The sequence below is a fragment of the Pogoniulus pusillus genome, chromosome 15 (genome assembly GCF_015220805.1).
Source record: "Pogoniulus pusillus isolate bPogPus1 chromosome 15, bPogPus1.pri, whole genome shotgun sequence".
Classification (NCBI taxonomy): domain Eukaryota; kingdom Metazoa; phylum Chordata; class Aves; order Piciformes; family Lybiidae; genus Pogoniulus; species Pogoniulus pusillus.
The window spans coordinates 16,570,963-16,643,051 of record NC_087278.1 but is presented as its reverse complement, the minus strand read 5'-3'; the positions used below and the strand labels follow the sequence as shown (position 1 = coordinate 16,643,051).

General features: G+C 40.0%; 1 protein-coding gene across 1 annotated transcript; it reads right to left on the bottom strand.

Moving 5' to 3' along the window:
• Positions 1 to 28,506: 28,506 nt before the first annotated feature.
• On the bottom strand, positions 28,507 to 63,814 carry PTN (pleiotrophin). The gene is given in 6 exon segments (XM_064155538.1): positions 28,507 to 29,160; positions 45,159 to 45,320; positions 46,319 to 46,492; positions 48,320 to 48,337; positions 48,340 to 48,428; positions 63,749 to 63,814. Coding segments are annotated over 6 exon segments (507 nt in total). The 5' UTR covers positions 63,760 to 63,814; the 3' UTR covers positions 28,507 to 29,107.
• Positions 63,815 to 72,089: the final 8,275 nt, after the last annotated feature.

Here is a 72,089-nt window from a genome sequence, read left to right as displayed (position 1 = left end):
TTCTCAGTCACATTTCATAACCATAAGCTATTCAATTTAACTTTGACTGCAATAGGATTCTTTTAGATTGGCTTAGTGCATCACTCAGATTCATGCTATCATTGGATTCCTGGCTGGATGGTATCTCTTGAATGCCTCAAGTCCTGCCTCCCATGAGAAGGTGGGCTTTTGCCAACATTAGATCAGCTTAGCTGCTGCTTCACCTAGTTGATCTCTAACTTCCAAGGACAGAGAGTTTCTGACCTCTCTGTGTTCCAGTTCTGTACCACTCTCCAATGAAGTTTTTAAATGTCTAACCTGAACCTCCAAAGCTGCAATATATGACTGTTGTTCCTTGTCATATCGTTTGCCAACGTTGAGAAGAGTTTCCCACAGGCATCAGTAGCCCTCAACCAAGTATCTGTATGCGACTGTTAGTCTGAACCATAGTCTGTTCATCAAGCTAGCTCCAGACCCCTGATCATCCTCCACTCGACTCTCTCTAGTCTCCTTGTCTCTTGGGCTGCAGAGTCCATGAACTTGAAACTCCTTGAAGTGCAGCTTCACTGGTGTCAAATTATTGTACTACTGACCACACTGCCCCTGACACTGACTGCTATGCAGACTGTGTTAAGTGTGTTGCTAACTCACAGACTGACACCTCCTCTCACGCTCGGGCCCTTTTCAGGAAGTCTGTTCTCAGTCTGCACTGATGCTTAGTAGTATTCCTCCCAGGTATAGAGCTTTGCAATTCCCTTCCTGCACTTCTTGAAGTTCTTGCTCACCCAATACTTAAGTTCTTTGGATTGTAACTCTGATGTTCAGCATGTTAAGCATTTCCCTAGTTTAGCATCATCTGCAAATTTGCTAAGGGTATGTTCTGTCCCCAAAGTTGAGTAATTAATGTTAATACAAGCTAGAGGAATTAGTACTGATTAGATGTTATTCTGTGGTGCTTCCAAAGCTCACTGGAGAAAAATGAAACATCCCAGTCAGGATTTCTAGTTGTCAAGAAACATCCAAGTATGGAATGCCAGAGTTCACAAAGCAGAAACATCTGCTGAGTAGTTCTTGCTTGTTGCAGCACAGTGTACTCAAGATGAGTGCAAAAATGAAGAGAAAAAGGCATGCTCAAAATGAGCAGAACAGATACATCGGCAAGTTGGACAGTATTTGCCATTTTAATTTTGTCTATATCATTTTTACTCTAGCTGAGTTCTTCACCGCGAATTTATCCTCCCCAAAGAACAATATATTTTTGAGGTACCTCAGAAGCAGAAAACAAACATTTGCAATCTATATTGGTTTAGCCATAGGCTTCTCCATATATGTAAGGAATCAGATTTTTTCTACCGAGAGACTAATTCCTTAGACGAGTGAGAGGTGATAATATGTGGGAGAAAGCATAGTTCCCTAGAACCCAGGCTCAGTCTGCACACAAAGAAAATGAAAGCAAATCAGCTCTTGTGCTGCACACTGACTAACGTTTTCTTACAACAGCTTTCCTGATTCACTATTCTGTTCTCCAGAAAAGGTATCAAGCTGGCTATTTTAACTTTGGACAAGGCATTACATCTCACCAAGTCAGAAGAGATCTCCATTTTGCTTAACCTTACCTTTTATATATCATCTTTCCTCAGAAGAAGAAAGCTTCAGTGTTCAGTATCATATCACATCTTTGTTGCAGATTGGTCCTAGTATGGGAAAACAGCTTTTGAGACTCACAAGAGGGCAGTGTCTTTTAATGAAATTCAAAACTTACATGTCTCCAAAAAAACCTCAAGCATTTTGTTCTCCTAAGAGGTAAGAAAAACTTGAAAAACAGGTCCCTCAAGTCTAAATGAGAACTAGGTTAGTGACCATATTTTTTTCAGGGAACATGTTGATCATAATTCTATTTCAGATATAGCAAGACTATTTTGTGCCCTCAGAAAATAGAACTTACACGAGTTTGCCACCAAGAGGCTCCCGTGCATCCCTTAAGACATCCCGTCATCCCTTATGACACGTTAGCCCATAGCTCTTAAGAACGATCACAGAAGGATTGTCTGTTCCTCTGCTGAACATAACAGTGCAGCCTTTCCCACTTATTACTCTTTGCATGAGGCCACTGACATCCACGCTGCATCCTTATGTGCAAAGCACACAGAGGCATAAACAGCCCTCCTTGCGTTAATAGTTAATCCACAAAAGCTGAGCAGCTACAGTCAGTTTCCTTGGGACTTTCTCTATTCAAATGACCTGAGGCATGTGGAAAACCAGTTCAGTCTTTGCTCTCAGTCAAGTAATTTTAGGCTCATACGTAGTATTGTTTTAAGTCACCTGACAATGATTTGCAGGGAAAATAACTTTTGTTCCCTTAGAACTGTTTTTGCTTGGTTACTGGAAACAAAGCTGAGACACGTTTTGTAAAGCATATCTGCTCAAACTATGCTAAAAGGCCCAGTGAGAAGCTAGAGAGACAATCAGTGATCTGAAGCTTAATGCAAACTGAGGCATGACAGTGACTTGCCTTTTATAGTAAAATTTGGCCTTCAATTAAAAGAAGTGAGTAGCCTAGAGCCTTACACATTCTCCATCATAAACAACTGCAAAAGCATTTTAGCACAATGAACAACCCCAGCAAGAATTAGCTCTCCTCAATATGATGTTTTGCTCTGAAATACTGAGTCAAGGAGAATCTGAGGAATTAAAAAGATCATGGAGCAGATCCTCCTGGAGGCACTACTGAGACAGGAGAATAGTGAAGAGGTGATTGGGTACAATCAGCATGGCTTCACCAAGGGCAAATATTGCCTGACGAACCTGGTGGCCTTCTGTGAACAGGTCACAACATTAATATATGAGGGCCAAGCAACTGATGTCATTTACCTGGACCTGAGCAAGGCCTTTGACACTGTCCTGCACCACACCCTGGTCTCCAAGCTGGTGACACATGGGTTTGATGGGTAGACCACGAGATGGATAAAGAACTGGCTTGATGGCCTCACCCAAAGAGTGGCTGTCAATGGGTCCATGTCCAAATGGAGGCCAATGACAAGCAGAGTCCCTCAGGGATCAGTCCTGGGACTGGTCTTGTTCAACATCTTTGTTGGTGACTTGGACAGAGGCATTGAGTGCATCCTCATCAAGTGTGCTGATGACACCAAGCTGTGTGCTGCAGCAGACATGCTGGAGTGAAGGGATGACATCCAGAGGAACCTGGAGAGGTGGGTGCAAAACAACCTCATGAGGTTCAACAAGACCAAGTACAGTGTTCTGCATCTGGGTTGGGGCAATCCCAAGCACAGATCCAGGCTGGGCAGTGAGTGGCTGGAGAGCAGCCCTGAGGAGAGGGACTTGGGGGTGCTGGTGAATGAGAAGCTCAACGTGAGCCAGCAGTGTGCACTTGCAGCCCGGAGGGCCAACCAGATCCTGGGATGAATCAGGAGAAGTGTGGCCAGCAGGGTGAGGGAGGTGATTCTCCCCATCTACTCCACTCTGGTGAGACCCCACGTGGAATATTGTGTCCAGTTCTGGAGCCCCCATTACAAGAAGGATGTGGATGTGCTGAAGTGTGTCCAGAGAAGGGCCACTGGGATGATCAGAGGGCTGGAGCACCTCTGCTATGAGGACAGACTGAAAGAGTTGGGGCTGTTCAGTCTAGAGAACAGGAGGCTCCCAGATGACCTTATTCTGGACTTACAGTATCTGAAAGGGGCCTACAAAAGAGCCTGGGAAGGACTTTTCAGGTTATCAGGACTAGGGAGAATGGAGCAAAGCTGGAGATGGGTAGATTCAGACTGGATGTGAGGAGGAAGTTCTTCACCATGAGAGTGGTGAGAGCCTGGAATGGGTTTCCCGGGGAAGTGATTGAGGCTCCATCCCTGGAGGTGTTTATGGCCAGGCTGGATGAGTCTGTGGCCAGCCTTATCTAGGGTAGAGTGTCCCTGCCCATGGCAGGGGATTTGGAACTAGATGATCCTTGTGGTCCCTTCCAACCCTGACTGATTCTATGATTCTATGAAACTCCTTTGACTCTAAGAATACACTGCCACTTGACTTCCACATATATAGTATCTTCCCTTATTTTCCCTCATCGCTTCTCTCAACTCGGTGCTAAACTGTTCAATCCTTTCTTGCAGTGTAAAATGTGTACTCAGATATGAATCACACACGCAGGGGAGAACTCACTACCAAAAACCACTATTGCAAAGGGCTGGATCACATTTGTTTTGGATCAAGGATGAACTCGAAGAACAGGGCACCTTGTAGGCTTTGACCAAAGTTCATGGGGAAATCACATATCACCTCTAGGCCTGTCCCTCACTAACTGCTGTCACAAAAGGCTTCTTTTTGTTTGGGTTGGCTTTTGTCATCAACTTGTACAATGATTCCTAAACTAAGTCTATACAACACATTAATTCACAGGTTCATTTCCTCACCAGCGCTGTTCAGCAGAGGTTGGTCTATAAAGCTGCCATCAGCTATTATCGAATCAGAACAGAGAAATGTGTTTTCTTTCCCCCTACTCGCTATGAATCAGTGCCTTACTGCTTGTTTATTGAGTTCCAGAAATTTGGCAAAATGATGCCATTATGCCCAAGGAACATTCTTTCAAATGTTTTATAATGACAATGCACCTACTATAATTGTGCAATTGCACTTCCTCTGAATTGAGACAATCTGCACTGTGGGATATCTCACAACTGAAAAAGTAAAAGTGATGTTAGTGTTTCAGTCAAAGACAATGGACAGGCATAAGGGAAGACAAGATGAAAACTATCTAGAGGTATTTGACCTAGTGCTCTCTTGGTGTTCCCATCTTCATGGTCTGTATGTCTGGTCCCAAATGTCTCCTCAAAGCACCAGCAGCTTTTCCTACCCCTGAAGTTGTCCCCAGCAGATTCCTTTTGGCCACTACTTCCACCAAGCCCCTTCGCTGAAAAGCAGCAGCCCTGGTCAGCCATGCTCATCACCCTCTACCCTTGCTCAGTGTTTCCACAGATAGGTACCAGTATCAGGGAGCCAATTCACTGCAGTTCAGCACGAAGCAGCACTTTTGGCTATCTTCCCTGAACACAGGTTTACATTTCTCCAGACCTATGAGGTTAACCCAGGAGGTTATGATTACAATCTTGAATAAAGATTAACCAGGACTATATGAAATGCAGGGCTAGCGCTAAAGAATATAGTATATTATTCAAACCGGTGTATAGACTAGAAGAGAGACTCACTTTCTCTACCTAACTGCAAATATCTGTAATATGGTGATGAGCTATGTACATCAGACTTGCTCTGCAGCCAATAGAATAGACACTTTCAGAGTAGCTGTCCTTTTAACCTATTGGTGACTTCTTTTGGATGAGGTAGTGTACTCAAAGCCTCCCACTGCTCTTCACAGTCTGAAAAGGGGGCCTAGAGTGATACTGCTGTAGATCACTGTATGAGAAGTTGCTCTTTCAGCTCAGAGGTGACTGTTTCAAATGGAAAGAGAGGAAAGGCTTTCTGAAGAGCCTAAAACTGACTCTTCTGGCAGATTCAGCTTACAGGATATGAATGACTGTCAGGAGAAATGTCTCTCTGGAAAGCTGATAGAAGAAGTGCTCCTTCTACTTCTACAAATCCTGCCCTGTCACTTGCAGCTTCAGAAGATCTGAGCTACTGGCACATGAAAACTAGAGCTCAGGATTTCAGGGCAAACATACTGAATGCACAAGAAATGGAATCTCATGTCCATCTGGGAACCCAAACCTGGAGGAGAATAAAGTGTTGCAAATAAAGAATAATAACAATGCCTCACATGGCTGCTCCTCCAGTGACATGCATGTGGCATGCATGTTTGTCAGAAAACTGCACAGGATCTCTGGACCAAGATGATTACTGAGTGAATTCCTACTTCCTGAAAGACAGTGAATCTGGTATAATTTAATATATAAGTTACTTCAGCTGCTTCTGCTTAACAATTAACACTTGTTGCTTGCTGAAGAGAAACTTGGGTTCTATTTGCCATCTGGAAAGGTATCAACTGAGGGAAAAAAAGACAAGGAGAGATATGTTTTTCCAGATGCAAACTCAATTACTGTTCCAGACGGTGGCAGAAGAAAGTCACAATGTAATCACAGAGTTTTTCCACCCCTGTGCATGCTGATGATTAAATGTTACTTATGGATTGCTTTTTTCTTCAAAAAACCCAAAACACATCACTATCAAAGAGGCAAATAATTTGAAACCCTTCTGTTACAAGAGCAGATTGCTTTCTTCAGATCTCTCTTATCATTTAGTCTCTGATCCCCATTCTGTTCATGTAACTCATAAAAAATCATCATTCTTCCTTAATATGTCAGCAGTTATAATTAAAAAAAACAACACCCAACAGCAAATCAGGAACATCTCTCCAAATCTCTTAAGAATTTTCTAAAGTATATGAAGGACTAAAGGAAGAGGACACTGTTCTGGTCTAGTGCTATTATCATGCAGTGAATGTCTGAATGTAGGATGACACCACTGGTGTAAAGAGGTCCAGACCTGTTACTGAACACTAACCTACAAAATTTTCCAGTTACCACAGTTTTACATATTGCATGGCAGAAAAGTGAAGCTCCTTTCCTTTCACAAATTCTGCAGTGGAAGTTTTTAGACTCAAACCAATATTTTTGGTCTTAGGAATATAGCAGCCTCTTCCACTCTCTGTTTGCCAGGCAGATCCAGGCAGACGATACAGAGGAGCAGGCCAACTGGAGCCATGGTATTAATAGCTGTGAAGAAAAGAACATTATCATGTCTGATAGAGTTTTGGACAGATGGCAAGCTTGTAGCACAGTAATCCTTCAATCCAGTTTCAGTCTGTAAAATAAATCTTCTGCCTCAAAGTAAAACATACCAAATAATGACTCTGGACCCTCTGCTTCCTCCCCAGGGGCAAGTCTCACTGTAGAAATAAGTTTCCACTTTTCCTGACTGTTCAAATCAGCAACTTTTCTTATATCAAAACAGAAGATTTATCATCATATCTTTCTGTTCTTATATCCATTGCTTTCCTGTTGAATGTGACTCACTCTGCTCCATTTTAGCTGCCTGCCCTCCTTCAATTGCAAGGTGTTTGTGTGAGCCCTTGCATAAAGCAGTAGCTTGCAGCAAAGCCCTTACGGGAACAATTCTTCTTCTCCCTCCCAACAGCATTCCCCCTGTGTCTGCAAAATCTCAGCAGTGAGGACTTGTCAGGCTGCACTAGAGCTTTGCACAGCTCAGATTGAAAGAAACCAGACAAGGTGAAAAGGAGAAGCATTTTTTCCAGCTCCTCTCCTTTTTGACAAGTTGATGGTTTTATATGGGAAAATATGAGAATATGATGATTTAAAAACAAAAAAAAATGGAAAGAATGAATGAGAGTGTGTTAGTCTTGTAGCTGAGAGTGACTCGCTGCTGACATGTGTCATGAAAGTATCTTCGGACTGTGCAATCTTACAATAAAAAGCACTGTGTGCTGCCTAAGTTGCTTGTGAAGTTCTGGTCACACTGGCCATTCTGATGCAGGGCTGAGGGCAGCTTGAATGCTTTAAGACTAGCTTTTAAATCTCATTGTCTTCCCAGCAAATGCATGCATCCACCCAAGTTTTAAATATGACCTTGGAAGGGCAGAGTAAGGCACAATATGGCAGGGTGCCCTGCCAGACTGTCACAGCTCCAAGCTCTTGCATGTACTTAAAACTGACAAGACAGATTCCAAATTCCCTGTCTTCCCTGCTCAGTCTCTATGAGGATTAATAATAGCAGAAGCTTCTGTGCTGTCTTGTCTTTTCTCACTCCTACAGCATTGTATTTAGATTGTTGCTAATAGCTGCAGCCTCACTTCCTCCAGCATCTTAGAAATCTTTGCAGTATCCAAGCTCATGTTGCCCTTCCTATTTCTCTCTCTAAACGCCTTTATTACTGCTTTAGTTGTCTGATACATCACTCATTTACCTGTTAGTGAACACTTTACACTGGTATGGACTCTTTAACATATCTTAGATGCTTCCTATACCACCTAGCCCAGGTACTGTCAGCACCTGAGCTGTTATAAACTGTGACACACAGCAAAAGAATTCATGCAGCAGTGCAGCTAAAAAACTGCATGATTCTGTGGGTAGTCCATGATTAAAACTGCCTGAGATACCCATATGATATTTGCAAAGTACAAAGTGAATATAGCCATACTTTACTGAGGAGCACCACACACATATTCACTCTTTCTTATTCACCTTACTTGGAAATAAACTGAAAATTCAGTACTATATTAGATCTGAAGGGCTAAACACATTAAATCAGAAAGAGAAGACATCACTCAGCAAGCTGTGTTCTGTTCATCTGTAAAGGAAAATATCTATTCATGTAATGAAAAATACATAGGACTAAGCTCTGTGCTGAAGTAACTTGGATTTGCCTTTTTGTACCATTTAGAATTTGTGGCTGACTTCACACTAGTGTGAGGACAGAAATTTCAATCTCTTAATTCTGTGATTTCCATTCACTTAAATTGTCATCTCTGAAGTCACAAACAACCTCAACACAAAAATGTGCTCAAGACAAAAACATGGCCCTCGCACAATGCCACTCAAAGCAGTCAAACAGCAGAATGACAGCAGCTTGAATGAAAAACAATAGCAAAACAATAAGAACCAGCCTAGCTCTGTCAAACTGCCATGCTCAGCCAGGCTGCTGTTAATAGGAGTCTGAAAGGGCGAGCTGGAGCTGTGACTAGAAGGCAGTTCTGTCTCCTGATAAAGGAAGTGGATGCGTTGCATTTCCTTGTAATCTGTGATGCTGAATTTGCTGTCTTTCTTGATTCAATCTTTTTTTTTGTTGTAGAGAATTGGGGGTGGAGAATAGGAGGGAAGAGCCTGAACAAAAAAACTCTGAATTTCATTCCTCCCTTCTTTAGACAGTCTGGTTTGGTTTATTTTATGCTTACTGCAAGGAAAGGATAAAATAGCCTGCCTTAGGATTTGTGTAAATATTATTAGCTGAAAAGGTTTTGTTTGCTCTTCCCTCATGATTGAAAGCTACAAGCTATTACCATCAGCTGTCATTTTTTTTAAGGGTATACTCTTGACTGTGCCTTTTAGATCACAGCTGTACCTGTTGGCACTGTTCAAAAAGCCAGGCACCAACATCAGCCTGGCAAAGGAAGTGTGTAATAGTAACACTAAGCAGTAAATAAAATATTGGTAACAGCACCCACACCAACCTCTTCCTTCTCCCCTCTCTCAGTCTGTGGAATTCATAGAGTTGCTGTCAAAGCACACACTCCCTAGTTTTGTTACTTTCAGTGTTTTTGAAATTCCCTTCTTAATGACATACAGCTTTACAACAGAAAAACATACAGTACTTGCTGACTCAAACATGCTCATCTCCTGCAAGCCTGCTCACTTCTCTTGACTCTCACAAAGCAAAGGCAGCATAAACCATCACAAATTTGGAACACATTGCAGCTTTCCATAGCTCTGCTATTCTTCTTGTCCTTAATATGGTTCAGTGAGTGAACTCTGCCCAAGTTGGAGATGCACGTCCTGCTTGTCCTGCACACAGAGCTCCTCTTCAAATTGAGTTTATTTACATACCTGAGGACTGTGTGGCCTTCAGAGCTCATCTGACGTGATGAAAGCCACAACCCCTTCTGCTTTGTTTATCCCAGCTGGACAGAGGCCCTTTTCTGTTCTCTCCCGGTCAGCACTGACTACCCTTTCCTCCCAAACAGATCTTCAGTTTCTTTCCCCACTGGGACTTCTGAGCTTCACTTTTAGTTGTTACTTGTATGCCCCTTCCTAGCAAGTGGAAACAAGTGTTCTTGGTTCTTTACTATGAGTATAGGAGAATACTGGAACACGTTGCCCAAGGAGGTGGTGGAATCTCCCATCCCTGGAGATATTCAAGGTCAGGCTTGACGGGGCTCTGAGCAACCTGACCTAGTTGGGGATGTCCTTGCTTAATGCAGAGGTGTTGGACAGATGACCTCTAGCAGTCCCTTATGACCCAGAGCACTCTGAGGTTCTACAATTGATTCCATGGCACTCGTGAAACTCTGGTTCTGCCCCATGTGAAAAATTTATGAACAGAGATGGAAAGAGATATGTAATGTTAGCATTATTCCAGAATAATTCCACTGATAAAGTAGTTTGGGAGCATCACTTTGATCTCAGAATATTTACTGTGTGACCAAACCAGATTTTTCTGGAGTGCGTTTTTGCAAAGGTTTGCATTTTGATTTTTTTTCAGATGTAAATCTCCCCTCTGTTCCAGAATAGTTTTTGCACAAATGCCTGCTGCTCAATAGCCATTCTTTCAATCACCCCACACTACCATGAGACAGCAGAAAGAGAAAAATATCGCAGCATGAGGAAACTGTGGTCAGACCATTCCTAAGGGAAGCTGGATTAATGATAGAACCTGCTCCAGTCTATTTTTTGCTTTGCTACTCTTCAGAGAAAACTTTTAAATGTTACAGTATTTGCTGGATGGTTTTCATTGCCTTGCTGCCAGGCTGGTAACAGATTTTACCACCTCATTAGCTAATCTACTCCTAAATTAACTATGTCCTGGATTCAATAGGCACATATACAGGAAGGGGTAAAGCAGATGATTGTAATGGAAGTGTAATTGGTTTTGATGTGATGTAATGTCAGTAAATGTTCTCCACTGATTAGCATTTCAGGGCAATCTGGTCTCTTACCTAACTGCCTATAGAGGATGTTAGCTTATGATACAGAGAAAGCTCTTTCCTTGTTTCCCCAGTATAAATGTCAGAATCAAATGACATAGAGATGGGAAAATGACATTAAATAGAGTAAAATACCCAGGATTGTAGTGTGATCTCTTTACTTAGATGATAAGGTAATTTTTTCTGTACTTACCTAAGGTTTTATAAGCATAATACAATGACTTACTATCATGTTTCTCCTCTAACACTGTCTCAATTCTCACTGGATTTTTCAGTCAAGATAGTAAAAAATAAGATTGTGCCAAAGACAAAAATGGGATGAGAGGGACCACATTACCTGATGATGAATACAACTGGGAATTCCTGGAGGTGGTCATGCAGCAAGAACTTGGCCACAAATCTTTCCAGATCAGGGAGTACTAGAATGGAGAAAAGCAAGCATGAAGGTATCGCAGCTATAGACTGCCTTGAGCAGTTGCACAGCAAAGCACTGCAACAAGTGCCAGTGCTCTTTTAGCTTACAAAGCAAAAAAAGGTCTTTTGTCTGCACAATAGGCAAAGACTATCTCTAGTCCACCTAGCATATGATAGTGCTAAGTCTGTTCCTTGTGGGGAGAAGATGGCAGTTTTGTTGGGATAGCTGGTCAGCCCTTGAGATCCCCACTGGAAGCCCCAGTAAATGGCAGCAGACTGACTTGGTGTCAGTGTGTTCGCAGGCAATCTCAAGTGGCAGAGATGACCAAATGCTGAAAATGTGTTTTCACAGCTGTGACAGTGAGAGGGGATAAATTCATGGCAGTGTGCTCTGCCCTAGAAATTACATGACAATGCAAAAACTTGGATTATTAAAAAAAAAAAACAACAAATACAAACACAAAACCAAAAACATCAACACAACAGCAATCCCACAAAACCCAGTAATATATTATTCAAGGCAGAAATAGGTGGAGATCAAATAATTTCACAAACAGCTAATGATGTGTCTTCTGATCAAATTAACTGGCATGATAGGCCAGCTATGTTTTTTTTTTCAATCATTGAAGATAAATACTCTAAGTTATTACTAGTTTCACTAAACCACCTGCATTTTTCTCCTTTCCTGGAGAGCTCAAATTCCCTTCAGCAATATATAGGCAAATAGTAAAATTTTATTGTTTGTTCAAGAGGTCACACAGTACATGCCAACCTCTGTTAGCAATGGCTGCTTTGCAGTCAGAGTATACACCACCACTTTATAAAATTAGCACAAGTTCAAAGTGTAACTACATTACAGGAAAAAGATATATAGACAAGCACACTCCCTAGGCAGAAAGAAAACCTTCTAGTTTACATTTCAGAGTAGGCAAAATAATTAACTCTACAGGGTTGTTCACCTGTTACTGAAACTTACTAGAACTCAGATAAAACATTTCATAAATGAAAATGAGGCATGGTGGTTCCAATTCTGATTGTCATGCTCCCATTTAGCTCAGTGGAAATTTAGCCAAATCCAAAAAGTCAGTGAGCCCCAGATAAAACAGAAAGCCCTCAGTAAATCAAGTGCAAAATGTCTTTCACCAGTACTAATTCAGTTTATAAATGGGTTCTCTCTGAATGCACAGATGCCTCTTTTCTGTTTGCTTTCTGGAAGGAATCCAACAGTGTGGTTTGGTGGCAAAAAATGTCAGAATAAATAACTCATTTATGTCAAATTTGAATCTGAAAATGTTATAATTCCTGCCAGTGAGGCAAGTCTTAATAGTTTAACAGGCTTGTTTAGGGACAGTGACACAGTCCATGTACTACTGCTTGTGTCCATAAAAAAAACCAAACAAACAACCAATGCAGCACAAGATTTCACATAGACAACCTCTGCAGGAATATCCTTACAATTAACTCCCAATAATGAATCCCTCCCCCAGGTAGAGGAGTATTTAGGAATTGGGCAGGAACAGCAGAGGTACAGAAGAGTGGAGAGGAAAAAAAAAAGAGTGGGGCAAATTATTTGCTTCTTTGAAAATTATTAGCAGAATGTCGGATAAATATATCAGCATACACTAAAAACAGTATCATAGAGCTGAAAAATGACACTTCAGGCTTTACCAAAGTCTGTGGAAAGCCTCTCACTTATGCCAAGAGGAAAGGAGAGCAGGTTATGTGAAAAGGTGGCAGCAGTCCTCACCTTTGTGCTCTGCAGCAGCAGCAGGATGAACTACCAGGAGCCCTAGGCATTTCTCTGGAAACTGGTGCTTCCAAGGTGTCTGCTCTCTTTGTTCTCTCTCAGCTCTGTTTCAGTGTGCTCGTCTACACCAGACTGCTGTTGCAGGGAAACAAAAAAAATCCATTCAATAAAGGTTGCAGTAAGGAACTCAATGGCTACAGTTAAACATTGGAAGCATTACAGAAAAACAGGAGGATATATGACCAAGAACTGAAATCCAGTGAGGTCTGTGTGCTGCTTCCATGTGGTCAAAATGGTTTATAGGAATTTCTTTGGTTGTTGGTGTGGTAGTTTGGGTGTTACTCTCCACCCTACACTTTGGAAATCACCCAGACTAGACTCAGACAACTCTAGAAATTTGAATGAAGCTTATATTTACAGCTAGTACAATATAAGCAGATATTTACAGTATATATATATATATACAGTATATAAATATATGCAGAAGTATACAAGGTAAAAGGTAATACAAAACCACAACAGCCCTCCCAGAAACCTGAGTCCCCAGGAGGGGCTCCCAGCCACCCTTCCACCTTCTCCCACCACTCTGCCTTACCCCAGACGTTGCCTTGTGCCCCAAGGAAGAATGGAGAGTTGGCCAGGGGGGTTAGGAAGCAGGTGGATTAATCAGAGTAGACGGAAGGTGAGGTTAGAGAGAAATGCTGCTCAAAGCCCAGGCAGTGCTCTAACTCCCTCATCTATGTTTGGATTCTTGCTTTTATACCTCTTAGCAAGCCTATGAGTAGACATTACCATTATTTCCCTTTCACAGCCTGTAATCTAGTTCTTCTCACCAAAACATTCTAGCTTGCTTCAAACTAGCACAGCTGGTTTTAGGGGTTTTTTGCTTATTGTCCCTCCACACCTCTGGTTTGTCTGATGAGTTTTTTTGTCTTTTTTTGCTTGATGTAAATCATACTATGAAGAATTTTAGAAGTCAGGCACCAGCCCAGGCCTAAGTGTCATCAATATAGACAGTGACCAGTGGCACCAGGGCAGGCAGGAAAGTCTCTCAACTCCTAGTTCGTGTCTACTGCCAACTGAATAGCTGCATCTTGGAGACTTCCTAAGTTACAGATGCTGACTGAATGGATGATTTTTCCTTTCTTTCCCCATGAACTTATATATTTGCTCTTTAATTTTTTAGGTATATTAACAGCCCACCAACAGTTACACTGCTTAAGCACTGTGAAAGTTTGGGAATTACCCACCCCCCTCCCACTCATATGAAATCACCCAGACTAGACTCAGCCAGCTGGAGGTTAAGGAATGAAGCTTTATATTTACAGCTTAGCACAATATACAAGCAGATATTTACAATACGCAGAGCTATATGCATAAATATACAAGTTAAAGGTAACAGAAACACAACACCCCTCCCAGAAATCAGTCCTCAGGAGAGGATCCCAACCACCCTTCCACACCTTTACCTTGTCCCGGAGTTTGCTTTATGTGCAAGGTGAGTTTGGAGGATCAGCAAGGGGGGGTTAGGAAGCAGAAGGATTAGTTACACAGAAGAAGCCCAGGGAGAAAGCCCAGGCTCTAACAGAGACCCACACACACTGTCTTATCTATGTTTTGTGTTCTTGTTTTATACATCTCAGCAAGCCTATGAGTGAAGTAGACATCATCATTGTTTTCTTTTCACAGACTATAATCTCATTTCTCTCATTAAATTACTCCAATTTGCCTCAAACTAGCACAAGCGGACATTAATTTTTCAAAGAACTCACAAAATATACATGAAAGCTGTGTAAAAATATTCTTAGGCATAGACCATATATCAAAATCTATATATGTATCTATCCTATATATCCATATTTATGTGTTTATACTTATATTTAAATTACCAAGTTGGTCTTAGATCATTTCATTATTTCCCACACAGTGCACCTCCTTGCATATTGACCAGACTATAGGATGGAAAACCCAGGTGTCCTGTGCCTCTCTTGCTACTCAGACATTAGCTTCTGTTCTGGGTGAACTCACTTCCTGCTATTTTCCTAGTCTTTTGTCCTCTGCTTTTACAAAAATGGAATTGACACTGATGACTCATATTTCACTCCTTCACTGTGTTTTAGGACTTCTACCCACATATATCGAACAGCTTTCCTGGCTGGAACTACTGTGATATGCTTCTAGGTGGCTGTTTGGTCTAGGTGGCAGTTGTATTTGCTGGGCATTTTTTAAGCTAATTGCAGGATCTTACATGTACATTACAGAAATCAGCATATGGCCTGCATAGGCATTACATAAAACAGTCATCTTCAGTGTCTTTTCTGCCTGTGACAGATAGCAAATTAACTCCACGGGACATCATTAACATGAATGGTTGATAAAGATGTAAAGCAGGCTGAAAACATCAGCTGTATTTTCTTCATCATGACACTTCATTTATTTACAGCTCAGCCTTGGAGAGAAATGGAGACAAAAGCTGTGTCAAATGATACTTCTAAACATGCTGCCTCTTGCAGAGGTGTCCTGCCCTTGGGATGCTGCAGTGGGGTAAAGGAATATCCAGTATTAGATCAAGCCTATGAGTTCTCCAGAGGGCCAAAAGTCATCATAAGAGAAGTTGTCCAAAGACAGGGGTTCTTTGAGACCATCTGTTTTTCAAAAGCAGCTAGTGTGAGCTCTTCATTTATGGGCTGTGTTCTCTTTCAGTTGCATGGGAAACCAACCCACCAACCAAAAAACCACCAAACCCAAACAAACAGATTTCCTTCAAACATGAAAGCAGTTAAAAATTTAAAGTCACAAAGAGAAAGCCAATGAGTAGAGAAAAGCCTTTTAGCTCCATCCCACAGCTGTTGAGTGTGTTTCATGAAGCAGTCTCTTCTGGTGAAGACTAGAAAGTAAGTAGCTTTGTAAGAGGGAAGAGTTGGCACGTGTTTTGATCAGAAGTTACAACAGGCCAATAATCACTAGGTTACTAGAGATAGGACCTGAGGCTGATAAATATGTGCATGAGCAGTAGGGAAAGATGGTATGCAAGAGATTCCAAAATAAAGGAGGAGCTCTGTTCTCCTTCCTTCAGCCTTCTGGGATGTCCTGGCCATACATCACAGAATTCTGAACCCATATATACCCAGAGGTATATAGGTAGCTGGGTGACCATGCTATGACAGCCTTCCAGGTGCATTTTCTATACTTCAGAGTGTGATGACAAAACTGTTGATATAAATCTGTGTATGTAATTTGGTTTCCACTTTCCTGCTCACATGTTCAAAAGGTAATCTCTATGCCTGCCATTCCTCCTATTGCCTTTAAGAACGCAGCATGTTGCTCTTGTTTCTCTCATCTCTTTCTCATCAATTTGAAGGCTTCAGTTACACTCACTAACTTCTTCCATCACTGATTAAACCCGACCAACTTACATATGCTGAAAATCAAGTGCTTTTCCCAAAACACATTACTGTGATGTAAGATGTATTTGCTTTATGATTTCCCATTTCCTTTTGGCTTAACCTCTCACCCACCTCACCTCTCAAGTCTTATATTTTGATAAGGCATTTACTTGCAGCATCTTCATTTCACAGTTTCTGGAGAATCTCAGAAAATCTCTCCACAGATCTATCAGAAAAGCAAAAGCTGAAATTGCAGAAGGACGTGAGAATTAGCGATGGCAGGACTAGTAACTCACACTGCAGAAGTAAAATTGTTTTACCTTAGCACATTCCAAAGTAAGCTTGCTTTAAAGACACAAAGAAAGAAAAATGAAGGCTATGCTATCAGATCTCCCAAATACACAGACTCCCCCACCTCCTCCAGTCGGTCACATTTATTGGAAATGACTGCCTGAGGTGGCCTGCTCTTGTCTCAGTCAGCCCTGATTGTTATGTAGAATATCATATCACACTACAGACCTCTACATTCATACTGTAGAGAAGATCATCTCCATTCAGCTTCTTGACCACCACATCTCAAAAGTGTCAAGCACTGTTTGCAGTTGACAATGCTCCTGGCAGACAAAAGCTCTGATTGTAGCTCAGTTCCCAGCTATGCATAAAGCAAAATGCTGGAGAAGCTTCTTTAACTTATGCAAGAGAAAGTTTTGTGTAGAATCATAGGATTGTTTTGGGTAGAAAAGACCTCAAGGATCACTGAGTCCAACCATCAACCTAACATCACCCCAGCCATTAAACCATATCTCAAGTGCCATTTCTACACGTTTTTTGAACACCGCCAAGGACAGTGACTCCACCACCTCCCATGACAACCTAATTAAAGTCTTATAATGCTTAGCAGACTTCAGGTAAAAAAACAGCCATATAATGACTACAATCCTCACATTGTCAGCACTATTAGTTAGATCTAAGAAACAATAAACCCAGAAGTTTCTCTGAGCTTCTCTCTACTCTGAAGGTACAGGTTACTCAGGGTTTTGTATTAAGTATCTAGTTCATCTATCTCATTTGAAGGCTCCAAACACTGTATTCCTGCTAGTCTGCTCTACACTAGTCTGCTCTGTATTAAGTATCTAGTTCATCTATCTCATTTGAAGGCTCCAAACACTGTATTCCTGCTAGTCTGCTCTACACCTCCGTAAGAGCCCAATCTGTAGGGAACAGTCCTAGAAGTTTCAACACACCTGAGGAATTCATACTTCTTAATTCAGCACATGCTTTAGCTCCAAAGCTCAGTCCCTGGAGGCAGCAATTGTCATTGGTAGGCCCAGTCTGTATCTGCTACAGAACATAACAGATCAGCTTTTTATTTGCCTAGATTGATATAACCATGCTAAAAACCTTCTATTTAAAAGGATGTCCAGCCTTTCTTTTCAGAGGTGACATGATCTGCCTCTGGGACAAAAAACAGTTTCTACCTGAAACACTCTGGGAAGCATGTGGCAAATTCAGTGCCCCAACCCATCAGCCCTCACTGGTGGCATAATTCTGTTTTTCTGAAGCTCCCTGACAGTGGCTGCCCCCGGATCAACAGCGTAGCCTGCCAGCCACAGCCTCAGGCCTCCTTTCTTTGATGTTCACACCTCCCACCTGGCACTGAAAGCACAGATCTAAATATGGGGTTTTGTCCTAGCAGATGCTCCTGCGTGCCAAGCATTTGGCTTAGAGGTTTTGTCATTGCAGCTGCTGATATGGATGCAGGGGTAAAGTGTTAGGCTGGCAAGAGCTTGCCTGTGCCAAAAACAGAGCAAGCAAGGAACTGGGATGTGAATAAGAGTGGCCTGTGGTTACTATGAAATTTTAGGGTTTTTTAAAGTTTATGTAGTCCTTTTCAACAGAAGAATTTGGAGTTGCTAGGGATTTTTTTTTGGGGGGGGGTTTATTGTGGTGGGGAGTTTTTTGTTTTGTTTTTTTCCACCTCAGCTTTTCACAGAGAAAAGTAGTTAAGATACCAGTTTTAGGTCTCTTAGGAGATGCTTTGAGGGATGAAGCCCTAAATCTGTCAACAGTCAATGCTAGATAAGGAGTGGTCCTGCAGAGCTATTCCCAAATCATTGCCATTCTCGCCCCATGGCCCCTTCCTGTGCTCACTCGTTTCCAGGAATTACTGGCCTGCTGTTGAGAAATGCAGCTTCACTCTGGTTCCCAGAGTGGCCATGAAAGAAATGGGGGCATGCACAACCACATGCACATTCATCTGGGGAGCAGAGCTTCCCCTCACACCTGCTGTGTGGCACAAAGGACCTGGAGCCCAGCAGGAGCACAGAGCCTCGCCTGGCCTCCCTCCCTCCCTCAGCTGAGGCAAATAAGTGAACAAAAGCCAGGATTTTCTCTCCTCTGTGCCTCAATACCAAAGTCAGGCCCAAGGAGGGAGCAGCAAGCTCTTCTCTTTCACCTCTCTCCCACTCTCTGGTTCCACTCAGGGCCATGCTGCATCCTTTCCCCCTCTCTGGCAGCAAAGATTTATGCTGGGACTTCAGATCTCATTACTTGCTGCCACAATCCATGGCCTTGGCCCACCTGCCTTTTGGTTTTTGGCTCATGTCATCAAAACTTTTAGGACCTCTTACATTTAAGATTCCTAAATATCTTTGAAGTGCTGGTCTTCAGTGTTGCAGCTTCAGTCTAATATACTTCATTCCCCTAAGCTCCCTCCACAGATAGCAAGGAAAGAGGCCCTTCTTGACATCTTTCAGATTTACTAAATCAGCCCTCTCCTCTGAATCACCTTTTGAATAGGCTTGTCATGCTCCACTGGCTACACAGGCAGCCTAAGGACAACCTCCAAGATTAACCTTCCACCTCACACACAACCATGGAGGGTACTTAGCATTGACAAACTGCAGAAATGCTTTTCAATCCAAGGTGTTAACTGAAGAGCATACAGCTACACTACAGTGCAAAGCACAGTAATAGCTGTTAAATAGTTGTTACTGCTACTCATAATGGCAAGTAAGTATATTTCCATGTTTAAGATTAGAACGGTTTTCATCTCCCTTGATGAAATCCATTTACTTCAGAGACCCACAGCATAAATGCCGTGAAGTAGGAAGGCAGCTGTTTTTTCCATTGTTTTTCCTTCCTCTAAGAGTTTGTTGTTCTGCCTTTATTGTAACACTTTACTGTGACCTTTGCGTTAAGGTTGAGGAGCACTTATTCTTTCGACTGCACACGGCACTCACTGCAAGAAAATGTACCAGTCTTACCTCCCCACGCTGGTACACCGAACAGTGCCTTATTTAGGGAGCTTTCCTGATAAGACAGCAAGTAGCAGTGATGATACACAGACCCTGTTTAACTTCATCTACTTACCAAACAGTCTTTATCAGAGGGAATGTATGTTTTGTCTTTGCAACACTCACTTGTGCAGGTGGCTTGATGGAGTCCTGTCATCAAAGGAGGATGACAGCAGAGAACGTATGTGCTTCACTCCTAGCTAATGACAAATGGAGATCTGGTCCTGCTACTCCTTGTTTCTGTACTGGAAACTGTCCTGATGAATCAGCAGGAACATCTGCAGCACAGAAAGCACAACACTCGTGCAAATTTTTACAGGATATATTATATATTTTAGGACATTTACACATGACGAGACTCAAGACATTTCTCCAGGCTGAAAACGGTCCACTTCAAGTTCAGAATATATCTAGAAACAGGTCCTGAACATAACATAACTATTTTTCAATATATCCTTTCAGAAGGCAGGAGGATGAAGGTCCAGCTTTCTTTCCAGCCAGTTCCATTATCTACACAGGTAATCCTAACTGTGCAATGGGATTCTTCAGCACCTCTACCCCCCCCAACAAATTGTGGGTTTTGTTTGTTTGGGGTTTTTTTGTTTGTTTTTGTTTGTGTTTTTTTTTTAATATTCTTTCTTATATTTTGATCTTGAGAGACTTTATCTACTAAGCAGGACAACAAGTAGTTACTGACCTTTTCAGATCCATCTTCTCATCTTTTGCTCCTGAGGTTGAAATGGAGGGAAGAATCAAATTAAAACAACTATGGCATAAGAAGAAAACAAAGACTGGATAAATACAAATTAAAAAAGAATCCTTGCCATCAGGAAAAATAGTTTCAACTGTCCTCAAGTAGCAGTGCAGCCTTCTATAACTCAGAGTACCTAGAAAGGTGAAATAGGTTGTGTGTATGTACAACAGACTTCTGTTTTACTCTAAATTTACAGAGTTTTTTTTTCTTCTATTTGGGCTTCCATATAGACAAGAAGTACAGGCTAAGTATGATAAACCAAGGGAGCATCCCTGTGTAGATTACTTCCCATATCATTGTAAAAGACAACGGACAGTTGTGGGAATGTCTCATGAGTATGAGCAGCCGACAGTGCAAAATCTCTGTTCTCACTGAAAATCTGAGAATTCTGTCACCTGTGAGGCAAGGAATGAGGCAAGTGTGCCTCTGTCTGTGTGCACGTGCAACTATTATTCATTTTAGTATTAATTACAATTCCACCACTGTGCAAGATCTGAGGAATGATGAAGTATTAACATGTTTTTTAACTCCAGATGTACAAGTACATAGATTGAGCTCTGTGTTCTTTAAGTTCTCAAAGTGGCCTTTGCACTGCTAGCCATTACTTTGCAGCCATTTCATTCCACTTGGCACTGGTGGTCCTCCTTGCATCCATAGACTCACTTAATGAAGTAGTACTCCAAGAAGTTTGGAGCACTGAGCAGTAGCAGAACTTGGACCTCTTCTGCATGAAGTGGTCTCCATTCATATACTACATAAACATTTTTAAAAAGCCACATAGAGAGAGAGGTGCATCTAAGACTCTGTTCCATGAAAGCAACCCAACAGAGAAGAGCTGATATAAAAGATTTTTGTAAGGCCTGTCTATAGCCTAGCCAGCATTTGGAGACAGAAGTGAGCAGGACAGGACCTGTGCGGTCCGCATGACAGAGTTTCGGAAAGCTAAGCATGACTTGAGACAATGCACAAGCAGCTCAGGCAAACTGGTGAAATCATATATCTCCCATGAAAGAACAAGAACTCTCTTATTGCTCAGTAACCTAAAAATGTAACTAACTGCTAAGTAGCATATTAAATAGGAAATAGGTTTGTTGGGTTTTTTTATGTAACTAAACAATAGTGAGCCTCTGGTTTCCTTTCTGAAGATAGGATTTAGGTTGCTGAGTTCATTCATGGCCTGAAGGATGCACTGATACTTTTCCAACCTTATAATACTTCACTTTCTTCCAAGTGATTTCAGCAGCCTGTATAAATCTTCTTGTCTTGTAAACATTGTGAAGCATCTCACTCTTTTGGCAGCTTTGGAATAGCTTGTATGGACTAATTAATTATTCTAACCTTTTAAATAATAATTTGACACAGAAACAAAACCAGGAGAAGTATTAGGAAAAGAAAGCACATTTAGGAAAAAGGGTAATGAAGAACAAAACCAAAATTAACATGCAATGAGCATTATCTGAATTTATTTAGTCCATTAATGCAATTTAAATTCTTTGCTCTACTCTCATCATCTTACAAACATCTCCCCAAACACACAGAGAAACACACTCTTAGAAGTTGCTGCAGAAGCAGGACAGTGATGAGAATAAGATTTTTCTACTGCTTAGCTGATAGTGTACTTTAGGTAAAAACAACAACAACAACACCACACATACACAAAAAAACAACAATGAAAAAAATCCCACCACACAAATTCCTCATCTGTAACCTATTGCTGTATCAATATTAGACAGGCAGAAATGACTGTATACTGAAAGAAGCTGCTTCATAGAACTGGCGTCAGGCATATGGGGCAGACAGATTCAGCCTGATCTAGTTGAGGATTCCCCTGCTGACTACACTGGGGGTGGACTAGATGACTTTTGAAGGTCCTTTGAGCCCCAAACCATTCTGTGATCCTATGACCTCAGTACACACGAAACAAAAAGATGTTTCCTGCTAGAGTAATTTTCTGACAGATTTCTTTCTGGAGACTAAAACTGCTTCTAAATGTACAAAGAATAGTGTTTCTGTGACAAGAAACACCTATAGCTGATGAGAAATTAGTACAATAAAGAAAAGGCACTAAGAATACTTGACATTCATTTAAGAAACTTCAGAAGTCCCCCACAGTTTCCCCAACCAAACAAGAACACCACATGTCTGTGTATTAGTTTATTTAATTCTTCATCGCCACTAAGAGCAAGTAAATTATGTTGATACAATTGGTAAACATATACATTCACTAGAGCCTCCCACAATCCCACAGAGCTAAGGGAAACATTAAGGGATGTTACAGGATTAATGCTTTCATTCTACAATAGGTATATATGGCTTTCATACAAGTTTAAAAAATTGGAAAAGGTAGCACACTGCTAGCTTACAAAATCAATATACAAACTGGAGAAAAAAGGAAAAGGAACAGGATCAAGAAAGTAACTCAGGAGATGACATCACATAACATCAGTTTAATAGATATATACAGAATTAGACATCAACTGAACACAATATTCAGGCTTTAATTTGTTACTCTTGACTTGGATTCCTTCTTTCTATTTAACACCCAAACTACAAGTATTAAAATTATTTACTCTGCTTTTTCCGTCTTTCTTTCTTCCTCCCTCCCCCCCCTGTTTTCCTCACTTTTTACCAGCAGAGAAAAGGCCTTTTTCTAACCGGGTTCCAATGTTCATATCTAACTGAAGCAGTTTATCCACTTAGAAGTTTTGAATAAAGTCCTTCCATATACTTGGTAGGACAGAAGAGAACATTACTCTGATACTAAGACCTATGGGCCATTTCACTGGCTTGTGTTTTGCCTTTTTCTTCTTGGACACTAAACTGATATAAACAGGCAAGTGGAAAGAAATCTAGTTCTTCATCCTATATACTACTTTTCCACCCTTGTGTAAATGACAACACAGGACAAAAAGCTCTTTTGCTTCTGCTTTAGTTTGAATACCTGCAGCACTAGTTGCGAGACACATTTTGAGTTGTGGATGTACTTTTCTACAGTTTTGCCTTACCATGTGTGGATATATAAAAAAATATATCTGCAGTATGTGTGCATGTGTATTAAGGAGCTGCTCTGTTTAATGCTGACATTGTCATTAGGTGATTCCTACCACGAAGCTGCAGCACTACTAGCCTGTCCCTGTTTTAGGTCCCCTCAGCAACCACAACACTCTCTGGATTATAAGTTGTTTCCTTCAGCTGTGAAAATCGAGATGAACTACACAATTATAGTATAGGAAGTGTAATGAATGACCTAATGAGAAGAGTTAAATAATGCCAGGAAGATTAGGGTGAGGGAATGCAAACTGTGTAATCGATTGAATGGAATTAGCTACAGGTAAGAGAGCCCTGCAGTGGTTATCCATTTTCCTAGCTTTACATCACAGAATTCAGAGTTAAAGCTTTTGTCCAGTCTTTAACGTCAATGACCTTCTGAAAAGGGAATATTTGCAAGCTTCTGTTTTATCTCAACAGTAAATTCATACAGTGGGCACATGCTGCCAGCTATGTTGTGAGTTTTGTCTGGTACTGTGGTTTTCTTTAAAGAAAGGAACAAGAATTATAGGTATGTTTTTTTCATAGGCAACTCATTCAAAGCTGAGCAATTTAAAGGTGAAGAGATACCTATGGATTTTTTTAAGACATCTGGGACTCCAAGACTCTCTGCATTTAAATGGCAAACTGCAGAAAGGTCACAAGGATTGCAGAGTCCCAGTAATTAGATAATGCTGAATATAGTTGAATTTCCATTTTTCTTTGAAATACCTCATTTCTGCTCAGGTCAGAGTGAAGAGGCTATAAGCAGACTGTCATTTTTTAAGAACAGCAGAAAGAGAACTCTAGGAAAATTATTAGACTTCAGCAACATTTAATTTTGGTCCAGAAGCACAGAAAGTTTTCTGCTGCTATGAACAAGGCTATCTAGACAGTCTCCAGATGCAAATGTCCATGGAGTAGAAGAGGCTCTCTTCATGCACTACTTTTCCCAGGCAAGTCTTCCACTGTTCCTGAAGCTCTATGCATCATGTCTCATTCCTTTAATTGGAAGGGAGAAAAAAATGGAAAGAGTGCATCTTCTTGCCACTGTTTATCTAGGGGTTCTTCTGTTTGAAGGCAAAGACTCTTTCGTCACTGTCTCTAATTTTCAAACAGCAGGGATGTATTTTTATCCCCTAGGGAGCCCTGCCCAGGTTAAGATATGACAGAGGTTTTACCAGCAGGCCACTCTCTCAGTGAATGAAGGGTATCTCTTTGCTCATTATTTCCTGGTTCATTGTCATCTTCTGATTAACAGCTTGCTACAGTGCCTTTTAATCATAGAAGGACACAATGAGAGACACCTGATGGCAGGAGCTTGCTGGGGCAGTTTTAAAACGGTCCAACAGGAAATGGAGAATACAACCTCAAGCATGAGTAAGAATCAACAATATCCATGGAATTCTGACTGAAAGACAGAATGCTTAGAACAGAAAATGTACAAAGAACATGAAATGACAACAGGCATAATCTGTCTCCACTGAGGAGAGAACACAAAAGTTCACAGAAGATGCTATCTTAGAGAGTTTAAAAGGAATGAATACAAGACACCTACCCCACTGACATACTACTTACCCTTCCTATAAAAATTTGGGAGATGTGAAAGATTACTGTATCATGTCAAAATGGTGCAACTCACCAACATTTTGATTCAGAAAAGTGGCAGTTTTATGTTATTCATTTTTTAGTTCTAGACCAATGGAAATTCAGATTGCCTTTATGTCCCACCCTCATTCCCCATTAGGAGACTCAGATAAGTTCATTGTACGCTATGGAATTTCATTAAATAAATGGGAACGTTACACAACATTTAACTTCAGATGGTAACTGCTAGCAGCATGGTTAGTTTCAGAGGGTTTATTGGCCTGTTTCCACAAGCAGTCTCCATAAGCATTCACTTCCCCTTAGTTCATCCTAATGCTCCATTGTTTTACTTGAATTGCCCACTGCCATATGCCAAGGTGGTAAAGGATATACACCAAAGTTAAAGAAATACATGGTATTTTCTTCTGTCAATGTGCAGTCCTAAACCAGAAAAGATACATACTATTGTCTTCATTTGACAATGTTCTTTACTTCTCTGCAACATTCTACATTTGATTAGTTTTCATTAAGGCACAAATCAAGCAAAGCATAAAACTAAATGTGCCAGCCAGTAATCCTGCTCTAGGAGCATGCCAAAGATGTTTGTATGAAATGCTCCTGACTGTATATCTACCTCTTCTAGTCAAAATCTCCAGCACTGTCTGTTGATATGCTTTATTATTCTTTCATTTATTATAATTTTTTCTCTATTAAAACCAGTACAATCCAGAATGTCATAATGGAACTAGAAGATGAAATCAACGAGTTCTAACTTAGTATGTACCTCCACGTACAAAGTTTCCCCTTCCTGGAGCCTTGCTATGTAATTTTGCTGCACTTAGTGTGTAAATGTGCCTGGCTGCCAAGCAGCGATTCTCTCAACACAGCCATGTTTTTTATGGAGACATATCGAAGTGAGGAAATGTCCAATCCTCAAATATTATTTTGAATCAAGATAAAGACAGGTCCAATTGCTTAGAAGAATAGCTCAGCCTACTTAGAGGAAGAAAGTTGTACTCAACGTCCTGTAATTTTACCCTTGCTAGAATCCAGAGTCTGGATGTAGATTCATCCTCATCAGATCATTAGAAACTGCCTCTCTTTTCTAATTGATTTTAGTGCTCAGAAAAAGGCTACCATTTGGGGGATTTCTATCATTCCCCATACCATATTATAGCTGTAGCAAATGACGATGAAAGTCACTTCTCAAGAAGGGCATTAGTGAAACAAGTTTCAGTTGGTTAAACCAGCTGAACAATACATCTACACTAAGCTCTATTTTCCATTTTAACAGGCTAGCACCAAGAGGGCAAAACATGTTTCATCTGAAGCAGCTGCCCCCACAGCACTGTCAGACAAGTTTGTCCTCCCATAGGAGGGAGAGTAGAAGATTAGAAAGGAAAATTCAGAATGACTCGAATGGAAGTTAAATGAGATGTGGCAGGAAGAAGTTTTGTTCACACTTGCCTCTTGCTTTCTTACAATGTCACTAGTGAAGCAACTGCTCCTGTTAGGTATCAAGTGCCTCCTTTCAGAGCTGACTTGACTGACCTACTTGGTTCAATCCTCTTCTGTATTCTGCCATGAATTCCTTTTATCACATCTTTCATAGACACAATTTCCACAGAATGTTTTATGCTGCTTTCTTGAAAACCTTTTAAATTGTGCATAAATGATGACAGATACCACTCCAAGTACTGAGTACCATCAAGAGCAAGATGCCAATATAGATCCAAACATATACAGCTGAGTAGTACAGAGGAAGTGTTCTATTTCATGCCCTTGCTACCAGGATTGCTGAGCTTTATTCTGGTCCAACCATGGTATTTTTTTACTTGTTTCATTGTTTTCTGTAAACTCTCTCCATGGAGGCTCTATACCACCATAAGAACTTGACTGGCCTCCTTCAAAAACTTTTAGGAATGTTCCTTTAATAAGCCAGATGGACAGTTAATCAAAAGGTGTCAGAAGAAACACAGAGGAACTTAATTCCCTCTTACAGAGGTGAAAATCAGAAGTCACATCTAAGGTTTGCTAAAGGATAGTCAAACTGTTGATCTCAGCATCATTCCCAACTCCTGCCATCTTCCTATGGAAAATGGACTAGATTAACCAGTGTAAGACAATGGTGCAACAGTGTTTGCACTCAAAGCTGAACCACTTCAAGTGAACTGATGCAGCATTTAGACAGACAAACCTTTGGTGAGTGAAAAACCTTCTTTCTCCCTTTGCTTTCAATCAGACCTACCGATTCACTACTTTAAGTCTGAAGCACAAGCTCAGGGAGACTCAATTAACTATGAACAAACCAAGTAGCACCCAGAACCATCCAAATATGAGCCTTTATGATTTTGGATTTGATCATTGCACATCCACCACAAGTTGGGGGCATTTTAACCATACCACTGGCTCACGTATGTCTACAGCATAGTCAAAGTGATGAGGACATCAAGACAAACTTCAAAATACACCCAAGGAGTCTGGGAAATAATTGTGGCTAGTCTACCTTGACCTATGTGCAGCCTTGGCTAGCTGGCTTTGAAAGGTTTGGGAAACAAACATCTACAGAAGGACTTGCCTCACAGTGAGTTCAGATCAGCCATACCCTCCATGTGACAAAAAAAAGAGGGCGAGGTCCACATTTATTGTAATTTTTTTTGCAGAGAAAAGGGGAGTGATGTTAGTCTGGGGAAAGACTCTTTGCTTGTCTACAAGTTAATGCCAAGAGAGCAAGGTCATTTACTCAGTTGAAAGCATCCTGTTGCAACTTCACTCAAGTCATGGGGTCTTGCAGCCCACCCAAATAGCAAAGCATATTTTTTGCTGCTGAATTTTAATAATTAGACTTAAAAGTAATTATTTTTAAATTAATTTTGGCCACTGAAGTACCTTAAATTTCTCTGCTGGCTGTTTAGTTTGTAAAACAACCCTTCACCTGGGGACAGATTAGACTTCAGTCAGATCTTTCAAATTTTGTGACTTTTCTCAGGACTTATTATGATGTAAAATAGGTACAGCTGAACAAACTGAAAACCAGATGGCTATCATTTTTCTCTTGCTCCTTGCAGGATCATTAAAAAAAAATTACAATTATTTTTATTTTTATCAAGATTTTCCTTTTTTTTTTTTTTACTTCTATACAAATGGAAGAAAGTAAAAGGTACTTGTTTTGTATTTCCTTTCTGCTTTACTAACAGCAACAAAAATTCATTTCATTCCTATTGGTTTCAAGTCCCAGTTTTCAAACAGCTTTCTGCTGTTACTTCCTATCAGACATATTATATTTTAACCAGCTATAATTAAATTCAGCAGGAAGATCCCCACTGATACAAAAGGCAGTTGGGCCAGGCAGAGCCACAAGAATTTCAGCTAGATTTTGTGAAAAGGATATTCTCCCTTCTGACAAGAAAAAAACAAAACCAAAACAAACACAAATAAAAAATAGGGTTTTTTCAACTTCTATATGTAAAAACACAGGACATTACATCCACCAGCACTGATATGCTTTAAAATTGAAACAGTTGTTGTTATTCCACTTGGAAAATCATGCTAGAAAAAAAGTGAAAAATTAGGACTTTTCTATTCTTCAACTATTGAAAGTTTCAGGATTTTTACTGTCAACATCTAAATATGCAAAGGATAGATGTGCCACTATTTTTTACCTGATGATGGTGGCATTTTGGATTCACCACTCATCCAAAGAAATTCTATGCATGTAAATACTTAATAACATGCCCCCATCCTTTCCTTAGACAAATTAAATTCATACAGTTATTCAGATGTAATAAGAACTTAAGAGACAAGTCTGGGTTTTTTAGATACAAGATCCCAGTCTTAAATATAATTGCATCCAGACAGACTGTATTCACACAGAGCACCACTGGCCTCAGTGGAGCGCCACAGAGATTCAGATTCTGCTTGCATGGTGTAATTATCAGATTGAGACCTATGGCAAGACTTGGGAAAAAAATACATTTGAAATGTCTATATTGTTTGATATACAATAGACATAATTTTCTAAATGAGTTTGGAGCCCTTTATTATAGGCCTCTAAAAATGGTTGTTAGGGTTATACATTAAAAATACTAAAGTAATTAAAAAAAAAAAGTCTGTGTTTGTTTCATTCTATGATACCATTAAGCTATAAATAAATTTAAGATACAATGCCTAGATATAAATGAAACTGTTAACTGGTCAGTTTGCTGATGCCTCTTTCTCATATTGCCCAAGTTGGTTCCATTAATCCAGCATTTTCTCTTGTTTCTTGCCTTCCTTTTTCTTCTTCTTGGATTCTGCCAAGACAAAAATAACCATGAAAAAATTAGCATCTAGTAGACACTGCAATACACTTCATATAATGTCCCTGAATTTTTCCTTTGGTTTGTCTATGCACATTAGAAAAAGCAAACCAAAACCAAGAAACAAAGCAAAAACCAAAACACACACACAAATAAAAGAACATGGAAAGAATGGTGCACGTGCAGTTCAGAACACTTCCTATCTGAGCAGCTGATCCTGTTTGGTATGCAAAGCATTGTCCCAGGAACTTGCTTTAAAAATAAGAAAGCAGCAACAGCAGGCAGCTCCTGGAGAAACCGGGTCATGGCTCAGTGAAAAGTTGGAAGAAAGCTTTGCACACACTACCCACACACATATCCCTCCATGGCTTCCTTTCTGTCTCATTGTAAGTCTTTGGCTTTCTCTGAATATGAAAGCAACTCCAGAATGTGGTGAGAAAGCTCTCTTGTTTCTCCAGCTTCTCCATTGCCAAACCTTCCCCACTTTGTTTGGGACAAACACCTAAAAACACACTTGAGAGGCAGATGAAGTTTGGCCTAGAGTCATTCAAGCAGGGTCTATCGAGCCTGCTGGTAGATAGGACAGGAAAGGGACTAGGAAGCATCTGCTTCTCTTATTAGTCTTTGGCAAATAAGGTAACGACATGAAGTTACAAGTGAAAGTTTGCAAGTTACATTGCCATCTGCAGTAACTTTTACTGTGCTATAGGGTGATGAGGTGTTCTGCAGTCAAGAGGCAATTCTCACAGGGCCCTAAAAAAGAGTATGAATTAAGGGGATTTCGTATCACATCACCCTGTAAAATGGGAAATAACAGCTCTTACTGGGAAAGTGAATAAATCCTCATGGACACCACCTCAAGACACAGCACAAGTGACGGAAACTGAGTTTCTCTGAAGCATCTTTCCTGAAACCGAAACTGCAAACAAGTAGAACCATGTTTGCCTAATCCCAGATCTCACTTCTCCTCTTTGAATGCTGCCTTTTTTTATTACTTCTCAAAAAATATCTCCTACGGGAAAAAAAAAAGAAAAAAAAAAACCAAAAAACCTGAAAGTCAAATAAACCAAGAAAAATGTCTTGAGGTTAAATAGTGAATATAATCAAGAATGAGAAGACAAACACTGGGTCCTTAAGGTAGTACTGTTCTTTGTGAATATGATTATTTTCTCTCTGACTACTTTGCCCAACATGAAGAGTCAAGCAACCATCATCTCTGGTACAACTAACATAATAGCATTAAAGTCAAGAAAACTACACTGTGATCTTTTAGCTATCAACAAGGACAGGGCACCTTTAACAGAAGTCACAATTAGGTTATCATATTGCTCTGATTATTGCTTTTCCTCTTTGCTTTTCAAAGCCTCATATTTCCTTCACTTTTTTTGACAAGATAAAAACATTCCAGTAGTCCTTTAATCAAAGCAAAATAAAATATCTATTTCATCTTTAGTCACATAATCTGCCATAAAATCTCATTAACTTAAAAATATTGTTTAACATTTAAAGGAATAATAATTTAAATTTGTTTGCAGTTGAAAATGTAAAAATCACACTTTATACACACCTCCCACCACCACCTGTGATTGTATCTGTGCATGTGTGTGTGTATATGCATATTTGCGGCTGGGAACCTTTCACAGAATATAGCACTATTTTACAACTCTTTCATTCCAAAATGTTTTTTTTTTTTTAATTAAGTGAATATTAAATTTTTCTCAGCTAAAGCCTTTTTGCCCTACAAATTTTCTGCCTCCCCTCTGAGCTCCTGTTACCCACATCCTCCACTTCCTCAAATTTTCCCTCTGTATATCACCAATCCTAAATTCTATACTGATTGTGCTCTCTCTCTTACTATCTGTCTTCCTCCAACACTGCTTTCACTGAAAGAAACAGTGATGTTTTATCAATCAGATCAGCACTTGAATCTGTAAAAAAAATATTTAGACACCAAACATAAGCAGAAAGAGTTATGAGAATCCAGAACAATGGCGAAGTCACCATCAGGAGAAAGCTTTGATCTAGTCATGTCATTGCATCACCCTCACTTGACTTGAGATATTAGACAAATCACTAATTTATTTGTTTGCACTTGGTCCTTTTGAGTCAGTATTTGCTCCTGTTTGTAAGAGCTCAGTTCCTTTCTGTTGTCTGTCCCATGATGATCTGGCAAACTGCCAAACTCATGTACTTACAAAAACCACTGATTCTGCTTCGTATTTCAGCATACTTGGACCCTCATGTGTGGGACATAATTCCTGCCACATTAAAGGTACTCACAGCAGCACCGCTTAATCTTTCAGATAAGTAACACATTCGCTCCATGAAATTACATGCATCTCAGGAGTTGTGACAAGAGGAAAATACAACAAAGGAAAAAAATTAATTGCTCAAATATTTCCCAGTCCTCGGGCTCTTTAAAAAACCCTACTACAGACACCAACACCCACCCCTTAAAACGTTGCCATTCACACACTGATGCATAAGTCTGTTCACAGCTAACCTCCACCTGTTTTGACTGTGGTCAGACTACAAAACACAGAATGACCATAGCTACCAAAGCATTAAGTCATTTAAAGATGTACTTTGTTCATAACTTCTTGATGCTCAGACCGACTCTTTGTATCTGTGTCATTCAGGTTTTTATTGTTCTTATCTCTGTTTACCTATTTCTGTTTTTATGACATGCTATCATGTCAACTCAAACAGCCACACTGGGGTCTATCTCATTTCTATGGGTCCATGATGACTAGTAACAAAAGTTCCAGTGAGAATTTGACCAAGTAAACAAATTAATTTCAAAGGCAAACTTTTCTCTGTGCAATTTGAACTGGCAGTGGCCTTCTTTAGTCTTCTTTATTCTGGGACTTCATTCTTACTATGCAAGCAATAAAGCAAAGTAATTATGTCAAACTGGAGCCACATATCATTTCAAGCCACTCTTAATCTATAAAGCACAATAGAGAGGTAATCACATTTTAATGGAAGCTAAGCTTTGTATACCAAGATTTGCAGGTATTTATTTTCATTTATTGAAAAGAAGTTAACAACTCACTTCACAGCACTGCAGAACTCATGTATATAAAAGTCAAGTGGTTTCCCCAAAAGCAATGTATATCATTCAGAATAGTAAAAGCTGTGCTGATTAAAGGTTGGAGTAAGCAAATTTCAACACCAGGTGTTTAGGAAGCAGTTTCCCCAGGAACTAGCATACAGTCCCAGTAAGCATAGAAGAAGGCAGGTTTTCTAAAGGACTCTCTACAATTCATGGGGACAAATTTTCCAAAGCATCTGGGTGCCATGGGGTGCAGGGAATTTCTGAATTTTGGGGGTGAAATCCCATATCATATGAAAGGGAGCAGAGCTAACTTAGATCAAGCCATGTTCCCTTGATGAAAAAGGGAAAAAAATCTACAGAGGTTCACTGATCTAGAAAAATAGAAAGTTCACTATCTTTGATTTCCATGAGTGTAGACACAAATACCTTGATTTGTGAAATATCATTTAAGCATGGTATTTCTTATGCTTTTAGAGAAATTGAACCTCTCACAGCTGTCTAATCCCTTTTCCTCCTGTTTTCCTGCACTATACACAGCATTCAGCTATTCCAGGTGGTTTAAGAAGGAAAAACTACATTACAACAGCAATTTTGTTCCAAAATTAATTTTTCTGAAAGGTCTCTCTGTACAATACAGTTCTACTGAATAGAAGGAAAAGCAAAGGTCTACTAGCTAGACACCAGTAGAAAGTTGATGTGACTGTGATGTGAATGAGCTGATGTCTCAAACACTGTGTGAGGCAGTAGCCTTCTAACTACAAGGACAAGTATGTGCTTTGTGGTTAAAACAAGAAACAAAATACACCAACTCTGCAGGGTTTAGAATGCATCAGAGGATGGACGGCCCTGCCTCCTTGCCAAATTTTCCTATGTTAAGATAAGAAAGTGTGCTGCACAGTATGCAAAGGGTAGTAAAATACAGGGTCTCCAAACTGAACTAGTGGCAAAGGTTAATGCTGCCCTTTCCCACAAGCATGTGCAAACATTGGTAGGCACCACATTCTAGATCTCCCATGCCAGTTGGGGCACAGATCATGAAGCCACGAAGCAACACCCCTTTTGGCAAAGAATAAAAACTATTTGAACCCTCTGGCAGGTGCACTCCCACCACTTTAGACTCAAGGAACAGAAAAGGAAAAATATTCCTGGAAACCTGAGAGATGATCTGGAGCTTTGCACATTTTCCTTCTCTTCATTTTCCTTTCTCTTAGGCATATCATGTGTATACACATATAATTTTAGTCAGGCATCTAACAATTAATCTCTTTTCATAAGGGGCTATGATTGTAAGTCTCCTTAATTCAAACCAATTAATTATCAAATATGACTCACTCCATTTTTTCCTCCTCCCCCTTGGCTTGAGTGGGATGTGACAAAGGCAAGTCTCCAAAAAATCAATGACTCTGATGTGACTTTTACTTAAAATATTGCCATTGATTACATCCCAACACTTCAGCTCTGTGCTGTTCAATGACTTTCGTAGTTGACTGTGTTTCTCAGTTTCTCCATTCTCCAGTCACTCCTTTCCAGCAGGTTTTCTTCTGCTTCTCACTTTTCTGAATTTCCATTTTGGATAAACCTGGATTTGTTCAAAGTTTGAACACAAGATGGTCTCAATTCAAACCTAAAGGGCGGAGTTGGATTGCATAAATCAGGAGGGTAGACTGCAATGTGCAATATTGAGAGGGTAACAGATTTCTGCCAGTAACTAATCCTAATATACCTGACAAAGAACAGGCCAAAGAGCCACACACAGGAAAAGTTTAGTCTCTTTCTTTCTACTGGAATTGCAAGAAATAAATGTAGGGGAAATGTAATGCAATTTATTCTAAAATTAAGCACACACTCTGAAACAACCTTAGACAGCTAGAAGCCGTTGCTTGAACCTGACATAGAGATGTAAGATGTTACAAACATTCCTTTAAAACCCTTACTCTTAAACTAATTGAGTATTATGGAAAGCTTTTATAAGAGGTTGTTCCGAAGGTACTCCAAATTCCTTTCTTCTCCCCCCAGTCCCACAGGTTTGAATGGGGAGAAGGTGGCACAAAAACTGCTTTCTTCCCTCTGCCCTGTAGGCTTGAAGGGGAAATAGCAAAGGTGCTTTTCTGCCCGTGTGCTGATCCATTAGAGTTGGGCTGGTGGTTGGCTGGGTTTTTGTGCCAATATAATATGGTAAACGGACATTTTGTCTAGACAAGGATAAATAGAGCAAGAGAGAAGACAAATGGTGCCTGCCTGGAAGATTTATGCCTTGAAAGAATTCCCACCTGGGACAGAGTTCTCAACAGGACAGGTTCCTGCCATGACAGAATTCCTGTTCTGGACCATCTCTGCTTTGGATGACTCCTGCCTTTCCGCACGGCTTTCAGTTTTACATCGTCCCTGCTTTGGGGCATTTCTTCTCACTTTTGAACCATTCTGAGCAAACATGCAGGCTAGGCAAGCCCTGGGGTCCTTTAAGGGAGCTGCCAGCAGCACCAGGACTGGCTACTCTTGGACCATATTAGCAGACAACTTCCTGGCTGCCTTCTGGACTGCCTTCCTAAATCTCTAAATTTGTCTATAACATCCTTTTGAAGAAATTCCTGATGGAATTAGAATCTGTAAATAAACCTAAACTAGTTTTGTATATAGTCTGGGGGCAGGGTTTCTGGAAAATAAAATAATTCTATTTTTATAATTCCTGACTCAGCCACATTAATTCCCTGCCTCCCCGACAGAGGTAATGTCTTGGAAACAAGGATTTTAATCAGAAAGGTTTAATCTTGGTGATTTTCTTAATTCAGATATTTGAGAGAAAAAGTTTCAAAATTGCCTAGGCATAAGCCCAGAAAGATCACAAAGACACTTGCTTAGTCTGTTTGGGGCTGATTTAGAATGTCTAATTGCTCAAAGACAAAGATCAGGAGAGTTTCACCTCATTTTCTTTACATCTACAACACATGAATCTAAAATTTTAAGTGCCTTAAGAGTATGTACTGAGAAGACTGCAGTGGATAAACTTTTCAAGAGAAAGATGTCTGTTTTGCAACTGGAGACTGCTGAAGGGGCCTAGCTAACCAGAAAGTGATTTCCAGAAACAAATCACTTTGCTCTTCTCTTTACTGCTTCTTCTCATCTGCCTCTGGTTCTGTGCTTAGCACAAGAGGGGACCCAGTCTCAGCCGGCTCTTCAGCCCTCTGTCTATGCTGTACACAAAGATCTCTCTTAATGCCAGCAAGACAGGTGCAGGCACAGACTGATACATTCAGTGTTTACTCTTTGCATTCACATGTCTGCAGGAGACTTGTTATGAGCAAAAAGTGTTTGTAATCTATTCTGATTAGGGCACATTGCTATACATTAAAAAAGATCACACGTGGAGGCAGCCTTATGTCACACAGATCTATATTATATAAATAAATAAATGTGTGTGTGTATATATATGTATATGTAAATAGTTATTTAGCACAAAGTGTTTGTGATATACTCTGCACAGAGACCCTATTTTATTTAGTTAAATTTTCTATAACCAACACAGAATTTCTCAGTTGTGCTTTCTGTGCATCTGCCCCAGATGGGATCTATCCTCAGGGCACAGGAGAGGGGGCTTGGCTGCATCAGTGCTCCACACTTTGAAAAGCTGCCTGCAAAACAGCTGCAGCAAGCACAGATAGAAGGAAAAGATAGGAGCTGCTGACATGGAAAATGAGACAGAGGTATAAAGGGAAGGTTTGAGGGGAGGGCAGAAAGCATGAAAAAGAAAGGAAGTAGAGAAGTAGAAAAGGAAGGGACAGAAAGGAAGACACAGAACTTTCTCTCTTGTTTTCACTGCTGGGAGCAGTAACAAGTGTAAACATTTGCTGACTGGTGTATCCTTTATCACAGCAAATCCCACAGCTGCAGGCATTTTCACAGCTCAAGGGCAACTAACTAATGCCAAGGAGGTTGGACTGTTCTTGAACACCAGGATAGTGAGAAAATGAGCACCTAACATAATTGGCACACACAATAACATTATTTAAACTTTCACTCAAAAAGGGTCTGTATTAAACTCTAAAAGAAAATCCCAGTTTGCACAAAAAGCTTAAATAGGAACATTCCTCACACCAAGCTTTTCATCTTTCGGGGTAACCCAGAACAAAAATAACTAGGGCTAAGAAAACACGAAAGGCTAGGTTTCCCACTAAACCTCCTAATCTTTCTTTCTCCCTCTCCTACAAGCATGTCCTGCTTACTGAAGCCAGGATTATGTCAAATAGATTGATATTAAGTTATGATCTGACAATGTATTCTAATTATTTATCCAAACAGCATAATTTTTCAACTGTACACAAGTAGTCTCATGGGAGACTACAGTGCAAAGCTTCCAAGGCACATAAGGAAATAGAAGCAGAAAAAATACATTATAAGACATTCAAATATTGCTAGTTATGGACTGCACTGGCAGCTTGAGGCTGGTCCACACTGTAACAACCATTGTGTTTTACTTTTCTTATATGACTTCCTCTTGTTCCTACTTAAATTGAGAAAAATCCTTTTTCCCCATGTTACAGAAGGAACCAAATCACAGATGTATTTCTTAGAGTCTGGAGTTTCCAGTGAGCTTTATTTCGTCTTGAAATAACAAGATTTGACCTCAACTAGCAATGGGCACGAGGAAAGACAAGCAGTCTTTTAGTACCCAGGCTCACCCCTCCGGACCACTGTTTCTTCTCTTGGTTTCACATTTCTCAGCTCCGTAAGGCATACATTATTCATGGCAAAACTGCCTCTCACAGTCGTGTTATGCAGTGCTTAGTACAATGGCACTCTTTTTCAGCTGGGGCCTCCGGGCACTCATGCGATACAAATAATCATGAAAGATAGCAACAATAACAGCAAGCTACACTTGTTCCCACCGGGCATCCACTGCCAGTGTCTATCCTGTGGAACTCAGATCACTGCACTTCACTGCAAGCTCTTGATCAGTGTCAGAGACCATTCTTCAATAAATCTGCCTTACTCTTTGGAGCAAGAGAAAAAACTCCTAATTTTGCCTTTCCTCCCAATTTTGCCTTTCTTTTTTTTTTTTTTTAATGTTACAGCTGTTTCCTAATATGAGAAAATCCCTCATTTTTGTATCTAATTAGTTTGAGCAGATCCTATTATTCTGCCTCCTGTAATACTAATTATTACGCTAGCTGCATGCCTGCACAACTAATGAGTTACATTAAAGTCAGGGAATTCTGAAACCTACAGAGGGAGGGGCAGTATGAAAGCCATGCTAACATAGGAGACACCACATCTTTCAAACAAAAGAAAATCATAGTCCTAACAAGAAATTCCTCTGCCTCTGTGTCCCCTCCAGCTGCTCTGTAAAAGCAGACATTTTGTTGTCGCACAAGGTAAGGTTAAGGGAGAGCATCCCATAAAAGGTAGAGTAACCATCATGCAAAACCAGCTGGGCTACAGGTGGTCCCTTTATGTCAGTGCACCACTCAGTTTATCTGAGCAATGAATAGAAGTCCATCAGGGTAAGGAATTTATTCAGACATCACTGTCAGTTACTTGCAATAGCCAAGAGTAAAGTGTTCCCACCACACAGAGTCAGTCTGCATGGCAGCGCACTGTGAGCAAGACCACCATCTTTACAAAGTAGAAGTCAAGGAATGCCATTTGTAGTCTTAAAAACACAGGTTATTTTCTGCTCCTGGCACCAAAGTAAGGACATGGATATACCTGCTGTTTAACAGAAGTCCATCTTCATTTTTTGACACCATGAAGACACAAGGTAAGTCAGTATCAAATACTGTCTTAAGTCCACTTGGATTACTAATGTCAAAACCAAAGACCCTACAGACTGCAGGTTCAGACAGACAATCCTAAGTAAACTTCACATTGTGATTGGCAGACTAAGAAGAAACAGAGCAGCAGCTACTGGTAAACAGCTGAGTGCCTGGACCTGCACTGGTACTGTGCAAAAGCTGGAAATCATGTAGCCTTTTGGGAATTCCAATTATTACTTTTCTTTAACTTGTACTTCCTCAGCTCCAAGAAGTGACAGAAGAATTAGCCAACTTCTACCTGTAAAGATTGGTAACAAAAGAAATAATGTTGTGGAAATTGCTTATATTGCACTTAAGTCATAAATAAAGCTCTCCAAACAACAGGAAATTATTGAAAATACACAGAGCATAGTCTTTCTCCACTGCAGTGTTGAATTGCACTGACAACTTGCTAGACTCTCAAATGCTTACACCTGAGCTGTATCACATGAAAGAGATTGTAGCCACTAGCAACTCATGTAGGTCTTCTTTCATATGAGAAACACTTCAATCACTACCTATTGGAGGATGCAATCTTTGGATGCCACTTCAACTATTAAAGAGAACAGGGGGTGTGAGCACTGTTAAGGTTTGTCAAGCTCAGCTGGAATTGCTTCTGTCTGTGGCAAGGACTGAGCTGAGCCAGCTCTAAGTCACAGATCAGGACATACTGTAAATTGATAAAAGGTTGGGAAGGGAGATTATTAAAAATAAATAAATAATCTAAATGAAAAATTTCCAGAAAGCAGTATAATTCAAAAAAGGAAGCGTACATCACAGAAAGAGTGGACAAGTTGCTTATTCTATTTAATTTTATCTTAATCAGAAAAATAATAACTAAAAGTACATGAGTTGTGGGGAGAGAGTAGAAAAAGAATCAGAGCAATGGAAACAGTGAAAAAGAGTATAAAGCCTTTTGAGCAAGCCATCTCGATAAAAACAAAGTCCTCCTCTCTCGGCAGTTAAAGCAAAATGTTTCCTGAACCTGACAATACCTCATTTCTTTTACTTGTTGGCTGGCTGGAACTCGAATAACCATCAATCACGTTTGGGTGGCTGCTGAAGCAGGCCAGATGGAGCATGTCAGAAGTGTTTTCTGCTCTTCAGTGCAAGTTGGCCATTAGAGCAGCCACTCGACAGAAGTGCCTGAGTCTTTCACATCTGTCAAGATAGTTTAGGGAGACCTTGAACATCCCCAGCCTCGCAGACACTGATTAGAATATGCAATGTTTGTGCTAGAGGAGAGGTGACTGCCTTTACTGGGATTTTGGTGACAAAAAATAATCCTTTCATCCTTTTCAGCCTTTGTGACAGGCTTTCTCATGACCTCATTTGTGTACTAAATACACAAGTTATGGTGTCTGGGATATCGCTGTCACATTTCTGACAATCTCTCTGTCCAAATGCACAATATCCAAGAATGAACAACAGCTTTCATCTTGTGTTAACTACACTTCAGCACAGCAGCCCAGGACCAAGAACACCTCACAAAGCTATAGACAAAAGAGACTGTCAGAAATCCAGATACAATTCATAATCCTGATTCACCATCTCTTTTCTCCCTTAAATTCAATATACAGTGAAGTCTGTTTGAAAATTCTTCTGCAAGCAGTGAGCTACAAAAGATCCAAGTGTTGCAGAATACAATCCATACTTAGAAATAAAAAAAATTGAGACAGAGGAGTTGCTAATAATGAAAAAAAAAATACAATGCTTAATTATTTTTTGTTTGTTTCCAAAATACAAGTTCTTTAAAGAGATTTTAAGGCTTTTCCATGAATGCTGACTAACGATAAAACAAATCTATAAGTTTATGAGGCAGGCATTGATTTCCAAGGTTAATGAGCACCTCCATGTTTAATTTAGCAGAAAGTTTTGCCACAGCTCATAGAAATTTCTGGGAAACCAAAATATATTTTAGCAGTGAAATGATAACCCTTGAGATTTCTCTGCAGGTATAATTTTCCTTTCTGTTAAGCATAGATCCAACTCTGTAGAACAGGAGACATACGATTCATCCTACTAGCAAAGTTGTTGCATATTCATGAGCTGTTAAGATGTATCAGCAACAGGTGATTGGCACTTATAGGTAACATCAATTTATTAGCATTTTTTCTCAAGAAAAAGGAGGTTGAGGTGAACTTCACACACCAAACCACATTAATGAAATGTGTCAGGTAAAATCTGATACAGAACACTTCAGTGGGCAAGCCTAAATGAAATTATCTGCTTACTCACACACCTTCTTGGGTTCTTAACTAACTACATTTTTTAAATATGAGTTATGGAGAAATGTGAAGGTCTTCCGATAAAGAAATCTGCCCCTACATGCAAGCAGTATTCAAATGGAAAATATATGTTATTTAGTGGATGTAATGAACAGTCAAGAAGTACTACAGTATTTTCAACAGAAATCTATGGCTGGATGTGCTTGATGTGCTGTGTAACAGCCCAGTCTCTTAAGCTCAAAATTATTTGCAGCAATAGAAGGAATGTAAGTAAGTATAGGAGAAAGAATTCTTATCATGGAAAATCTGTACCATACAATGAAATATTTCAGTCATGGGGTGTAGCTTGAAAAGATGGCAAGTGACAGAAAGTTACAGAAAAAAGTATAAAGCTACAACTGCATGGAGAAGCTAAGTAGAGGGTTTTAGTCGTTCTATTTACATATGAAATCAAAAGGAAAAGTGACATAACAAAGAGTTTACAAATATAACCCTAAGAGAAGGAACAATTTAGAGCATAGGAAAGGAGTTAGTAAGGAAGATCTTGAAAACAATCTTTTTTCTGAATATACTAGTATTAGTTATTGCATTATTGTCAAGTGAGCTCACATTTGCTTTGGAACTCTCAGCCTATTGCTGTCAGAAATGTATTCAGCGATGCAGCTCTCGAAGCACACACCAATCAGAAAGTAGTGATTAGCTGTAGAACAGATTCCTGTAATCATTATAAGCCACCCACTTCCTATTCTTCTGCCGGGCTCCTGGCCACTGCCCTGCCTATTACAGGCAATCACAGTAGGAACCTACTGCACTCAGTGCCAATATGAATCTTGGACAACACCGTGCCTCAGAAAAGAAAACCTGCTCCTTTCAAATAATGTGTGATAGCCTTCTTGTCTTTTAGTCTTAAGCCACTGATGTGAAACTATGGGTGAAAACAGAGAAGTACACATAGTCCAATGCAAGGGAATCACAGATTCGCTGAATGCTTTGGGTTGAAAGGGACCTTTAAGGTCATCTAGCCCAACCTCCTTTCAGTAAGCAGAGACTTCTTTACCTTGAACAGGTTGCTCAGAGTCCCATCCAACCAGACCCTTGAATGTCACCATGTCTCTGGCTAACATGTTCTAATGTGTCACCAGTCTCATCGTACAAAAATTCTTTGTGTATCTAAACACGGCCTCCTTTAGTCTAAAATCATTGCCCTTTGTCCTTTTGCAACAGAGACCTACCAAAAAGACTGTCTCCATCTTTCTTCCAGGCCCCTTTTAAGTACTGAAAGGCTTGTAATAATGTAAGAATATATCCCTGGAGCCTCCTCTTCTCACAGAATCACGATTACAACAGTTGGAAGAGACATCCAAAGAGATTCATTTCAGTCCAAGGATGAAAAAACTTTCAGCCTTTCTTCACAGGGTTAGAGGCTCAGCTCTCTAACCACTTTCCCTCCCTTTGGACTTGCTCCAACAGGGTCCATGTCCTTTTTTGTGCTGAGGGCTCCATAACTGGCACAGTACTCCAGGTGAGCATTCACTGGAATGGAGTAGAACAGCAGAATCCCTTCTATGTACCTGCTTCTCATGCTTCTTTTGCTGCAGCCCAGGATACAGTTGGCCTTCTGGTCTTCAAGCACACGTTCTCGGCTCATGCCCAGAGTTTTTATCCTCAGTATCCACATGTCCTTCTCTGCAAGGCTGCTCCTTAATCATATCCATCCCCCAGTCTGTGTTAATACTGAGAATTGCCCCTGACACCCTATGCAGACCTTGCACAGGCCTTGTTGAACTTAATAAAGTTCACATGGACACAACCTCACAAGTTTGTCCAAGGTCCTGTCCCCTCTGCATGTCAACTGCACCACTCTGTGTGGTGTCACCTGAATACTTGCCTGAGGACACACTTAATCCCACTGTCTATGTAAATGATGAAGACAATAAACAGGATTGGTCCCAGTACAGACACATGAGAGACTCTCCAGCTGGACATTGAGCCATTGAGCATTACCTTCTACATGTGGCTAGCCAACCAATTCACTATCCACCAAACAGCCCACTCATCAAATCCATCTCTCTTCAATTTTGAAATAAGGAAGTTGTGGGTGACCATATCAATGGCTTTCTAAAGTCCAACAAAGATGACATCCCATAGCTTTTCCCTTGTCCACTATGTAGTCATTTTATCGTAGAAGTGCCCACACAATAACCTTCTCATCCTCAAAGAATTAAATTGGGACCTATTCTAATTATAGATTGAGGTTGTTTGTTTTTGTTTTTTTCTAGATGTGGGTAAGGACTTACCTCCAACCTGGAATTTCCTTCACCTCAGGAAGAAAACAAATACTATGAGTCTAGCTACCATGTCCACAATCAGATTTTTTTAGTCTAGAAATAAAGTTCAGTAGGGCACAACATTTCACACAGTACTAATCTACTTGACCTAATTTCTTACTCTAGCTCCTCCTGCTCCTGCTAACACACTGTCCAGCGTAGCTCCCACATAGTTATACCCACAGAGCTGCAATATAGATTTTCTATCTTTAGCTCAAGGCTCAGGGCAGGCTGCGACAGGCAGCTGCAAGTGTGACTTCCATGTGTGCTGCTCCAATTAATGCCAACAGCAGATGAAAGAGCAGGTGGCATGCAGGAGATGCCATGAGATTTGTAATGCAAATCAGGAGATCAGAATTTCTGCCCACAGTTATGATCACAAACCTACATTGTACCCATTTCTCTGTAACTATTTCTTCAAATCAAATCCAGGTTTTCTAATTATATCAAACCCACAAAACTACATTTACTGTAGTCAGTCCCAATCCAAGTTTTCAGTTTTGGTTATAACTTACTCCATAACTAGACATACAGAAGTTTCTACCTAAACATAATGAAAAGCTTCTTTAATTTGAGGGTGATGGAGCACTGGAACAGGCTGCCCAGAGAGGTTGTGGATTCTCCTTTTCTGGAGACTCTCAAAATTCACGTGCATGTGTTTCTGTACAGCCTGATCTAGGCAAACCTGCCTTTGAGCAGGGGGATTAGACTAGATGATCTCCCAGGTCCGCTTCTAACCGCTACCATTCTGTGATAACCAGAATCAGTTATTTCCAATTCCAGCAATTTCACATACTCTTCCTTGAAGACTGCAAAATGAAACAACTCCTGTACCATCCAACAGCAATGCTCTCACAAAATAATGCTACATCAATACTCTGCTGTGTCTCACTCTCACCTCTACTGACAGTCATTGACAGAATATACGACTCAATGGGAGCAGAACAAGACAGAGGGTTACTAGTGGCTCAGCCACCAGTGGCCTTCTGGCAGTACAGTAGGAAGCTTCATTCAATATACTCCCAAATGCCACCTAGGCATAGAAACTTACCCCAAAAACCCAACAACAAAGTCCTTCCTCCAAACTTTAAAAACAATAAAATCACACCAGCTCTTAGCCTTCCCGCCTTCCCACTCAGTCACATCCATCCCAAAGAGATCGTTTATTACTGCCAACTCAACAAGTCAGTTGGTCTCTGAAAAGCCTTCTTGTATCCTTTCTGCTTCACAGCTTGCCAATCTTCTATGTAAATTCTAGGCTCAGTAGTTATCTGGTAAATCGATGGATGGTGTGTGAGGAAGACCAGTTTACAGCTGTACTGACTGCAAAACAGATGGATGCATGCACCACGAGAAAGCATCTGCAACTTCATCAGATGTGCCTCTGGCTGCACAAGTAGAGCATGGGCACCTGCAGGTACTCCTCATGATCAATGGGGCACCACCCCCCCTCAATTTGAAAAATTGCTTGTCCCAGTTGCACATCACTCCTAATCACATTTATTTTATAATTATATAACTATTCAGAGCCTGGAATTTGTTAAACTTACCTAGCTGGTTTTAAGCAAACAAGTGCCAGGGTAGGCATAGCTTGTATAATTCACTTAAAACACATCACTTCTGTATCTCAAACAAGATCTCACAGCTTTAGCTCCCACTATAAATCAGCCTACTCACGTAACACCTGCTACTCCAACAGAAAGTGTACGTTACAAGGCTTTAATGATTAGAACAAAAATAAGTTTGTCTAAGGGACACCTGGAATACAAATGCAGCTTACATGTCTTCCTGTATACTAGGAATTACACCTGTCCAGTTGCATTTAAATGAGACATACAGATTCTGCAGTCTCCTTCCCTGCTATCTTTGAATAAATACAACCCCAGGGGTGCAGAAGATCCGTATATTTCAACAGGCATCTGTCCAGTAGGAAATCACTCCTTTTTCCGTTAGTCATTATTCCAACTACCAGACCAAAGTACAGAAATGTGTCAAAACATACTTACATGCTGTAACTGTTTTTCTATCAACAGGCGAGTTATGAAAACATCTGTACTTTGGAAGTTTAGTTACATCAGAACACTCTTGGTACAGGTGGTCTAAGGTTAAATTAGAAGCTCTAAGCTTCAGTTTACCTCTTGTGTGTCAGATTGCTTTGACTATATAACTCAGGAATATTGTCTGACTCATGAGAGACAGAAGCAGTAGTACAGAATTTAGGAAAGGCCATTAAAAGGCTCAGAGGACATCTTTTATCACTGTCTACAACTACCTGAGATTATAACAAACTTGAAGTTCCACAGTTGTCAAGCCTGGAATAGGCTGCCCAGGAAACTGGTTGAATCATCACCTCAGGACATATTTAAAACACATGTAGATGTGGTGCTGCGTGGTTTAGTGGCAGGACTTGACAGTGCTGGGTTAGTGGCTGCACTCAATGATCTTAGAAGTCTTTTCCAACATAGACAGTTCTGTTATTATGTGAAAGTACAACCCTCTGTGGTACTGAGTTCCTATTGAAGTGTGTGAGACATCACAAATCCAGTGATTTAAAAGAACCAGTGTGCGGCTTTCAGTAAACAGAGTTTACCTTGAGGTTTAGGTTTGGTAAGCTTCCCACAGGGCTTTGAGATTGTGACAGTTTTCTGGCAGTCAGCATTATGGAGGGCTCTCTTTAGGTTCCCAGTTCGAGTCTTCAAGGCTGTATTCAAGTCACATTCTCCCCAGGCCTGGAACTGGTATTTGCATTCCGCTGCAACAAGCAGATAAAAGGCAATTTTAAAAGAGAATGACTGACTGCGGGAAAAGAAAATCTAATAGGATATCACAGATAGACAGTGCTTGTAGACAAACAGATCACAAAACTGACAGAAAGAATCCCAGGAAAATTACAAAGATGATTTGTAGTGATGATTGCTGCCTCTCCCATCAATTATTTCAGAATGTAATCCTCTTGCTTTTTGGATGGATATTGTCATATAAAGGCAAATACATTCAGCTAGGAAGATACACAAATAATACTAATAAAAATATCAACAATGGAAAATAATCATGTGGATGGTCCTCCATTTCTGTGATGCTAAAGGTTGCTAAGTAAGATTTGAATAGCTTCAAGAATGTGTGTGCAACTATGAACTTATCAAGTCTCAAACTGCAGCACTGATTGTTTTGGTAAGGTCACAATGAGAATGTCATATCCCTATAAGATGTTTAGTAGGAAAAAAGCCAAATTTGCAAGAGTAATCAAATCTGAGTTCTGGACAGACAACTTGTCCAGAACAGATCTGACATATCTTTCTGTAGCATTATATAGGAACCTTCTGAATTGAGTAGCACAGATAAAATACACTGCTTTTCATTTACTCCTTTCACTGCACACACTGGTAGTCACCCATGCTCCATGCTGCAAATCCTGTCACGATGTCATGTAGAGCCTGTGGTAACCATTGCAGAGATTCTCAGCTATAAGTGAATGCACAACATTTACACTGTGGCCTTAAATAGGGCTGTATCCCACAGAACAGCAGATTTCAGGATGTTGCTAGAAGACTGAGTTTAGAGTAAGTAGATTAATAGGGCCCATCTGCAGAGTCACATTCTGGTGACTTTTGTGTTCTAGCTCCAATGAACTTGAAGCAGAGCAGTAGCCCTTTCACCAAGACATTTACAGAACTAAGCTGAAAATACATTCTGATTGCTCCATACTTAAGTAAAAAGACAAAACAAATTCCTTAAGAGAGTAATGCCTACCTCCAAATTGCTTTTTCCAGTTGCAAGGAATCTTACACTTCTGAGTCTTGGTGGTTTGCTTGCACTCAGCTCCAGTGCGAGTGCCCTCTCGTGTTCCCAGGCCACAGTCACCATTGGTGGGTACACAGACACTCCACTGCCATTCCCCACAGTCAGATTTCTTTGCCTTTTTCTCTAGATGAAGACAAGGAACAAAATCAAATCCAGAGAAGTGGTCAGTACCCAGAACTTATGGAAAGGTTCCCTAAACTTCACTAAACAGACACAGCACCTGAAAAGGTAAATAAGATATTTGTAAAGCAATTGCTTCAGAGGCAAAAAGCTTTAGCATCTTCTCCACAGTTCTGCAGAGACAGGTCAGCCTCTTGACTTCAAAGCAGTGTGGATCACTAAAATTTAGTCCTACTACCATGTCTGCTAGTCCACTTAGAAATTCTCAGGATTCTCATCTCAGAATGGAAGTCCTCTAGAAACCCTCAAGGATCACTGACCAAAACGTGCAGGTGGGCTCACTCAGAAAGACTTCTCCTTATCTCCTGTACCTGATGATGTGCAAATATTTTCAGTTCCAGATCCATGTATAGTTCCATGCACTATACAGAGTAGAAATGTATGTGTTGATGTTGTATACAGAGGATTTGAGCACCTTTAGGAACAGCTGTGTGACACAAACTTTCACTTAGTAATACCATGCTGTATTTTATCCAGGCTACAGAAGAAAAGCCTCCAGGGAGACTTCATAGCAACTTTCCAGTTTCTACAAGAAAGCTGGGGAGGAAGTTTTTATAAGGGTTTGTAGTAATGGGGTGAGAGGGAATGGCTTTAAGCTGGAAAAGAGTAGATTTAGACTGGATATTAGGAAGAAATTCTTTACAGTAAGGGTGGCAAGGCTTGCCCAGGGAAGCTGTGGATGTCCCCTCCCCAGAAGTGTTCAAGACTAGGTTGGATAGCACCTTGAGCAACTTGGCCTAGTTGAAACTAGATGATCTTTAAGATCCCCTCTAACCCAAACCCTTCTATGATTCTATGATATTTTATGACCAGAATTCCAAAAGCAAAGAGAAGTGTATTGGAAATGCTGTTAATACAAGCAAGCTTGCTGCACAGGGCCAAAACTAAGGATCATGATTTCATTTAAATCCATAAACCCAAGTCTGATGAGAAGAGACAATAATGTTACCAAATCTAAGAGTTCACAAATAATTAGTTAAGCCTTTCAAACATTATGAGTAACTTTAAGAGCCTAATATGAAATTATTTTCCTTCTAGCTATTGTCTATTTACGTTCACATTTTCTCATATTTTCATCCAGGCACAAAGGTTAGAAAAATTTCTTTATTTTTTTTAATGGGAATGCTAATTCTGATTGATAAACTCAGAGGTCATATTAACTGCTGAGCAAATGACCTGGAAATAATAATCTCTTAAGAAAAACACCAAAAGAAGTGTTCCTTGAAAACTGCCAAAATTGAGTTTGATAGGTATGATTTCCCATCCCAAGTCTGTCTCTCCTATAACGAGGTCTGAATTCCTCACTGATGGAAAGCAATTACTGCTGAATGTCTGACTGTTGGTCTGCAGCAGTGAGTTAGTTCAGTTCTTTGTTGGAGGATTTCTGCGTCACACAGCATTGGCGTAACATTGTCATACATAACACTGAACAAGTGACATGGTAACTGCCTTTTCATCATTCTGTTTGGTTCTTCCTAGGTCAAGCATGAACCTATTTCCAGAGCAAATTTTAAACTGCCTTGTAATATCCATTCTGTGATAAACTCAAGACTCCAGTCTCCAGAGCTGTCAATCTGCCAGATTTCATGGCAACTACTTTCTGTTCTCCTATTCAACATGGAACAACATGTCACAGTCACAAATCCCTACCCTGTAAGTCAAAAGGTTAACGAATGACCTGGATTTCATAACATAGCCTGAAGCATTTGACATTCTCCCACATTACGCAATCTATCTCGGGGACTAACTCTAAATTATACTGCTCCTTACCTGGTTTCTCTTTTTTGCAGCCTCAGTGGTACTCACAGCTGCCAGAATGAAAATAAGTGCCAGGAGGGCAGCTGTGAGCATTCGACGTTGCTGCTGTTGCTGTTGCATTCTGGAGATTAACAAAAGAGAGGAAAGAAAGGTTGTTTACACTGCAAAAAGTGGTGGGACCCCATCAAAAGTATTCCTACACCATTTCTGATAAGCTCAGCTTCAAGGCCACAAGACACTAGCAGGTCAGACATAATCAGCCATTGGCAGAACAGGCAATTATCTTCATTCCAGAGAGAATACAAAGATTTTTAGCAATTATTTTACAGCTTATGTAACAAATCCCTGATCTATATCACTGATGTTATCGACACCTTTTCTACAGGAAATTCAATAATTATTGCTCATCTTCTAGAAACACGTCAGAGAATCAAGGCCCTTGATAAGCCTCCTCTCTTCTTTCCTGACCTCTAGCTGTGATTTGTGTAAAACTAAACATTCATGTTTACACGATCAACCCTCTGAGGAGGTGTCAACAGTTCTAGCCGCTATGATGGCGTTAAAAACTCAACTAGTCTGATGTTACACCAGAGTTAGAGGCAACATGATCTCATTTTGCTGAACACAACAACCTTAAGGGAGAAATAATTTCCATCATGAACAACAAACAAAATGTATTTGAATTTAACTTGCCACTCATCCGTATTCTCTGCTGGCAATCTCGTGCTCAAAAACAATGCAATTGTAATTGACATGGAAAAGAGGGGAGGAATCCCAAACCTAGAGGCTTTTAAATATCCAGCTTTAATATTATGCTAGAAGCCAGATGAGAAAATGTAATAATTTTGTTGAAATAAATTTCATAAGAGAGATCTGGCACTGAAATGTCTGCAAGAACAGTCATTAGCACCAGTGTGGTTTACTTCAGAAGCAAGCACTGTTTCTGGTCATGATGAAAGGGCCGCCGGTGTTTCACAGGGAACTCAAACGAAGCCCAAAGTTAAAGCACTCCAGGCCTGTGTGACCTTGGGTTTGTTTTTTCCTTTCTTCAGCTACATGTTTCCATTTAGGGCCTCTCATGTTTCACAGAAAATGAAAGAAGTAAACAAGCAACTAAAACAACCTGCCTTTTTATTCAGCTTACTTCAAACTGGTTCGCCATAATCAAATGCAGTTGCAATACCATTAAGGCACCAAATTTCCTCCTAGATTGCTTTGCCTTGGAGAAACTTCAAAACCAGTACCATTGCACCTTACATACCATTTTCACTAAAGTATCTTCTAGTTTCCTCTCTTCCAGCTGACTCACAGAATCCCTCACTGAAGGAGGGACATAAGTGCCTGTGTAGCAAGACGCATAGTGAGACATATACTTCCATAATCTCAAGACACTATCCCAGTGTGCTGTCTAGGGGTGAGAGAATTTCAATCAAGGTAGCACTAGTGGTTTTGCTGCACAGGATGCTGCACATAAGAGACATCCACACTGTACTTGGTGCTCCTGCCTACATCCCTTCTGCCCATTCTAGGGACCTGAGATGTGGTCACATATACCCACAGGCTACTGGCAAACACTAGGAGCCATGGATAATTGTTTCTAAGGAAGTTGTCTCATATTAAGTTAACAGAGACTCAAATTTGAGTCATATTGGGATTATTTGCAACAAAATAGCCAGGGGAAATAGCTGGATTTTGGAGTCTGAAATATTTCAGAAGCCCTATAAACAAAAGCCTGTAGAGCCTTAAAAGAGCATGTTTTCCTAAGACTGCAAGTCTCCCTAAAGCCAAAACACTTGCTAAGTAGTCTGAGGCAAACACTAACCTGCAGATAAACATATATATAGAGAGAGAGAGAGCAGGCTGCCTGATGAAGTACCTTTGCTATTAATTCCCAGAAAGTGAAAAGTGAAAAGCTATGTTGTACAGAGAGAGGCCTTGCCTCACACCACACTAACAGCTTCAGTTTGATGTAACCACTATGACAAAGAAAATGGCATCTTTGTTTTTGCACATATGTCAGCAAGAGCAGATGCTCCTACAAAATTACAGTCATACAGTACTCATTAAATTAGATTTTTTTTTCCAGCAGGCCAGAAAATCCTAAATATCAATAATAATTCAGATTCAGTCTTCAGTCTTCCTTGAAAGTATTCCAGCTGGACATTAAAAAGAAGGATGAAGACAAAAACTTGTCAAACTGGACTTGGTTTTGAAAACAATACATTCCACTGAAAATAACTTTGTTGTTTTTCAAAAGCTGGTTTCTCAAAACTTGAAGGTGATAGTTTTTCCTTCTCATTGTGAGAACATTTTCATTTCAGCTTTTGATTTAAAGAACTGCCAAAAGTGCCAACAGAAATGAAGAAAAAAAAATAAGAAAAGAACAACAAGAAACAAACAAACAGGTATTTCATGACATGCAAAATTAACTCCCAACCAACAGTTTGCTTTTTGCAACAAACCTTCTATCTACACCAATGGTGACAAGTCAATCACCTGCCATAAAGAGAAAGCCTTACTAAAATCCTGTATGACAGCCCCTAAAAAGAGCAAGACAGCATAACTTAAGCAAATGACACTTGCATTTACAACCAACAGGAAAAGATGAAAATATAAGTGAAGGAAAGGAAAGAGATCATAGAATCATAGAATCAACCAGGTTGGAAGAGACCTCCAAGATCATCCAGTCCAACCTATCACCCAGCCCTACCCAATCTAGCCTTGGGCACTGTGGTAAAGGGTTGGATTTGATGATCTGTGAGGTCTCTTCCAACCTTGGTGATACTGTGATACTGTGAACTAGACCATGGCACTATGTTTGGGCTGCAGGAGCACCAAGAAACTTCAGAAGAGGGGAAAGGTAAAGAGGGAGATAATGGGTCTAAAACAGTTTAAATATTAAGCTGGAACATGATTAAAAAGCCAGACTGAGTAATTGTGAAAAGACCACCAAAGCAGGAGTGAGAGATGTAGTTAATGATGGTTAAACACTGAAACAGAAAGTGTTAAGAAATCATGCCAGAAACGAAGCCCAGCTGAGATACATCAAGCACAGGAATTGCTTCAGTCTTACAGTTGATTTCACAGTCAGTCTCTGTTCGGAAGCAAAATATGAAAGGAAAATTAAAAAATAGCAATCAATCATAAAATTAATGAGTTCATCAATTATCCATCCACAGGTTAATTGCATGCTGTGTAAGAAGCAGATGCCACACTGTGGCTCCATCCTAAAAGGTCTTCTGAGTGGAGCACGAGCCTTCCACTCCAAATCCATCACTGTCCCTGACCTGATTCTGCAGACACGCTTCTTTGTCCTGACCTTGATTCATTAAGTCATTTGTCTACTGTGTTAAGTACAGTCCACATGACTGAGTGTGCCAGCTTCTTCAGGAAGTACCTACCCTGTGGACTTCAGCACACAAATCCCAGCTCCACCACAGACCCAAAGCAGCATCTGCACTGTATAGCAGGGTGGCATGCAAACACTTCTATGTGGGGCCAGAAACATTGCAGACAACACTTTTATGTGGTGATGGGCTTTTTTAAGCAGCCCAAGAGGAAGCTTACTCCTTCCAACCTAAGATCTTACAAACACAGCTTATTTTGCAGCACAAGTTGGCCTGGGTATTTTCACACCAGATCACAATGCAAGTTGAGCTTGCAAGAGTTCAGACAGAGCTGTTCCAGTAACTAACTCATACAAAAGTTCCCAGATTCTCACATCTGAACAAGCCTTTCCTGAACACGAGCATTCAGAACAAATCAGTCAATTCAGATGAAGCTCAGTTGGTGAGCAATTGTTTATTTTTCCTAGCCTAACTGAAGTTAGCATATGCAGCAGATCACGTATGCCTTTTGCAGGTGGCTTTTTAGCTGTTAGTAATTACTACTCATAAGCCCTTCCCTTCATCTGTTTTTTTCCAAAGCAACTGGCAAAGTCTCAGATTATAGAAGTAAATACTTTGTTGTGTAATCTCCCACTCTGAACTCAGGTTTTCTCATGATTTAACCTACCCGTGTCCTCCAGCATTTCCAGTGCCCTGCATGTACTGCAATACTGTACGTATTGCCATGATACTGTATGTATCACTCATGACAACCCACAGGCTTTGTAGTGAGTTTGCAAGGGCTCAGGTGTGAGGCTTGTCTAGGGTTGCTCTGTCTGAGCTTTTCTCTCGCTGTCCACAGCTTTGTCAAATTTGGCTTAGCTGGAAGAAGCATTTTTTCCCAATTGACTATCTAGCTATAACTAATTTGATTTACTTTTCATTGCCATTTTATGAAGCTGCTCAAGTTTTACACTCTATAATAATAATTTACTATAGAGAAATAGCAAAGGCCCAAAGAAGTGGTGACACAGGATGCAGTGAGCATGTATAGCAGATACAAGATGGGGCAGAGGCTTGACAATGGACATCTCTACAGCTATAAGCAACACACCCATGGTCAGACAATGAAATGCAGATCTGGAAATGGACAAAACTGGATATAGGATTAAGGAATAGAACATGGAAATAGTTTCCAACATGCTTAAAAGGTGCGATACATATAAAGTTGGAATATAATATGGATCTGCAGACCAATGAGGAAAGAGGAATGCATAAAAGCATGTTATCAAACCCGGAAAATCAACCAAATATATGATCTTAAAGTGAAGAAGAAACCACCAACACGAATATTCTCCTTACTGAGGACCCTAGATGATGACATGTAATCATAAGTATTCCCTCCACCAAAACCATAACAAAACTAGCAACCTTAGGAGCAAGAGGAGCTAGGGAATGGTCAGCATAAGATTAGAAAAAGTAGTAGAAGTTAAGTGTATGTATAAAAATTTTAATTGTGGCAGTGGTGGTAGTGGCATTGTTGTTATTGTTGCTATTATTACATCCGCAGAGACATATTCTTCTTCTGTAATAATTACATCTCCATTAACAACAATTCCTGGATTTTATGGCTAAGATTTCAATTAACAGTATAATGTTGACTTTATACAAATACATATGGTCCCTCTTTGCCCTTAATATTTTGACCATAACTATGATTCTCAGCTTCATCTTTTAGTACACTGTCACTTTAATCCCTGTCTTGGTTTAAGTGGAGCCAGCAAATAAGCACCACATGGCCACTTACTCCTCCCCTTCCAGTGGGATGCAAAGGAGAAAATACAACAAAAAGCTCATAAATCAAGACAAGGACAAATCAGTTTTTAAATGCACTAGTTTGGGAGATCAACTTCCTTTCTATAAACACATGCTGTATTTAATGAAACTTAACTCTTACCTCCATTTCTTAAATTATTCCCTTATTCAGAATGTGTCCTATTTTGCAGTCCATCTAGGGAAGATGAACATGTCTGCAGTTATCCAGATCTGTTTCTTTAGTCCCCCTTAAATATAATATTTGCTATGCTGTACCACAGCAGGAAATATTTGATGCATGCTTTAAAGACCTTAATGAATCTGAAATATCAAGTGTCATTTTTACAGTATTTCAAGATGGAAACAGTTTTCTCTGTAAAATAGACATTAAGAGCATTTGGCTCCTAGTAGTTTAATCTCTGTAACAGCTGCAGAAACCTCTGCTTCTCCAAGTCTTTCTCGATCACCATCTGGTGCACACACCTATGTCCTATCTGATCTTCCATATTGAAAACCAAGGCAAATGCCAACGTGCTTTTGAAGCCAGAACTTTGTGAACTATAACCTTCTAACTGTCAAACATTCCATCCTCACTCACACATATGCGCATTTCCTTTGCTGTCTTTATTTTCAGTACTAAGAAAAACAAACAAACAAATGCCAACAAAACTAGATTTTCCTTGCATTTCCTTTGAAAATTGTTATGGGTTTTTTTGCCAGTCTCAGCAATTTGCCACTTCTGGAACCAAGAACCTAATTTCTTGGATGATTAGGACCATTTTTGTAAATTCCTAAGGTCATAATAGCACTTTAGTGAATTCACCGAATTGGATTTCAAATTCCTCTCTAAGGGTTTTATTTTACTTTGATACTTGCTTTACTTCCTTGTTTGGGATGAGTATTCTCTTGTAATACAGTCATGACATTTGGGAGTTGCATCAACGGCACCAAACAGTGCACACTAGTTGTCTGCATGTCAACAACTTAGTTCAAAGCAGCATAAATAACTCAAAAACCTACTGAGAAACATCTCCCTGCATTTTAGCCAAAGGACAATGTTTGTGTAGCTGGGCTGGCACCTCACCACCAGCCTCAAAGTCTCCATTCCTATATGCACAATGCAGTGCAGCTGGGAGGTTGCTCTAGCTGGCAAAATGACAGAGAAGTGAGAAGTTTCAACTAACAGTTGCTTTTCTACTTTTCTGTTTGTTGCTGCTGATGCACCAGGAAGAATTAAGAAAACTCTAGAAGGCTAAAATTACACTTGGCAAACTTTATTTTTTTAAACTAGCACTTATGCTCAGCTACAGTAGAAGGTACCTGTAATAACAAGGCAGAAGCAAACAGTTAGCTAAAAAAGAAAAGGAATCACAGCATGACCCTTCTGATAAGCTGAAGTCAAACACTTCACTTAAAAAAATTCAGTCTGCAGCTTAGTGACTATATTTTTCAATAAATAATCAAGTTTATGTTCTCTCTTCAACATGGACATCATTAAGGGCCAGAAAAATGAGCACTGAGGCCAGCAAGTTGTGCCAATGCCATAAAAAAAAGCAGCTAAACAGGAGCTTCATGACTGAAGAAAATTATTAGAACGTAAACAACAAAAAGTCAAAACAATGATCAACTAACAAGTCCTGTCTTTGTTGAAGAAAATAAGCCAAAGCAATTAGTTAAGTTATGGCTAACGTTTCCTTAGCCTTTGATATTTGCATAGTTAACTGCATGTTTGTCTCTCACATCAGGGTAAGACAAACACACATGCTGTGGACATTTTATATTTCTGGCTCCTTTAAATGAATAGTTGAAGTTACTGACAGATATCCTTGGGTACGTGAATTCTGCCTTTTAGCACTAAGCATAATTTAGACTGACTTGAATCTCAAGAAAACAGCCAGTCCACATAGATACAGACAGAAAATTCCTTTCATCTTCCTCAAAATCTTATGCCAAAAATAAAATGTTTCATGGCCAAGAATAAGGAAAAATTTTAAAGCATTTTGTATTAATTTAGTTTTTGTTCTTACATGCTCATTAATATCAAACTTCATTCCCTCCCATTAAACACACAATTTTACACAAGCTATGTAAAGGATCCTACTGTTTCTCACAGACAGACTCTCCAGACTCTCACAGGTACTTCTGCAACTTAACATCAGACCTGGAAACCTGAACCTCTATTTGGACTTCTTGTCACCCAACTCTATCTCTCAGGGAGCACCCAGAGCTGTACAATCCCTTCATTGCAAGGTTTAAATAAAATTTGGCCAACCCACGACACTATAAACCTTTAGCTGATTACAAAAGGAGTCGTCAGTTCTAAAAAGTGTCATTTGGGGAAGGTCAAAGTTTAGAATTCAAGCAGTATTTTTGTGCACAAAAATACAGTAACAGCTTCTTCCTCAGAGGAACAGGGTAATAAGTGGAAAGTCAGTGCTAAACAAACACAGCAGGTAGTGTGGATAGTGAAAAAGGCTGGGGAACTGGAAATCTAATACAGATAGCCAAACCCTCCAAAAGGGATTACAAATGTTATGCTTTTCTCTTTCCAAATTTTCAACATAAGATTTAACAGAGGTGATTTTATTTTCAGAAAGCCTAGGGAAGACATCTAATATTTTTGAGGCATCATAGTTGAAAAATAATCCATTCATTAGAATAAGTTGATGTTTATAAATTAACCATGTGCATAATATGGTGAAAAAAACCCCATGCTGTCCTTTCAAGAAAAACATTACATTTAATAAATATAAAAAGAACAGTTACCATTTTTCTTGCTGGCCTGCAGCCAGAGAACAGAGTACATTTTCTTAGCCCTGGCTTTCAAATTTTCTCTTAGAAACTATATTGCTGAAATAAACATCACTGTTGAAATCAGTTTTCTCTCCTTTTTCCCTGAGCTCTTACTTTGATCTCATCTGTAATGCACACATTTCCTTCCTGTTTTTTGCTCATGGTGACTCTGAACAAGTCGGGGCTCTCAAGCGGTGACCAATACTGACTTCTGCAACTGCCTCTTTTATTAACCTTCCGCTCTCACTGCTCTAGCAGAGAAGCTGAAGAACACAAACAAACAAAGAAAAACAAAACAACAAAGAATCGATATTTCAGTTCATTTTGCTCTATTTCCAGATCCTGTTTGAAAAAGACGTTTTAAGTCACTTCTGTTATCATGATTTTTTTCCCGTCTGCTCTTTCCACCACGATCACAGCTGTTGTGTCACTATCGACTAAGTCACACTGGTTTTCTTTACACTTCCAATTCTTCAAGACTAAAGATGAAACAGTCCTTGATCTGATCACAAGGAAGACCACAGGAGACTCTTTCATTCTCTCCAATTATTTTTCATTTCAGCAAGAGTGAGGTCAAGCTGCTGACACAATTCTCTCTCTGTATCATCTGCATCAATGTGTCTCTCCTGGAGTATCCAAGTGTGGTGGTGGTGATGAGTTTCCCACACCACTGCTACTGGTAAATCTCTCTATTCTCCTTCAGTGTGCAAAAGACATAATTACTTGATAACAGCAAAGGGACAAAGTATACCTGTTTAGGAGCAAATAAGCTTTTATTACCTTTCTGCCTCCTTTCCCACTCTAAACTGGCTACTTTCTTTGCTCTAACAATCTGGTTGCCTGAGATTGTTAAAGTGTTCTCTTTTTCCATGGTTTTATAACACATCTGGACAAGTGACCAGAGCCCTACTACTCAGCTACCAGAAAAGGGTAATAAACACTGTAACAGAGTGTTCTGGTATAAGGAATACATCCGACATCTGCTTGGTTAAAGTGTTTTCGGCTACCAGAGATTAACACTTTCAGAAGGTACCCAAATAAGAGTAAAGAGTGGTAGATTGCATTGCCATTCACTTACTAAACAGAGGGAGGAAGAGTCCCTCACTGTCCCTACCTGGCTAAGAGAAAGTTTTTCTCACTGTTACAAATTCATTAATTACGATGCCCCATTTTCTTTACTGCAGGAGTTGTAACAACGTCCTGTGGGTATCACAGACAGGGAATGAAGGAACAACCAATTAATACAATTATTTTTGTAATTGGGTTCACATCTAAAGATTATTATTATAAAGACTAAAACTGTGTGCAGTTATACACTTATTTCATCACAGCCCCAGTGGTCATACCATCATTGCAAATGCATCATGATTTGAGAGCTATTTAATCTGTGACATGATTTTCATAACAGCCAGACAGATGCCTCCAGAGTATTTTCATTTTCTTTTTTTTCCACTCTGCTCTGATAAGGACATTTTCAGCTCATTGGCAATAGGCAAATCACAGCATCTATCACTGACCTCACTTTTCTGTCTATGAAATATGGATAATAGCACTTGCTTCCTTCACTGAGAAACCCATAAGAAAAATTACAATGTGGAGGATAATTTTATTACCCGGCATTAGGTGCAGCTTGCTCTGCTTTCCTGGATCTCATGCCTGTACGGTTCCAGGCTTGGGCAGTATAGACAGACTCTTCCAAGTAGAGGAGAGAAGCAACAACAGTGCAGCTCCCAGTAGCTCATCATGAATTCCTTTATCTTTTAAGCTATCTTTCCTCAAAATTAATACAATCCATACCATTTTGTCAGGTTTTGATTTGCCTCAGTTCACTGGCAGGTTTTTTTTTTTTTTCTTTTCAGATTCTGGGAAATATTTTACACTCTTAAAGAAAACAGCATATTTTATTTCTCATTATGATTCCCTGAAACATTTGCTGTCTGTCCATTTAGATGGCACTCCAAAACATGCAGCACAGTCAAAACCTATTTAAGCTGAAAGCACATGGCCTCTTACCTGTGCCCTCTAATAATATTTTTGAGGGAGTGTTCTGTTTTGTTTTCAAAGAAATTACTTCCTTGCCTCAAGTAACAAATACTGGGACACCCATGAAAAAAAATAATGAGAAAAAAATTAATCCAGCCAAAACAATTGTGAGATGCAAACAATATTTGTGTTTCAGCCTCACTTTAACAAGGGGCTAGAATGTGGTTTTAAATCTTCCCTCCAAAAGCAGTTAGTGAGCAGAATGCAGCAGTTGTCTAGCATGCTATGGTGGGTTGAAATTGCCCCCAAAATAAAATCACCAGACTAGCTCAGAAGGTTTGGAAACAAAGTGAAGCTATTTTACAAGCAAGCTCAAAATCTAAAGTTATAAAATACAATGTACAAAATACATTTACATTTATTTACAACTCAGAAATAACAAAGACAACTTCCCACTCTCTCTCCCCCCAAATTGTTATCCCACCCTTCTAGACAAACGAGCAAGGGAATAGCTTTCCATCTAGAGAGAAATCAGGCCCCACTGCTGCTATCTACTTAGACATAACAAGAGTCTCAGCCAAGGTCAGCAAAGCCATGCATAGGGACTAGCCAGCAGCCAGAGTGAAGAAGAGAAAAAGGAAGAAAGAAACATTTGTGCAGCAAATTACATACTAAACCAGCAAGCAGATGGAATGATATTGACTTAGCTATAATTTTTTCTTATTTATTTACTTTTTATTATTATTTCTATTCAGTGTCTTTGGAATTTTCTTATTTCTTGTTTATAATTTAGAATCAGGCTAGAGGGTTGGTTTATAAACTACCACACATATTAACTCCACTTTGTCAGTCAAGAAAGCAAAAGGCATCTCAGAGGCATGCACTCCCACTGGTATGATATCGGTTAGCAAAGGAAGAGAAAAACCCAGGCACATCTTCTGCAATTGACGTTCATTGCTATTTCAGAGTTGGAAAATACTTTTGAGTCCAACCATAAACCTAATGCTGCCAAGTTTGTCACTAAGCATCACATTTACATATCTTTTAAATGCTTCCAGAGATGGTGAGTCTGCCACTTCCCTGGGCAGTTCCAGTGACTGTCACTTTCAGTGAAGAAATTCTTCCAACCTAAACCTCCCTAGTGCAATTTCAGGCTATGAACTCTTGTCCTATCACTTGTTACTCAGGAAAAGAGATCAACTCTCACATCACAACTTCCTTTCAGGTACTCCACAGCCATTTTTACTCCAACACAATTTGACAACCACTCCCTGCCTTGAATTCACAAAAGGACATTCACCATGGCATGTAATGGTATCAAAATGTGAGCTGGGATGCAGCATCTCTCCCTTTTCTGATGTCATGGTTCAGGCGCAGCCAGCACCAACAACCCCTTCCCTGATGGAACAAGAAGGAGAATCAGGAGAAAAATCCAATCCCCATAGGTTAAGATAAGGAGACTTTAATAGAACAGTACAAAGAAATAACAACAATCAGGGAGAACCATAACAGTAATGAAATAGCATATGCAGCAAGTGATACGAAACACAGAATTTGCCACTACAGCCAGTGAGACAGTATCTGTGCTTGCTCCAGACAGCCTACCCCTTATACAGAAGACTTGACATCGATATGGTATCAAATAACCCATTGGCTGGGTCAACTGGCTGCCTTGCCAGCTTCTTGTGAAGGGAGGGAAAGAAGTATAGAAGCCTGCCAATGTTCACATGACCATGTTAGAGCTAGTAATCAACAATGTCTTTTGACAGTTGCAGCAACGCAGTGTCAGACACTGCTGGTGAACAGCTGCATTCTGTGACACCATGTCAAAGTGGTACCTCCATCCACAGGAGGTTGTCCTAGAAACAAGAAAGCCAGTGGAAGAGAAGAAAGTGCAGTCACCTTCACCTGGTGGGATAGGAACTGAAGGTTAGAGAAATAGATTGACTTGCTTGCTATCACCCAAAAAAGCGTGACAGAGAAAGAACTTTTTTCAGAAAATATTAGTCTTGCATCTTAGCCAGAAACACATCCTAGACAGAAAATCCCACTTTCAAATATGGCCAGGAAGAGACAGTAGTCCCTTCTCCAGTCACTTATCTTATCTGCACTGAGTTTTGTATTTCTATAGGCAAAAAACGTTGGCTAGATCATCTGAGGATGAAGTAGCACTGTGTGCTATATATAAGAGGTAAAGACATAGAATTATAGCATGCTTTCAGGTCAAAAGTGGTGTTCAAAGGCTATGTACGCCAAAGCAGCTTCGTGGCCAGTAAACTGCTGAGCCATTTTGCTACATTCTATAGAATCTGTCTCTTTTGGGAGTCAATACAGAGCTGCATACTTAATTTTGGTAACTGCAGAACAGGCCTGCATGTTGCTGTACTACTAGTCAGAAGGGCATTGTGCTACAGCTACCTTCCAGCCATGCAACAGGTGAAAACACATTCAATTTTTTAAAAGCCTGTTTTCATCTACCCAGGGAAGGGTAGAATGTGTTTTCACAACTGATTAGTCTTTTCCATTATCATACTCATCTGCTGGAAGGTATTAGAAAAAAATGAAGAAATTCTCTTCAAATTAAAAATTCTTTTATCTGACATCTTAGCTTAATTTGGTGGTCAACATTTCACCCTGTTCTTTCAATTACACTTCCAAGTCTCACCTCCTCTTCATTCCTTTATCCTTGTACATACATTTTAAAAGAGAATCTCCTTATGGGTCTTTCTGTCTGTGTCAGGTCACAAAATTCTTTTGAGACTCTCTTTAAACTAAAATAAACAAAGTCTACTCTTCAAACTGGAAGACAGCATTCATCAAGCCATTGGAAGGTGAGAGTTCCTAAAGAAATCCATGTCCTTCCAAAACCAGACACACAATCTATTTAATGTGTATTTCTGTAACAAAGAGGAACTTCTAGCATTGGGAGAATATTAAACAAAAAAACGAAGGGGAAAAAAAGGTAAAACTTCTTTTTAACAGATTCATTAGGTGGGAAGAGCATACACAACAATAATCAGAGAAAAGAAAATTTGTCAAGTAACAGTAAGGCAAATTTTGCAATGCAAAGCTGAATGTCCTCTTAAAATGTGAGCAGGCAAACATGTATTTCATATTGTTCCCATAGTCTTCATTTTGCATCTGCCAGAGATTTGTATATTCACGGTGCAAGCAGAAGACAAAAATTCTCAGGGAAACAACTGGTAACTCTGGCAGTTAACTGAAGGAGAACCAGACTCACTGGTAGCCTGAAGGTCCAAACAGGAGAAACAGAGAGGGGAAAGAAATATTAAAAATTAATAACAATTTGGTGTAGAAAGTTGATAGCTACTTAAGAATAACAAAATGTCTCAAGAACTGTTTCTGTTTACTCAAGACTCAGATAAGAAAAGGCAACAGGTTATAGGCAAAAACTTTCCTCAAAGTTGTCTTCTCAAATCCCAACAGCTAAAGAGCAGCAGATGCCAGAAAGATAAGATTGCATCTGCGAAGAAAGAAGTTGGCATTTTTAATCTCTAAAGGGAGGCTACAGCCCTTAATGAAGTTGAACTATTGCCGGAAGGCAGTTTTTATTCAAATTGAGCTCTTATTAACATATAAATAAGGTAATTTTCAAAAAAGAATTCTTAAAAGAGAAAAAAATGCAGCCTGAGAACAACTCCAATTCATTATTGACCTACTGATTGGTTGTTTTCAGATAATATCCTTTCCCACTTCCCTTGAAACCAGACTGGCTTTCAGCTTTAGACCTTATATCACAGCAATCAAGCTCCTGCTGAAGCTCTTTGAGAAGAGTCTCTTCAAGATTTTGGCCAACCAGTTAGTCACACAAGCTTAGTGCTAATTCACCAGTAGAAATTAAAGAAAGGAGAAAATAATTTAACTTTTTTTTTAATGTATATCGATTTAAAATGAAAAATGTAAACCTTGGAAGATCTGTCTTCAGATCCTGTCTGTGTACGATAGTTCAAGTATTGATTTCTATTTCCTGCTCCTACAGCTCAGAGACTTCTCAGGTAGGTATCTCAATCACCCATACCAAGAATTTTGCTCATACTATAGATACGTCTGAAAGTCTCAAAGAGCCTTTTGTGGAGGATAGGATTATTATGCCCTACTGAATATTTAAGTATTTTATAATACATGATCAGCTTCCACAGGAAATGTGGAGAAACAACCACTTTAAAGTCATAGGACAGTATTTACAGCATTCAGATATGCAAGTTTTGAGCTGAAAAGAACAATTTTTCCAATCCAACAGAGAGGGGATGTGAATCAGGACTCCCTCATTAAATATCCTGTGTAAAACACTATCAAATAAGGGTAAGGCAGTACAATACTGTCTCCCTGATCTCTTCTCCCTTGCATTAGCAGAAATTAGTTCATAAACCTTTAAACTTAGTTTGCAGTCATGTACAGCTACATACATCTCCTAACTATATTTCTTAGTGAAGCAAATATTTGACAACAGTATTTTCTTGAGAACGTGTCTCTCAGCAGGCCTGTAAGACAGTCCTCTTCTTTCCATGTGTGAAACAAACTGTTCATAAGCACTTCAACTACCATAAAAGTAGGATTTTTAGAATAAAGATCCGTTTTTTCTGTTTCCTGCATGCTGCACTCAGGGGTATGTAAGAGATTCAAGTGAGAAGCCTCCAAAGCCAGTGTTTTTCAGACCATATCCCCAAAAATTAAACCCAGGTGGTCTCTGTAGATTGTCCTGATAAGTGGAGCTTTAGGGATCACATTGTTTAGGCTACTTGCAATGTACATTTTTTTATCCTTCCTGCCATTTCTCCTAATCTGCACCGCTATTACGTGCAGAAATTGAGTACTGTATTTCCCCATATGATGAAACTGGCAAGGAAAGACCATGTACTCTTGGCAGAAGTTTACTCTGGGATTGTGCCAACAATCATTTTCTGGTTGCCACAAGCATTCCATTATTTCGTTTTGTCCATTTAGTCTACTTCAGTTCAGGTCCATTAATGCTCCCTTAATAAACCCTTATTATCAGGGGCTTAGGCCTCAGTCATGTGAATCCATATTCAGCTGGGACTTGGTATTCTGGGACCCAGTCTGAATAACTTTAAAATAATACATAATTAAAACACTTACTTCACCACAGAACAGGGACAATGGAATTTCTCTGGCTGCAAATTATATTTGTACTCTTAAAGACTTAAGAAAAGCTGCATTTTGAGCAGCTTGTTTTATAAACAACACTTGGAGGCTTTGGCTCTTACTAGAAGAGAACTGTGACAGCAGTCTTTTGCCTTCACATCCTTCTTTGCACACGTATGCTTGTTGTTTACAGTGGATATGACTTTAATTTTCTCATCCATTTTTAATTACCTACTTTTGAGGCTGGATTTTGGGGGTAAAAATCCAAAAGTCAAAAGAACTTCAAGCCTTACACTAGGGTAGGCACTGAGCAGCAGCAGTACCTGAGACAGCTCTTCCTCCTGTGGCATGCTGCTCAACTGACTTGCTGCCTGCTGAGGGAGCAGGTCAAGCCACTTACCTGTACAGCATGGGCTTGACAGCTTTGATCCAGGTACCTCAGTTCTCCTAGAAAGCAGCAGGCAGTCTATATCAACAGGAGCACCACAGATACAGATACCAAATTAGTGAGGTGACTGGCTTCAGAATTTGAATTTTAAGCAACTAAAGTCAATTTCATTGCTACACAGATAAATTAAGAGAAACAGTTTGCCTAGAGTGTAGGGTATGCATCTGAAAAAGTTTAGACCCACGTCCCTCATGTACCCGCAATCATAAACCTATTGAAGTTTAAGTTGTTTTTTCTCTCCCCAGAATCATAGACTCATTAGGTTGGAAAAGACCTCTAAGATCATCAAGTCAAAGTGTCAACCCAAGACCACCATGGCCACTACACCATGTCCCAGATGCCATGCCTACACATTTTTAGAACACTTCCAGAGATAATGACTCCACCCTCCATCACTTTCTTGGGCATCTTGTTCCAATGCTTAACTGTTCTTCCAGCAATTTTTTTTTTTGTTGTTAATATCCTATCTAAACTTCCCCTGGTACAACTTGAGGCCATTTTCTCTTGTTCTATCACTTGACACAAGGAAGAATAAAAGCAACACCCACCTCACAACGAGCTCTTTTCAGGTAACTGTAGAGAGTAAGAAGGTCTCCTCTCAGCCTCTTCTTCTCCAGACTAAACAATCTCAGTTGCCCCAGAAGCTGCTTACAAGACTTGTACTCCTGACTCATAGAATCAAGCAGGTTGTAAGAGACCTCCAAGATCAGCCAGTCCAACCTAGCACCCAGCCCTAGCCAGTCAACTGGATCATGGCATTATGACCCTCATTGTGATGGTTTGGGTGTACCCTGCCCCCCCACACTTGAGAAATACCCAACTAGTCTCAGCTGGCTCTGGGAATATAAATGAAGCTATTTATTTACAGCTGGCACAATATACAAGCAGATATTTACAGTATATACAGTTATATACAGAAATATACAAGGTAAAAGTAATACAGAAACACAACTCCCCTCCCAGAAACCTGAGTCTCCAGGAGGGGCTCTCAACCACCCCTGCACCTTCCCCCCACCTCTCTCAACCTTACCCCAGTCCTAAGGAAGAATAAAGGTTCAGCCAAGAGGTTAAGAAGCAAAGGTGAGTGGAAGGTGAGGTTAGGGAGCTGCAGCTCAGTCAGAAGCCCAAAACAGAGTGCCACAAAAATGTCGAGAGTGTTATCTATTGTTTACTTTCTTCAGCAAGACTCTGAGGGAATAAGACTTCACCACTGTTTTCCTTTCACAGCCTATGATCTAGTTCTTTTCATCAAAACATTCTAGCCTGCTTCAAACTAGCACACTCATCCAGTTTTTTCTTGAATTCCTCCAGGGACAGTGATTCCACCACCTCCCTGGGCAGCCCATTCCAATGGCAAATCACTCTCACTGTGAAGAACATCCTCCTAACATCCAGCCTATACTTCCCCCTGTACAACTTGAGACTGTGTCCCCTTGTTCTATTGCTGGTTGTCTGGGAGAAGAGACCAACCTCCATCTGGCTACAACATCCCTTTAGGTAGCTGTAGACAGCAATGAGGTCACCCTGAGCCTCCTCTTCTCCAGGCTAAACAACCCCAGCTCCCTCAGCCTCTCCTCATAGGGTTTGTGTTCCAGGCCCTTCACCAGCCTTGTTGCCCTTCTCTGGACATGTTCCAGCACCTCTGGAATGATCCAGCAATCCAGTGTCCTTCTTGTAGTGAGGGACACAAAACTGAACACAGCATTCGAGGTGCAGCCTCACCAGTGCTGAGTACAGGCACACGATCACTTCCCTAGTCCTGCTGGCCACACCATTCATGATATAGTCAAGGATGCTGTTAGCCACCTTAGCCATCTGAGCACATTGCTGGCCCATGTTCAGTCAGTTCTCAACCAGCATCTCCAGATCCTTTTCTATTGTGGTATGTGTGGTTGTTAAGTTTCTATAAAATAAAATAGGAGTTCAGTTTCGATGAGCCTCCCAAGAACACAGTCAATTTCACCTGCTCTGTTTTCTCAATTTCCATTTTTATGAATTTGCAAGAAAATGATGGGGAGAGGAAGTCTCAACAAAACTACAACAGCTGAAGAGTTAAGTACTTGAGAGGAGTGGGGTAAGGAAAGATGAAAAGGTGGGGAGTGTTAACTCTTGATAGTTTTGGTGGAAATTTATCACAAGCCATGATTGTTTTCTTTCTGCCCAGCTCAAACATAATGCAATCAGTCTGTTCTTGCTCCAGCAACACAGCTGCTACCACCAATGGGAGTGATTTGCTCAGAAATACTCCAGGATTCTATTGCAAAAAAAACTTAACCACAAGGTTAGTATAATTTATCATTAATTAAACACATGACTTCTCATTAGGAAGGTAATTCAAAGGTCCTCGAGGTAGACTCATCAGCGGTATCTGTGTAGGTGCAATACAGCATTGCCCTCTGCTGGATTTTAAGCTGCCTATTCGTGCATATGTCGCCTTCAGCTGAGCTATAAAGGACTGCTTTTAAACAAGCACTGTACTAATTATCATAAGAGAATATATTGGCATGCAGTAAGGAAGGGAATAGTGAATTAATGCTTATTCTTCAACTTGTCTTTTTTTTTTCTTTTACAGGAATAGCACTGCTTGAGACAGGGCCAGTGTAGACTCTTTCTACCCATGCCTGGTGCACCACCAGCCACAGAGTATTTTTTATTCACCAGAGTTTAAATGCTGACAGAATCAGTTCACAGACAGATCCACAATATCTGAACAGACAAAGGTTGAATTTTAGGTGAATTTTGGATAAACTCATGCCATGGTTCTGTTACCTACAAGAACTGCCCATCTTACATGACTATCACATCAAACGGGGTATTTCCCAGTGCCCAGCATTCCTAGTAGATAAAAGCCTACTGCCACCAACCCCTTTCTGGGCATCTCTTAAAAAGTCTGCTTCCTCTTTATAGGTATGAACATGAAGACTATCTCAGTGAGGACTGATGTAAGAGGAACAAGAATGAGGAGTGGCAGACTGGGTGCAGCCCTATAGCATAAGGCAAATCTTTTTGCACGTTCTTACAGTTCGGCCCCTACCATTTCCTGCTGACTCTTCTCTGGCTTACTGACATTTGGTATAAGTAATTAAATGCACACATATACATATATAAGTATACAGGAATACCTGTATGTGTAAACACATATTTGAACACAGGTGCCTGTGATGGCCTAATTATAACCATATGATTTAGATAAAAGCAACAAATTCCATTTCTGTACTTGTCAGGCTATTATTCTTGATGATTGTATAAAAGACACAGCAGGGCATCTTGCATCCTGTAGCTTGATGCTGTGCAAAACGGGACTACATCCAGAGCATGAGGACATCTGGTAATTCAAATTAATATATGAGAAACAGCAGAGTCAGTAAAATACTCTTTCAGAAAAATAGTGCAAAAAGAAAGCTCTTTTTCATTTATACTAATTTCCACCCCACAGTCTGCTTTTGTTCAGCTTAAATGGTCCTTTTTTTGGTTTCTTTAAACTTTGCTTTTCCAAAGCATCATTCTTTCTTTCAAACTATACCTTACTTTCCCACTCCAGACTCGTTCTAATATTTTATTAATTTTCCTCTTCCACCAGAAATATATGCTGTGTATTCTCTTCAGAATAGCTATTCTGCAAAAGCAGCTGCTTATGTCCCCAGTTTTCTTAGTATTCCAACTCTGTTATGAATCTGTTCTGCAGTAATTGCTGAGGAAGCAACTTACTCTTCTCCATGGGTGATGTTGTTAATAATAATAACAACAACAATAACAATAATAAAAACTTAACTTCTAAGGACACTTTCTTGCTTTCTTGTTTTAAAAGAATGCTTAAAAAACCTCTCTAATCTGCTTCTCTCTGCAAGGTATTCTGCAGTTCTCTGTGGGAGGCTTCTTTCTAAAAATAAACATCAGGATTTGTTTTCTCTTATGTTACAGCTAACAAAATTTTGCTAGTATAACATTTCACCATTTCATTCTGCTGCATTTCCAGAACACTTTGTCTTTTTCTTGCTCTTGCCTTTTCAATCTAATAGCAATAGCTGTGTTTTAATATGAAAATTATCAACCCCAGCTGTGTGCAATGAAAATAAAAAAGTAAACCCCACATTGTTTGGCCTCCTGAAAGAAATTATCCACAAGTCAAGAAGTTTTTATAATCTAGCAACTTCAGCTTACAAACTGTGCAAAGTAGGTAACCTAATTGTGATAAAAAGTTTGGATCACTACATAGAAAAGTACTCAGACATGAACATGTGAAGAATGTACTTAAAAGCTGATACATACAAGATAAGAATGATATACTTAGTGGTGAAAGAAGAAAAAAAAAAAAGAAAAAAGTGATGATAAGGTCCATATCATCCAGAACTCAATTCCTAAAACATGTCTACCCAGATGCCAAAATGAGGTAGACACTTAACAACGTGATTTACAATATCAGCCGATTTTTTCCCTGCCTCGTGCTTTTCTTAGTTGTGTATACTTGTACAAATGAGTAGGTAAAACGATCCATAAACATTTTATACTCACCTTGAAAAAGCAACTGAACAATTTGCAAAGCTATGAAATGGATCTTATAAAGATGGCAGAAACCTGACCATGCAGTAATTCAAAAACAGTACCAATTACTACTTGCTTTGGAATTATCAGCAGTTACTTTGGCCAGTGATACAGATGATCTCTCCAGTTTAAGACTGAGGGAACAAGTCATAATTCAAAAGGTTCAGCAGGAAGAAATGAAAGAGAATATACAAAATTCTCAACATGTCACACTGAGGTGCATTCCATGCTTTATACTATACAGCATAACCACTTAAATGAGGAAGAAAACAAAACCAAAATCAAACCAAACAAAAAAAATACACTGCAATTTAAAATGTAAGTTACAAAGACAAACTTTACTTGAGACTATGCATGTTCTTGAACTTTGGACACACTGAACACCATGACTGCTTATATTACAGTGCTTTAAATTGTTTTCAGTTGGATAATGCTTGGTGATGATGATGCATCAAAATGTGAAAAATCTCCATGTGATCACTGTCCTGTCTGGAACCTATCTGCAGGTAACCACCCACAGAAAAACAAGCAAGCAACCAAAAAACCCACCCGGCAACAAACCTCAACCAAGCAAATAAAAACCCTACCAATTTTGCAAGTCAACAGATGGCCACAAATATAAGAGTAACAATATATCCCTGATACTTCTTAACAGCAGTGTCAGAAAGCCAGTGCAAGCTATGCATGAAAGCTACCAAATTGTTGCTCCTTCTTTTCTCTCCCAAGGTGTGGGTGCCCCAAATGCCTTGGCACATTCCAAAGTGATTTAGACAGTCTCTGGAGGACAGGACTGGAATGGAAGGACTCTGGCAACGTACAGCCTCCTTCAGAGTTAAATGTATCCAACCAGGAAAGGTGGAAAAAAGTTTATTTTCTTTACAGATATACCTGTTCTGGAGTCCAGTATACCCCAAAATTCCTCTCCCTCCGTGGTTTGAATGGGAAAGGAAAAGCGTGAAAAACCCATTTCCCCACCCCTCCCCCACCCTGCAGGCATGAAGGAGGGGAGCAAAGGGCCCTAGGGCAGATGCCCGCACTGGAACTGGGCTGGTGATTGGCTGCGGTCTTCACACCTAGGAAGTGGTAAATCATCTCTTTGTCTGGGAAAGGTATAAACATCAGGGTACTTCCCCCCTTGGGGTTCCCACCTTAGAGTTCTCCCCCATCTGGTTAGCTCCTGGAGAAAGAGTCTCCTGGCACTCCGAAGGACAAGCTCCTGAGAGACATGACCGTCCCTGCTTTGGACAGCTTCCCACCATAAGCACCCTTTGTGCAAGCTTAATAGGCCTAATGAGCCTCGGATGTCCTTTGAAATAGAGAGAGCTGACATGCATCTGGACCACCCTTTCTCTCAGCCTAATTCACCTGTGAGTAAAGGTTTTGCTCAGCCTGATAACTGGGAAAAATGTGTTTATTAGCTTACCTTTTCCATCTCCTGACTTCTGAAAATAGTCACATTTATCTATGGTGTCCTTGTAAGATCTTCTCTATCAAACTGAGTCTGCCAATTAAACTAAATTAATTTCTGTATATAGTTTTGGGGGTGAGGTTTCAGGGAAATAAAACAACTCTATTTTTATATATATTCCTGACACGACCACATTAATTCCCTGCCTCCACAACAATGCCATATAACTGATTTTGGAAAATGCTGCCAACAAGCAGGTAGGAAAAAAAATATCTTACCATGGATTTCAAAGTATTTTGCCTAAAAAGCACAGTGGTACTTAGTCTTTTCTGACATTTCCCTATCAGAGAAAATACCTGTAAGAACCAAATTCTAGTTTCAACTGGAGTAAGATGGAAGTTAGTACAGTCCAACCTCAAAAATAAAAACCATTAGACTGACATATCCAGTAGGATCTTTTGACACCATGACTTGAAACTTTCTGAAAAATTATGGTAATGGTTATTGTTCATTACATACTAAAAAACAGCAGAGCTGGAAGGCTCTTCATTTACAAGCAACGCCTGCAGTATTGGCCAATTTCATTTACACATTCCCTTCAATCTCAACTTCTGCACAAATGAAAAAAAAAAAAAAAAAGAAAACCAACAAACCAAAACCTTCAAAATACTCAAGGGATGCCCTGTAGGATCTTGTCTCCCATATGCAACTACAGGTTCACATGTTAGTCTCTGTAGTGCTGCAGGTTGTAGAAAGTAAAAGCTGACATTAAATAATCTCGCTGCCCTTAATGAACAAGGGTGGAGATGCCACAAGCTCCGTGATTGTTTGTTTGTTTTTTGGGGTTTCTTTGGTAGCATGCTATGCTGATATGGTTAACCAGGCCCAGGTCTAAAGACTTGAGGTACCTTACTGGCATGTGAGAGATACCTAGATTAACAAAGTGTAGAACTTTTGTACCTCTGCTGAGTACCTCAGTCCAGATAGTGCTGGTAATGTCTCAGATGGAAATTCAAATACAGCTAAATATAAATGTAGCTTGGCTTTGTCCTGAATGGCTAGAATATTGGAAATTACTGGCTTCATAGGGTTCATTATAAGCTAACTTATCTCATTACCTTTTTGTTTCACTGTAGCCACACAATCTTCAACACTCAAGTTACTGCTCAGTCAGCAGGCCCATATGGATTTTGGCCTTGTACATCAGTCTTATTGATTCTTGCTTATTCTCCTAAGCAACAAGTTCAAGAAGGCTGACTGCACCTCTGCAATGTGTGCCAGCATGGAATACAAGGGATCAAACCCCTAAACCCAGCATAGTTACATTATTTTTTAGCTTCTGAATAATTTGTGATCCACAAGATATATTGAAACCTGTTGGCTCTTTTCTTTTTTCTTTTGCTAAGAAAAGAGAAATTCAGCTTTTGGGTAAGACTGCCTCCGTCTGATAAAAGAGCAATCAGCACTTGTGCATGCCTGAATCAGAGCTAAATTAAGACTTGCCTAAAGTTCCACACCACTTCAGTTAGCTTCTTTCTCTACCACACTCTCCTTAGGTCACTGCATCACATTTGCTCATACAGAAACATACACATCCTTTATCTGCCAGTTACTCTCCCTCTTCTTTCACCAACAGAAAAAAGTGCTGGCACAAAGCAGACCAATATCTGTTTGCATAGCAGGTGTATGTACATAGAATAGCTTTTGAGAATATTTCTGCCATTCTTTGTTCTAGGAGAAACAAAATGACAGAAAGCAGGACGCAGAAAAAGAAGAAAAGAGGATACTAATCCTGAAGCATTCCTCTGTCTCTTTTTCATTAGTATTCTCATGCTCTTCTATGATGGGAAGAAGGAAGAACAGCTCATACTACCAAGCCTCGTAACACCAGCTTTCTCATGTGTGAATACAGGCAGACAAGAGGGAACATTTCTGCAGGTAATTAGCCTTGACTGCTAATGACATCAGCCAAAAATGATGAGGAAATCAGAACTTCTGAAGAGCAGTTAGTCAAATGGTCTTCCTAGATCCCTAAAGCAGTACTGCTGGTTTCAGTGATGCTTTGGGCCCAGTGACGTGCAATACATCCTTACTGCTGTATCAGGGCTGCCCTTCACAGCCGTTTGCTCTTGGAAGAGATGGGAATCCAGACAGTGTGTCTCCTGTTGGCATTTCTCTGCCACAAGGATCATGTTTCCTTACAGGTCAGGGCTAATACTCAACTTCTGATTCAATCCCACTGCTCTGCCCTCATGCTTCAGCAGTATAGTCCAAAAAAACAGAAGACATTATTTGCTTGATCTTTTCAGAGTCAATATCTGCAGTTTACCAGGAAAAAAAAGA